General features: G+C 39.4%; 5 protein-coding genes across 5 annotated transcripts; all 5 read left to right on the top strand.

Annotated features, from left to right (window-relative positions):
- Positions 1-7,157: 7,157 nt before the first annotated feature.
- LOC103681443 (olfactory receptor 56A1-like) lies at positions 7,158-8,351 on the top strand. Its single transcript, XM_008711006.2, has one exon. It carries the CDS (start codon positions 7,383-7,385, stop codon positions 8,349-8,351), a length of 969 nt encoding a protein of 322 aa, XP_008709228.2. The 5' UTR covers positions 7,158-7,382.
- Positions 8,352-21,154: 12,803 nt separating this feature from the next.
- LOC103681444 (olfactory receptor 56A1) lies at positions 21,155-23,989 on the top strand. Its single transcript, XM_008711007.2, has one exon. The coding sequence runs from the start codon at positions 23,045-23,047 to the stop codon at positions 23,987-23,989; it is 945 nt and encodes a 314-aa protein (XP_008709229.2). The 5' UTR covers positions 21,155-23,044.
- A 14,023-nt stretch (positions 23,990-38,012) lies between these two features.
- On the top strand, positions 38,013-40,387 carry LOC103681424 (olfactory receptor 56A4-like). The gene has a single exon (XM_040630675.1). The coding sequence runs from the start codon at positions 39,380-39,382 to the stop codon at positions 40,385-40,387; it is 1,008 nt and encodes a 335-aa protein (XP_040486609.1). The 5' UTR covers positions 38,013-39,379.
- Positions 40,388-48,548: 8,161 nt separating this feature from the next.
- Positions 48,549-49,524, top strand: LOC103681445 (olfactory receptor 56A4-like). Its single transcript, XM_008711008.2, has one exon. The coding sequence runs from the start codon at positions 48,583-48,585 to the stop codon at positions 49,522-49,524; it is 942 nt and encodes a 313-aa protein (XP_008709230.2). The 5' UTR covers positions 48,549-48,582.
- An 8,802-nt stretch (positions 49,525-58,326) lies between these two features.
- On the top strand, positions 58,327-62,346 carry LOC103681425 (olfactory receptor 56A4-like). The gene is made up of 2 exons (XM_008710988.2): positions 58,327-60,869; positions 61,651-62,346. Exons 1-2 carry the CDS (start codon positions 60,486-60,488, stop codon positions 62,344-62,346), a joined length of 1,080 nt encoding a protein of 359 aa, XP_008709210.1. The 5' UTR covers positions 58,327-60,485.
- Positions 62,347-72,089: the final 9,743 nt, after the last annotated feature.

The raw sequence follows: 72,089 nt of genomic DNA, 5'->3' as shown, positions 1-72,089 counted from the left end.
GAGATGTGTCTTGAAATAGAAGGCAGATGAACAGTAGAACAGATCAATGAAACTAGAAGCTGGTTCTTTGAAACAATTAATAAGATTGATAAACTGCGGGCCAGACTTATTCAAAAGAAAAGAGAGGGGCATCTGGGTAGCTCAGTTGGTTAAGTTTCTGCCTTCAGCTTGCGTCATGATCCCAGGGTCCTGGGATTGATTCCCGCATCAGGTTCTCTGCTTGGCAGGGAGCCTGCTTTTCCCTCTCCCTCTGGTCCTCCCCTCTGCATGTGCTCTCTCTTTCTGCCTCTTTCAAATAAATCCAAAAAGAAAGGACTCAAATTAATAAAACCACGAATGAAACAGGAGAGATCACACTAACACCAAGGAAATAGAATTATTAGAACTTATTACCAGCAGCTATCTGCCAACAAATTAAGCAACTTGGAAGAAATGGATGCATTTGTGGATACTTATAAACTACCAAGACTGAAACAGAAGAAATAGAGAATCTGAACAGACCAATAACCAGCAAGGAAATCGAAACAGTAATCAAAAACCTCCCAAAAAACAAGAGTCCAGGGCCAGATGGCTTCCCAGGGGAATTCTACCAAACATTTAAAGAAGAAATATTCTATTCTACTGAAGCTGTTCCCCAAAAAATAGAAACGGAAGGAAAACTTCCAAACTCTTTCTATAAGACCAGCATTACACTGATCCCAAAACCAGGCAAAGACCCCATCAAAAAAGAGAATTACAGACCAATATCCCTGATGAACATGGATACCAAAATACTCAACAAGATCCTGCTAATAGGATCCAATATTACATTAAAAATATTATTCACCAGGACCAGGTGGGATTTATTCCAATATTCCCTAATCAATCGATGTGATAGATCACATTAACAAAAGAAGAGACAAGAACCATGTGATCCTCTCAATTGATGCAGAAAAAGATTTGACAAAATACAACATCCTTTCCTGATTAAAACTCTTTAAAGTAAGGGATAGAGGGAACATACCTCAATATCATAAAAGCCATCTATGAAAAGCCCACAGCGAATATAATTCTTAATGAGGAAAAACTGAGAGCTTTTCCCTTAACATCAGGAACACGACAGGGATGCCTGCTCTCACCACTTTTGTTCAACATAGTACTAGAATTCCTAGCCTCAGCAATCAGACAACAAAAAGAAATAAGACATTCAAATTGGCAAAGAAGAAGTCAAACTCTCTCTTTTCATAGATGACATGATACTTTATGTGGAAAACCCAAAGACTCTACCCCCAAATTATTAGAACTCATACAGCAATTCAGCAATGTGGCAGGATACAAAATCAATGCACAGAAAGCAGTTGTATTTCTATACACTAACAATGTAAATGAAGAAAGAAAAATTAAAGAATTGATTCCATTCACAATAACACCAAAAACCATAAGATACCTAGGAATCAACCTAACCAAAGAGGTAAAGGATCTATACTCTAGAAACTACAGAACACTTATGAAAGAAATTGAGGAAGACACAAAGAGTTGGAAAAACATTCCATGCTCATGGATTGGAAGAAGAAATACTGTTAAAATGTCTATGCTGCCCAGAGCAATCTACATATTCAATGCAATCCCTATCAAAATACCACCGACATTTTTCACGGAGCTGGAACAACCAATCCTAAAATTTGTATGGAACCAGAAAAGACCCTGAATCACCAAGGGAATGTTGGAAAAGAATGCCTGACTTCAAGCTATATTACAAAGTTGTGATCATCAAGACAGCATGGTGCTGGCACAAAAACAGACACATAGACTGATGGAACAGAATAGAGAGCCCAAAAATGGACCCTCCACTCTATGGTCAACTGATCTTTGACAAAGCAGGAAAGAATATCCAATGGAAAAAAGACAGTCTCTTCAAGAAATCGTGCTGGGAAAATTGGACAGCCACAAGGAGAAGAATGAAACTGGATCATTCTTTTACACCATACACAAAGTTAAACTCAAAATGGATGAAAGACCTAAAGGTGAGACAGGAATTCATCAAAATCCTAGAGGAGAACATAGGCAGTAACCTCTTCCCCACTGGTCACAGTCTCTGCTTTCAAGAAAAGTTGTTCTAAATACACTGGAGAGGTAGGAAGTGGTCAGATTATGTATGACCTTGATTTCATTAATTAGGTAAAAATGTGTTGATCCTACTATATTCTAAACACTGTGTGAGACACCACATTTATAGGGAACAAAACTGACAGGGATCTGTCCACCCAATTCATGTGTAGTGTTGAGTAGTATATAATAAGAAAGCAAGTTTTATTTAATGAAGAATGGGAAGCTACTGATATTATAATGTAATATGAAAACTGTAAAGATAAGGGCAGTGACCTTAACTACTTTATTCATTGTTTTATGCCTGTGACTATTCTAGTGCTGGTGACATGGTTGGTAATAATAAGTAAATACTTATTGAATGACTGAGATTTACATAGGGTAAATTAGTCACCCACATCCGTGCAGATATCAAATAGCAGAGTTGAATTCAGGATCATATAAAAAACAGGTAATAGGATAGTTTCATTAAGAAATTCTGGAAAGGTTCAATATAACATTTCAGGATGTTGAAAGTGGTATAATGTTTAGAAGGATGGTCTGTGGAGTCAAGCTGATAGAGATAGATTTGAATTTTAAGTTAGTTTCAAATCCTATCCTTTGCATTGCAACTGCTGGCACCCAGTAGCATCATAACATAAGGTGAGATGAAGGTTCCCAAGAGATCGGCTTATTGACCCCAGGGTTTTAGTAACCCAAACTAGGACTGTTCCCAGATGGCGTGGAGAAGGGGGTGGGACAGTGCGAGGAACTGACTGCAGATCATAAAACCCTCTAGATTTTTTCATCAGAGCCAAGGAAGCAGTTCTGGCTCTGGTTACTGGATGCAGGCAGTTGACTCCTTTAGCAGGACTCAATCTCTTGCATCGTTGGTGAGTTTCAGGGCAAGGGAAGAAAATCATGCTGTGCTGGGCCCACAACAGCTAAGTTGCCAGAAGATTCATAACAGGAGGCTTTCTCTGCATTCTTATATTGGCTCCCATGATACGAGCAGTTGGTCATGGGTGGTGTTACTAGATGCAGTAACATTCGAGGAGACTCTCAGGAGTCTCAGCAATTCCATATCATGTTTTGAGTTAAAGTGTGACACTGAGCACCTAGGTCCGTGAGGGTCAGGGAAAAAGCTGGTGAAGAAATTCGGTTGTTGCCTTCCCCCATCACGTTTGAGCAGAATAGTGTTAACAAGAGGATTATTTTACAGGATTCATATTCAACAGAAACAGATCTCTCTGTGATTTTCTCCCAGTGGCCCTAGTTTTTATCTCTTCCTTTTGAAAGTCAGTTATGTATTTGGGGGGCATCGCTTAGGTAAAATATCTTCACTTTCATAAATTGTTCCTCATCATGAGTTCTTAAGGATCTTTTTATCCTGGACATCTTCTAGGTGGTAGTTCCAAAAATATTCCTAAAACCAAGATGCACTGAACTGGACACTATTCTAAGCATGGCTGAAACAAAGCAAAGCAGAATAAAAGAATAATCACCTTCCTTCTGATCACTGTTACTTCCTTTAGTAGAGAGACAGTTTCTAATTTTTATTAACTGAATGTGTCAAAACTTCGACTCATATTCATGTCCAAACTTCTACTTGGCAATATATCCAGGCATTTGACCTTTTGCTCTGTACCTATTCCTTTGTATCCCCTCCTCTTTTATCCTTTATATTAAGTACACTTTTCTTAGTGAAATCCAGGCAGCAGAAGGATGAGCTTAATTTAGAACCATTCCTTACAATATGAGGAAAGAATGAAGACAGGGAGCTGGATGGATAAGAGTCTGGGATTTCTGAAGTATGTTCATGCACAGGGGCTACACTTAAGGGAAGGAAAAAGAACAAAAAAGAGCCAAGGAAGGGATTTTTCAGGGGTGGCAGAATAGGCAGGAAAAGATAATAAGTACGGGGTGAGAAATAAAAGTAACAGTGGTTTGAACTATATCCTATGTGCTGTGATTTCCAATTCTTCTTCCTTTAACTCCAAGCTTTCAAATGAATTCAAACTCTTTTCTGCAGAAGTCAGACTCATGTATATTTTGATAGCTTACAGATTCTACAATTTCAACAGATCAAAATTGGATCCATCATCTCTGCCTCGAAAACATACATCAAATATTTTCACAGCCTGTCTTGTGAAATTCAGTCATTTAATCCAGAAGAATTAAGAACTCTTAACCTCTCTTCTTCTATAGAACCACTCAGTCTAATCCTTTCTTATGCCATTTTATTTATATCTTTAATTATATACCTCTAATTATGATCCTTTTCTACATCTTTAGAGCCATTCTAGAGGCATTTATTTACACAGTGACCACTTCTCAACTGAACTATTGAAGCCAACAGTCACCTCTTTTTAGATGTCCTTTGTCTCTTCTGGTTCCTTATGTTTGGGTGTAAAAGGAAAAGGAATAAGAGAGATTTGGTATCTTTGTTCAAAACTGAAATCATGGTCTTTACAACAAATGGGGATGTGGGATAGATATAGAAATTTATTAAGACACAAGAGAGTTTTAATCAGGAATGGATATTGTATTTTGTTAAATGCTTTTTCTGCATCAATTGAGAGGATCACATGGTCCTTGTCTTTTCTTTTATTGATGTGCTCTAGCACATTGATTTGTGATTGATTTGTGAATGTTGAACCACCCTTGCATCCCAGGAATAAAACCCACTTGGCCCTGATGAATAATCCTTTTAATGTACTGTTGGATCCTATTAGCTAGATCTTATTGAGTATTTTGGCATCGATGTTCATCAGGGATATTGGTCTGTAATTCTCTTTTTTGATGGGGTCTTTGCCTGGTTTTGGGATCAGTGTAATGCTGGTCTTATAGAAGGAGTTTGGAAGTTTTCCTTCTGTTTCTATTTTTTTGGGAACATCTTCAGTAGAATAGGTATTATTTCTTCTTTAAATGTTTGGTAGAATTCCCCTGGGAAGCCATCTGGCCCCGGACTCTTGTTTTTTGGGAGGTTTTTGATTACTGCTTCAGTTTTGTTACTGGTTATTGGTCTATTCAGATTGTCTATTTCTTCCTGTTTCAGTCTTGATAGTTTGTAAGTTTCCAGGAAGGCATCCATTTCTTACATGTTGCTTAATTTGTTGGCATATAGTTGCTGGTAATAATTTCTAATAATTTTTTCTATTTCCTTGGTGTTGGTCATGATCTCTCCCCTTTCATTCATGATTTTATTAATTTGGGTCCTTTCTCTTTTCTTTTGGATAAGTTTGGTCAGTGGTTTATCGATCTTATTAATTCTTTCAAAGAACAAGTTCCTAGTTTTGTTGATCTGTTTTTCTGGTTTCTATTTCATTGATCTCTGCTCTAATCTTTATTATTTCTCTTCTTCTGCTTGGTTTAGTTTTTATTTGCTGTTCTTTCTCCAGTTCCTTTAGGTATAAGGTTAGCTTGTGCATTTGGGATTTTTCTAATTTTCTGAGAGAGGCTTGGATGGCTATGTATTTCCCTCTTAGGACTGCCTTTGCAGTATCCCATAGGTTTTGGCCTGAAGTGTTTTTTTTTTTCTCATTAGTTTCCATGAATTGTTTAAGTTCTTCTTTAATTTCCGGGGTGACCCAATCATGCCTTAGCAGGATGCTCTTTAACTTCCAAGTCTTTGAATTCCTTCCAAATTTTTTCTTGTGATTGAGTTCCAACAGATGAGTGGACAAAGAAGATGTGGTTCATATGTAGAATGGAATATTACTCAGCCATCAGAAAGGATGAATACCCACTATTTGCATCGACATAGATGGAAGTGGAGGGTATTATGCTAAGTGAAGTAAGTCAAGCAGAGAAAGGCAATTGCCATATGGTTTCACTCATACATGGAACATAAGCAATAGCATGGAGGACCATAGGGGAAGGGAGGGAAATCTGACAGGGAAGAAATCAGAGAGGGAGATGAACCATGAAGGACTGTGGGTCCCAGGAAACATACTGGGGATTTCAGAGGGGAAGGTGGTGGGGGGACAGGGTAAGAGAGTGATGGGTATTAAGGAAGGCGTGTGTTGTGATGAGCACTGGGTGTTACATGTAACTAATGAATCGTTGAACACTACATCAAAAACTAATGATGTACTATATACAGTGGGTAACTGAACATAATAATAATTAAAAAAAGACATGAGAGACTTCAGCATTTTGAATATCTATGGGAAGGATCTATGGAGAGATTGACTACACAGGAAATGGAATAAATAATTAAAAAGTCAAAGTTCCTAAGAAGATCAGAGGTGGATAGACACTATATCAGAGGTGGGAGGATTGTAAATAGAAGGGATAGATCTTTGAGTTGGCTAGATGTAAAGAGAAGAGCAAGGTATAGGTATTGATGAGTTTATGAGTCTATCATAGATATTGAGGAACTTGCATCTGATAGCCTCTGCTGTCTTTGTGATGCTGTTGGGGAGATGATCTTCTAAGAGAGGAGAGGATGGATTTACCACAGGAAATATTTAGAAAATGTAAAAAATTGCTTGCAATGAGTGAAGGAGCAAATTAACCAGAGGTTATTTTAATGGACTTGCTCATTAAGCACTCATTTAATGTTGGTGGTCATAAATGTTAATGAAAAGAGCCTACCTTTGAGCATAACTTTCTATAGGAACATTGAGCTGTATTTGCGCAGGCTTGAATTAAGCATGTCCAGGATGAGTTGTGCTTGTGGTACAATAGGTCAGAATGATAGGGGATTTTATGGGACTTTCTTTATATTTAATCAAGGTTTATTTTTTTTCTGCTTTGTCATAGGGTTGGAACTATATCATAAATTTTTCCATCTCAAATTGACTTTGATGTGTGATAAAAACTGAGGAAAAACTAATTTACCACTAATAAATCATGTCAGCAGTACTCATTGAAAAGACCCACAGTTAAATATGACTTTATGATATCTTTACTATTCTAAATTACTCTGTAACTAGTGAACATTTCTGACCTGTGGGATCTATAATTAGTAAATTTGCTTTATAAGTATCACATGTCAGTCTTACTTGAAAAAAACTTTGTAGTTTTACAGTATGTTTCAATGAAGTAATTCTCATTTTCCTTCTAAACCTTGTGGGTAGCCTGTCTTATCTGTTTTTTCTGAATTAACGTTAGAAATAATCTGCTTATTCCCCTCCCTATTAATGTATATCTTCACTGAACTTTGCCTTCATTTGGGATTGTTCTTCTATACTCAACAGTTTAATGGATGAGTAAGTGTTAGCATTTTGACAGTTTTGTTTTCTATTGACCCAATTCCTATGTCTTATCGTACATAAACGCAGGTGAAATCTCCTCAGTTTAGGATTTATCTCATGACATCACCCAGCAACTACTCCACTGCTCCAGTCTCCGAATTCCTCCTCATCTGCTTCCCTAACTACCAGAGTTGGCAGCACTGGCTGTCCCTGCCCCTCAGCCTTCTCTTCCTCCTGGCCATGGGGGCCAACGCCACCCTGCTGATCACCATCAGGCTGGAGGCCTCTCTGCATGAGCCCGTGTACTACCTGCTCAGCCTCCTCTCCCTGTTGGACATGGTGCTCTGCCTGACCGTCATCCCCAAGGTCCTGGCCATCTTCTGGTTTGACCTCAGGTCCATCAGCTTCTCAGCCTGCTTCCTCCAGATGTTCATCATGAATTGCTTCCTTGCCATGGAGTCCTGCACATTCATGGTCATGGCCTATGACCGCTATGTGGCCATCTGTCACCCACTACGATACCCATCCATCATCACTCACCAATTTGTGGCCAAGGCTAGTGTCTTCATTGTTATCCGAAATGCCCTTCTTACTGCACCTATTCCTATTCTCACTGCCCGGCTCCGTTACTGTGGGAAAAATGTCATTGAGAACTGCATCTGTGCCAACTTGTCCGTGTCCAGGCTCTCCTGTGACAATTTCACCCTTAACAGAATCTACCAATTTGTGGTTGGTTGGACTTTACTGGGCTCAGATTTCATCCTCATCTTCTTCTCTTACACCTTCATCCTAAGAGCTGTGCTTAGGTTCAAGGCTGAGGGGGCTGCTGTCAAAGCCCTGAGCACATGTGGCTCTCACTTCATCCTCATCCTGTTCTTCAGCACCATCCTGCTGGTTGTTGTGTTGACAAATGTGGCCAGAAAGAGGGTCCCCATGGACATCCTCATCTTGCTTAATGTCTTTCATCACCTCATACCTCCTGCCTTGAATCCTATTGTATATGGATTTCGAACCAAAGAGTTAAAGCAGGGGTGTCAGAAGTTATTGCAGAGAGGGCTTAGAATACATAGACGGGCACCTCTATAGAAACATCTATTACTATTTCCTTTGTTTCTATTTTGGGATTTGTTATTCCAAACAGTAAAATAATGGTTGGGTAGCGAATATTTCCTGACCCGTTTCTGTCCCTCTAGTCTCAGGAATTACTGTGAATCTCCTAGTACCTGACCAAAGTTCATTTGCCTATTCAGGTACCTAACCTTAGGTACCTAACTTTGTATGTAGACATTTATATTTCTAAATCATCTCATCTTCATAACAGTTCTATAGGACAGGGATTACTGTCTCATGTTATACATTAGAAAATAAAAATTTATGGAGAATATTGACCAAGGCCACACTGGGTGAGTGGTGGGGCATCAATTCAAGTTCAGGCTATCAGACTCCAGAGACTTCATGACACAGCACTCCTTTCTCAGGTACAATTGAAGTTCTAGCTCTGCTGTTCAGGCCATGATATCTGTGTCATTTTTGTTTCTTTTTCTTTTCTTTTCTTTTCTTTTCTTTTTTTTTTTTTGTAGAGAGGGAGAGGGTGAGGAGAGGCAGAGGCAGAGGGAGAGAGAGAATATTAAGCATTCCATGCCCAGCACAGAGCCTGATGTGGGGCTCAATCTCACAAACCTGAGATCATGACCTGAGCCGAGATTAAGAATCGGATGCTTAACTGACAGAAGCACCCAGGTGCTCCTCTGTGTCATTTTTCTGAACCTGCTGTTACCTATAGGCATCTTTCTAGACCATCCCCCTTCAGGGTCAGGAAGAACTAAGCAGAGGCACATAACTCAGAAAAGTTACCATCTTTTTCTGATCATGACTGTTAAAGATTCTGTTATAAAAGCATAATTTTCATAATCATGCCAGTTTATGTCCCACAGAATCCTCACACATCTTCAAACTCTTTGTGGAAAGGTCAGGACACTGAGGACCCAAGTGCAGGTAGAAGTGGGAATGAGAAGACTAGAATGTAGGAAATGGTAAAACTGAGGTAGTAGTGAGGAGGTTGTGGAATATAGGTGAGGTTCAGTGGGGTGGCGTCCGGAGCCGACGACCAAGAAAGAGTTCTTGAGATGCCTTTTGTGCAAAATTGGTAGTTTATTAAAGCACGGGGACAGGACCCATGGGCAGAAAGAGCTGCTGCCCAGGGTTGTGAGGGGCTGCTGATTATATACTATGGGTTTGGGGGAGGTAAGAAAAAAAGGGAGGCTGAGAAAGTACTTTCATATGTTAAAGACTTGCAGGCAATTGGAGGCCTTGCTATTGTCAAACCAAGGCTGTCCCTCCCTCTAATGAGGCACTAACATGAAGACAGTTGGGAGTCCCCTGGAGGAATGATCACAAGTCCTTGTGGGTGGGCTTCAGGTTTAAAAGATATTCCATTTTATTTACATTTCCTTCTGCCTCAGTCTCCCTCAATTTTGTGGAGGGGGTGGTAACGTTAGGGCTCCAGGAAACTGAATTATGGGTCTCTGGAAGTTAGGCTATTGATAAGAAAGCGTCCTCCTTGTAAATCACTAGGACATGTGTAAACTGAGGGAGAATTATGGGTCTTGCAGGACTGTGATCTCTGCCAGTTAACCATTTGTTTTTCTTTTCCTTAGCTTTTGGGCAGCCAGGAGTGCCTGAGGAATGTCACGTACATCCCATGGGGGGGCGGGGAGGGGTGTGTTGCAGGGCATCCGTTTCTGCTTTGTCCTCAGCTTGCCTTCTGTTCACTCATCAGTAGTATAGGGGACATCCTGCTTCCTGAAGACCATGTCCCATGTGGTCTGGAGGTGCACACAAGAAACTTAAATGAGGGGAATATAAGTATAGCATATTGTTAAAATTCTGGAAGTCACAATCTGGTGAAAATGGGTGAGGAAACATACATAATATATTATTGTAGTTCGTAGGGAGCGATGTCATTATTTATGTGGGTGCAGGGATTTTAGCGTTCAGGCTCATCAAATAACATTACTCAATGGTCAGACATAATTTTTATTTGCAAAATCCCATAGAGTGAAAGAAAGAACCACTCTGTTAAGAGATCCTTAAACACTGATTCTGGTGAGTAGATTCCAAATTTTTTTAAAGGCATTTGGAATGTAGAGAGTACTAATTTCTTGTTTTCAACAAATATGCTTTTCTGTGTTTTTGCAATATCTCTTGACTGGTAAATTGCAAATATTGGATATAAAGGTATCTACTATATGGCATTAGAGTATTTAAAAAAAAAAAGTTGATGGAAGGTAGAGTCTGGGACCAAGAAAGAATTCTTGAAACGTCTTTGGTGACATGCTGGTTTTATTAAAGCATGTGGAGAAGACCCATGGGCAGAAAGAGCTTCTGCACTGGGGTCTTGAGGAGTGGCAAATTATATACTTGGGAGTTGGGGGAAATAAGGAAAAGGGAGGTTTCAAAAGAACTTTCAAATGCTAAAGAGGACCTAGGAGATCTGAGAGGATTTGCCATTGTCAGGTGAAGGTTGTTTTCCCCTCTAGCAAGGTATTAACATTTAGTTGGGAGATTCCTGGAAGAAGGTCACACATCCCACCCAGAACTGGGCTGGAGGGGGGAAATCGCAGGGTGTCAGCTTATGCTTTATCTTCAGCTAGCCTTCTGCTCCCTCATCAAGTTTGTTGTATGAGAGGGAGAGAAAGATGACTGTTTTCATGCTGATACTTATGTGGACTTTGTTATCTTCAGTCTTTGGTTATTCAAGGAATATTGGCATAAGGTTCTCTTCTTAAGAGTAAAGACAGAGACTGGGTTCCTTAGAGCCAAACATAATTAGCTTCGTGGCCTGGTCATGCAGCTATCTTTGCTTAACCCTGTGAAAAGAATGATTCCTAGTTACATTGTCTTTTCTGAGATGCTCATATTAATTCTGAGTACACATCCTATTGTGTCCACACACAAGGTAGAACATTTTGATAGGCTCTTCTCTTAAAAATAAATCTAAGTGCCATTCTTAATCTTTAAGGTGCTGAATTAGTCACATCTCACGTGATTTTCCATTTCTGTACACCACTGTCCTTTCTCAAGTCCTAAAATCCATTTTCTCCAAATTCCTTAGGCAAATTTTGAAGTCCCCAAATTACTCTGACCTCAGGTTCCCCCAGAAGTGCATTTCCTTTTAGTCCTCCTAAGATACTAAGGCTTCAGCTATAAAACAGATCTCTCCTGATTTATGGGGAGGGTAGGGGCTTATGTAGTCACACATCCTACCGTGAGCCCAGGGAAGAGTCAGAAGTTAGATGGTGCTTTCTCTGCTTGTCCAGCATCATTTTACCTACTGGAGAGGAACTTTAGCTTTCCAGATGAGCAACAAGGACTAGATTTATCCTCTCAACAAAACAACAACAAAACTTTGGACAAAATATACAAAATAATGGTTCAGAAGACACCGGACCTGAGATAATAGAGGACAATGATCCCTAAGAGATAGGAAACAAAAGAGGTGAGTCCTGTTTACTGGATGAAGAAAGATTGTTACAACTTATTGGAGAGAGATTCCAAGCCATGTTGAAGGGAGAGTAAACTTAGGTGTAGCCTGGCAGTCTTCCTGTGTTGAGGAGAAGGACATGGGAATCAGGGAAGGCCAAGGTAGCCAGGGTTCATAGGGTAGAGTATTAGAGGAGAGAGAACTGCTGAGAAAGAGAATTCCAAAGATCTACAGAGGGCCCGCCAAAAATATCCAGCGGATGGGTGCATGCATTTGTGGAAACTATCCAAAAATATTTGAGGAAACAAAAAACAAAAACAAGACTCACATAATTACATAGGGATCTCTGGATGGCTTTTCAGAATTGTCTAAGTTGAGATGTGTGTGCCAGACAGACCCCTTTTCCCTCTTATCAACTAGTCTCTGAATAGGATTGCCCCAGGGAGAGAGCAAAACCTTGGAGGAGATAGCTCCCTTTTGCCAAAGGTGGTGCCCCTAGAACACAGCTGAATGTCCTGCCCTCAAGATTGTTACTGTTCAATGTGAAAGAGGAAGTCCTGGCCAAAAAAGTAAGTCAAGGAAGAAAGAAGAGTTTGAAGGATCAGAGTAGAAATGGTTAAACTATGATTATTTTTATGTGATATAATTAGTAAACAAAATAAACAGGGTTTTGGGATTATATGTTCAGTAAGATGTTCAGATATAATAAAATTTAAAAAATCAGTTTATACCAACAAAAATCATCTAAAAATAATAGAAATTAACATACCAAGTAATAGAAAACTTCTTAATATGTAGAAATTGGCATCATAATAAATACACAGGACCTTTAAGGGTACTATTTAAAAATTATGCTTAAAAGTATTTAAATGAAGACCTGATTAAATGTAGAGATAAACCATGTACACGGAAAGGACACATGAGCATTTTAAAGATGTCTGTTCTCCTCAAATTACTCTGTAAAGTCAGTGCAATTTCAAGAAACATTCCAGCAAAGATTTTCAGAGGATGTTTGGTGTAGTCATACTGAAATGTAAAGTGGATATGTATGGTAAAAGTTTCACCAAATGCAAGAGAGTTTTTAAAAAGATTTGTCACACCTTACCAGATAATAAAACTCATTGTATATCTAATGGTTGTGCGTAGTGCAGCATAATGGGATAGAATAAAGAGTTTATAACAGGCTTACGTATTTAAGTTAAATTGATATGGATAATATCATTTACATGTATATAACTTTAATATACACATAGAAAAACAGATGAAAAATACACAACAGATTGCTTATACAGTTATTTCTAGTGACATTTTGCTGGACTTTAAATGATACACAATACTACATAATTTGAATGTCAGTGTATTATCAGAGGGAAGATTAAGAACTGCCATTGGTGGGCTGTATTGTTCAGAGTGAGAATTCAAAGGATGAGTATCGGATTGGGGAGAAAACCTGTCAGTTACATAAGTAGAAAACGAAGGTAAGAAGTCAGTGAACTGAGGGATGCATTTTAAAGGTCACTAGTTAGGAACTTGTAGAGAAACAGTAAAAAGTAAGTGTGGGAGAAGTGGGAACTACAAAGCAGCTCTTTCACTTTTTATTGGCTTGATCGTAGCATCCTTTTTTTTTTTTTTAATGATTTTTTATTATATTATGTTAGTCACCATACAGTACATCCCCGGTTTCCGATGTAAGGCTCGATGATTCATTAGTTGCGTATAACACCCAGTGCACCATGCAATACGTGCCCTCCTTACTACCCATCACCAGCCTATCCCATTCCCCCACCCTCTCCCCTCTGAGGCCCTCAGTTTGTTTCTCAGAGTCCATAGTCTCTCATGTTTCATTCCCCCTTCTGATTACCCCCCCCCCTTCTTTATCCCTTTCTTCCCCTACCGATCATCCTAGTTCTTATGTTCCATAGATGAGAGAAATCATATGATCCTTTTTGAATTTCAGTTTTGGCCATCAGTATGTTTTGTTGCTATCTTTGCACAGCACTGTTGTGTTCCAGGTGCGTACTTCCCAGCACAAGAGAATAGAGCTGTGTTACTGGATTCCCAGCAGAAACAGCTCATGCCCTGCTTGCCAGCTGAGTGGTTATCTCTTTGTTCTCCTCATTGTATCTATTTCGGATGGGCTCAGTCCTCCTATGCGATATAAAGTAACAGGAAGCTCCAGACTGCTACAATTACACCGATCCCAAACAAATTTATAAAGGGCACCAGGAGATAAGTTTCTGCCCATTTTCTAATGTAGGATAGCTGCCAGGTGAATTATGTTTACAGGGGGATCAGATGAGACAACAAGAAAATCAAATAAATTATTACGTAACCAAATTGTCTAAAATCAGTGGGAGATACTATGGTCTAAAAATCCACATCACAAATTATTTCTCTCTTGAACATATTCTTTGCTTGATATCTAAGCCTTTCCTAAAGTCCTCTCAGATGTATCCTTAATTCTAGTAACTATACTGTATGTATCTTCTCCTATAGTTGTTAATTACTTTATGTATATGCATTTATTTTTCAGTGGAGTCTTATTGCTGGGAAAATGAAATATGTAAGTACTTAGATCAGCCTGTACTCAAACTTAAACACTTTTTTGCTTAAACCTCCGGTTTTGACTTATGTCATTTTTGCTGCTCATCTACCTCTAACATATAGACTTGAAACATCTACTTCCTATCACCTTCGACCTTCAGGGTCAAATTTTCAACTATCCTTAGTATAGTCACAGTTGTTGAATATTTAGGGTCACAAGCCATTGGCAGAATCTTCTTCATACTATCGTTCATTCCTTTCTTGTCCTGATTTAATTTTTTTCTAGCCTTAGATTCTATAGCCCATCATTTAATTACATTTTTGGAAATAATCTAACCTCCTTTTGTAGTTGCTTGAAAAACCCCAAACTCTGTTTAAATCTAAATATCTGTCTCCTCTGTGAAAGACTGAAATTTGCTAGGAAAAAAATCCCATAAATAAACTTACAGATTTCATGTTAAATTAATCAATTAATTTAAGATTTTATTTATTTAAGAGAGAGAGAGAGCATGAGCAGGGGGGAGGGGCAGAGGGAGAGGGAGAAGCAGACTCCCCACCGAGGTGGGAACACTATGCAGGGCTCCATCCCAGGACTCCGGGATCATGACCTGAGCTGAAGGCAGACTCTTAACCGACTAAGCCATCCAGGCACCCACATTAAATTTATTATTACAAATTTCAGATGTACCCTCAACAATACCCAGAAATCTTAATGTGTGATGTCATTACAGTAAATGAGCCCATATCCACCAAGTTGTCCAAGATAGAATTCTAAGATTCATATTTGATTTCTACATTGAATACCTAATTTCTTATTTGTAATTCATCATTACATTAACCTGACTATTTTTCCAAAATTTGTTTATTCAAAGTCATTTCCTGTGCCACCAGTCTGGTCCATGCCACCACCATCTCTTGCCTGGACCAGATAATAGTCTTCTGCCTGTCTTTTCTGCTTCTACACTTGTTTTCCTTCCTGTTCATATCTCTCTTTGTTAAGACCTTTCTGATTTGCCTTACCTAAGCTAAAGCTCCCATAGTAATGTTCCATGATGGTACAAGAGGATTTTGTATATTTTCTTTCATGTAATTACCAAAACTTTTAGCATTTATTTGTTTTATATTTTTATCTGTATTACCAAAAGAATGCCTTTTAGAAATATTTAATTAAAGAGTACTGAACTGATGACTCATTGGACATTATATCAAAAATCAATGATGTACTATACCTTGGCTAATTGAATTTAAATTTAAAAAAGTAATATATATACATGGTTCAAAATTTTGAAAATTAAAAAAGGTATTCAGTAAAAGTAATTATTTATTTGTTTCAGTTAGTGTATATCTGATTGCATACAGTAGAAACTCCAAATATGGTGACCAACAAATTAGAAAATTCTTTTCCTTTCATGTAGAAGAGTTTCAGAGGTGAACATCCAAGGCTGAAACCAGAGCTTCACCAGTTTCTCTCTATCCTCTTTATCGTACTTAAAAACTGACTTTTGTCCTCAAAGTTGCTGATGGTTTAAGCTAGAAATTCAGGTGTCAGTCCTGTGCCTGTTCCATGAGAAAGGAGTGAGGGCTAATGACCTTCATTTCTCAACTGAGTTAGCTCATATTAGAGTCTTCTTGGAAACCCCACCAAATGACAGCTACTAGCATTCAGAATCTGAGAGGTATAGTATTTCGGCAGTGTAGATGGGTACCCAAATAAAATCATGGTTTTTGCTAACAAGGAAGAATGGGGCCATCAGGTACACAACCAGCAGTCTCTAAGCTATCATTCTGTTCTATCTGCCAAGCACAGAATTTTCTTTCCCAGAAGCAACTGTTCTTACAGGTTTCTTGTATATCCTTCCAGAGGTAATTTGATTATACTTAAGAACATATATGATAACACATGTATTTATATATGCACTTACTTACACGTATTTTTGTATAGCATTAAAAATAATGTTCTGTAGCATTCTATGCACTGCCTCTTCTTTGCTAAACAATATATCTTAGAATTATGCAAATAAGTACATTTAGAGATGCCTATTTTCTTTTAACAACCACATAATTAGAATGAGCTCTTGGTGAGGATAGGAACCATGTTTGCCTTATTCACCATTGTATACAGTGCCTAATACAATTTGTGGGGCATATGTAGTAGTTGCAATTAGCAAATGCCAGGGCTAGTTTTCAAATCTGCTTGTGATTTGAATGGTTTTATTCCCATGATCTTATCCACAACCTTGATGTATTAGGTGACAGATTTCCTTATATTGAACTCTTGTTGCATTCTTTAAAAGGTAAATTTATTTGTCAGTTAAAAAATGTTAGCAGTTTTGGAGCACCTGGGTGGCTTAGTTGTTAAGCGTCTGCTTTCAGCTCAGGTCACGATCCCAGCGTCCTGGGATCGAGCCCCGCATCGGGCTCCCTGCTTCGTGGGGAGCCTGCTTCTCCCTCTCCAACTCCCCCCTGCTTGTGTTCCCTCTCTTATTGTCTCTCTCTGTCAAACAAACAAACAAACAAACAAACAAACAAAATGTTAGCAGTTTGCTAAACTCAACTTGCTAGGATTTTGTTTAGGATATTAATACCTATGGTCACATTTATCAGTGAAGAGAAGGGTCATTTAGAACACAGACGTTGGAATCTGACATGGCTATGAATGTAGGCTAATTGTGGTGAGTTTGGGCAAGGCTTCGGTTTTTCTATTTATCCGCTACACAGTGGGGATGGTTAGTTTCTACTTAAAAGAGTTGCCCATTCATATCTAAGGAAGGTGATTCAATGAGAAACAATGTAAAAGAACTTAAGTAGTTTGGGTCCCTTAGAAAGGTCACTCAAAGCTTTAGAATTACAATTATAGTAAAGGAGGTTGCTCTGTAGTCTCCTTTACTACACATTTGACCATGTTTGCATGTCAGGTTTGTGCACCAGATCATTGGCTTCTGGCTTCTGGACAAGTTCTTACCTTAGCTTTAAACCACTCCATTCTTTACATCCCAACTCCCTACCTGCAGGAGCACCGTAAGACAGTTCCCAAAGGACTCAGCTCTTCATCCCCTAAGTCTGCTTCCCAAGCCACCTTTTCCCATCTGGGTCCAAAAAGGGAGGGTAGGAGAAGAATAGGAGCTCATAAAACTGTTCAGATTTATTCAGTCATAGTCCCAGCTGGTTACCGATACAGCTGATATATCATAAAGGACTCGTCCTTTGACATCTTCTGTAAGTTCCAGGGTCAAGGGAGGGTTGGTAGCACAGACTGAATTGGATCTAGGTGGGAAGAGTGACAAGGCAGGCAGGACTCTTTTCTAATAGGCAACCTCCAATTAGCAGGAAGAAAAGGCAATGAGGAGGTGGGAGATGTGGTGGCTCTGGATGCATTAGCATCCAGAAATCTTAAGCACCTCTGTAAGGAGCATGCTAGGTTTTCTTTCTTCCCTCTGCCTTTCTAAAAGAGGACCCCATTTCCTTGCTTGGTTAGGAGACCTAGTACATGTAGAGAATTGGACTTCCATCTTGCCTGACCAGGAAAAAAAAGGAGATCTATAAATCCTACAATGGGATAGGGGGTGTAGGTATGCTGAGCTTAGTATGTCACAAGATGCCTGGCACAGAGATTCAGGAAAAAAATGTTGATGAAGAAGCTCCCCCTCCCCCACTTTGTCTCAGTAGAGGAGTATGTTTATGAAATACATGTACACACACACACACACACACACAGCACTTAGAAGAATGTCTGGTACATACTAGACACTTGGTATATTTCAGCTAATATTGTCAATCCAGTTTTGGAGTCCTAAATCAGTGTTTATTCTATGTACCACATCACTGACTTATGTTTATATGTGTACTTCTACCTTTTAGGACATCTAGGAATCTGTTCTTTTTCCCTTCTCTCCTATTCCAGATTTTTGACTCCCTTCCCCTGTCCTGTTCTCCAATGTTAAGCAGTGAAGAGATGGAGTTGAATAGACTCTGAGCTGAAGTGGTAATACTGGGTGGCTGGAGGCAAGTATCCTGGGCTTGATGAGTTTTCGGCAATAAAGGTTTTTGCTTTTCCATAAGTTAATGACCAGCCTGCGAAGAACAGAAGCAGGTACATAGGAGAATTGATCAGTGAGTGGCCTTTGAGAAGAAGCATAAACCAGTATGAAGATTGTATCAAACAATGCTAGAAGAGGACAAAGTGCCAAGAAGGTCATTCAACAGGGATGAGAAAATAGGATACAGAGAGGATAAGAGTCAAGGAGGAGAGGAAAGACTGGTGCAGGGAGATAGATTTTGTATGGATAAGTTGGTAGTGACCAGACTGGAGGAAATTCGAGAGAATTCTAACCAACAGGGTAGGAGCAATAGGATTGTTTTGCGTTTGTATTAATTAGGGCCAGGGCAAAAGATTTCTTAAGTCAGAGACCTAACCCAAGGTTTTACCATTAACCAAGGAACAGGCTCTTGAGGAACACCTGTAAACAGTGGCCTGAAGACGCCCCCAAGTTCCAACATGCATTTTGTGCCCTTTCCTCAGTGACCACCGTCTGTCGTATTGATCAGGACTTCTCTCCCTTCCTCAGTGTCCCCTTCAGCACATTGACGCTCTGGCTAACTCTCCTGTCTCACTTTCCCTCCTTGGAATTTTCCATCAGTGTAGAACACCAAAGCTCAATAATTCATAAATCTTTTCAACAGATTTTTATTAAGAATCAGTGGGGTCTTAGAGAATGTTGGTGTGTATAAATGGAAAAGTATACTTTGTCTGTCTTCAGATATTTCATAGGAAGGTGGAGGGAGACAAGTACAAAATCTATGTGTTAAGTGTTACAGAGAAAATAATAATAATAATAATAATAATAATAATAATAATTTCCTCAATGAACTAACTGCATCAGTTATCTTACTTTCCTTCTGAATTTTAACGTTTCCATAAACTAGTAAGCATGCTGCAGTATGTTTCATTCCTGTCTTGCTTTTTTCTTCACTTACGAACTTGAAATGAGGCTCTTTAGCTATGTTTGCATGTCCTCTCTTACTAACTTCATCCCCCTTCGTTCTGGTTCCTGTTGGCGCCAGTCCAGTGAATTACTTTTGTCCAGGTCACTATAAAATTTAATGGCTATTCATATTCTCATGTTATTGAACTTCTGCTTGACTGACAAGTTGACCATCTACTCCTTGAAGTTTTCCCCCTGATTTTTCCTAGGTCACCATATTCTTCTGATTTTTTTCATACTATTCCAGACCCTCCATTTATGTGCTAATGCTTTCTGAATTTATATCTTAAAACAGAATCCTTCTAATTTGTTCAAACTCCTCTTCTCCAACAGTCTAAGATAAGTCTCTACATAGAGTATAAACACCTCAGCCTCGACATACACTCATACACACTAAACCTACTAATTCTCCTGTTTCACATCTTGGTGATTCTATTTATTCAAGCCAGAAAATTCTGGGCTTCTCACCTACCGTCTCTCTCATAACTGTCTACATTACCACCAGAACATGCCATTTCCTTCCGTCCTCAGTGCTCAGACTTTGTTTACACAACACTTTTCATCTGGGCAATTGTGGCTTCCATTCTTTTTGCTTCTGCTCTCTCTCCTTACTCAAATCATCCATTGCGTTGCATCCAAAGTGATCCTCTGATAGCCCATACCTAGTCACCTCTCTCCCCTAATGAAAGTATTTCTGTCTTCTCTTTATATATAAGATTAGTTCTAAAATCCTTAGCATAGAAAAGGTCCTTCATGATCTGGCTTTCTTTTTTTTTTTTTCCAACTTAGTTTTCTGCTCTTTCTTTCAACTCCCCACCCTCTAGGTTCCAGTCAAATTAAATATTTCACAGTCTCCCTCTGAAGGTTTTCTCCAACTTATTTCCATGCTTTTACATAACCCACTTCATATATCTGAAATATGCTACCCACGGATTTTGTGCACATATGTCTTCCAACTCCATCAAAATTCAGCTAAGGTGTTAGTAACTTTGGAAAGTCTTCCTTTTTCTTCTCAGGCCAATTTAGGAAATTTTATTCTATGCCCCTCTATCACTCTGCTCATAAAACAATTAATTTATTCTTCAAATATTGTTGGGCATATCTTCATGCCAAGAACTGTGCCAGCTGGTGAACATGGTTCCTATTCTTATGGCATGAAATGTCTAACTGGACTTGGGGGAGGGAGTGTATAATCAAATTATTTCACACATATAAACTGTGAGGGTGGGACAAGTGCTATGAGAACATAAAGTAGGAGATCTTGATCTTGTCTGGAGAGGGTTAGAGAAAACCACACAGAGAAGGGAATATTTGAACTGAGATGTAAAGGATGAATAGAAAGTAAGTGGATGTGGAAGTGTAAGTAGAAGCATGGGAGGCACAGTCTTCCAAGAGAAGTGGGAGCAGAAAGTGCATATTGCATTTGAAGGTCGGAAAAAAGGACAGTGTGGCTGGAGCAAGAGAGAGGTGTCAGATGAAACTGGAAAATGGGGAAGGAGGCAAATGATATATGACCTAGTATTCATTCATTCATTCATTCATTCATTCATTCACTTATTTATTAAATAATTCATTCAAATAACTATGAACACGAATAAAGGAATCTACCTATACACTTACGTATGGTGATGAAAAACCCCAGAAGATATGAACTTCTTCTCTCGTCAACTTGTGATCTAATAAAGTTAAATTTTGTTTTTATGCCTATTAACAATGACAAGCCAATGGGATATTTTAAGTAAATGAGTGGCAAGATCATATGTATATTTTAAAATATTTCTCTGACTTCAGTTTGGAGAATGGTTTGATAATGAAACCTAGAACATAGTAAATTTCACTCAAGAAACAGTGGTACTGTAGTCTTGGCTGGTGACAGTGGTGATGGAGAAGTACGTGGACTCAAGAGCTGATTAAAAGGGAAACTTGACAGGTTTTGGTGGTGGGTTTGTAATGGGTGGTACAGGTGAAGGATATGTTCAAGATGGTTTCTAGCCTTTGACTTGTGGGATAGTCTGGATACATGTGCTATTCAATGAGATAAGAGATGCTAGAAAACCAGGCTTGGCAGACAAATGGTAACTTAATTTTAAACTTGGTGAGTTTTGGATATCTTTGACCCAAGTTGATATGTCAAGTAGGCATTTAAGGAGGTTTAGGCAAGAGATATAATTTAGTAATCATCAACATGGAGATGGTAATTGAGCATATGGACAAGGAGTGGAAGACAGAGAGAGCAGATTAGCACAGAGGAGAGAAGAAAATCAAAGAAAACCCAGGACTGAACCTTGAAACTGATGCCAAGGTGGTGGTTGGAAAAAAACCCATAAGAGAAAATGAGAAGGAGACCAGGAGGTGTGAGATAAACCAGGAGACTGTGATGCAAACCAAACCAAATAGAGTGTGTCAGAAAGAGGATCTGATCGATTGTTTCAGAAAGATTTTTTTTTTTTTTTTAAGAGGCATCTTGTGGAACTATAGAGGGAGGCCATGCCAGGAGTTGTGGGATGGATGTGAGGTGAGCACCGAAGACAGGGAGTGTGGCAGTGCTTGTGAGAAGTTTGTGTGTAAAGGGAGGGAGAGGGAGAAATAGCTGGAAGGAAGAAAGGAAAAAAGAGGCTTTTTTATTTTTATTTTTAAAGATGAAAGATTAACTGGAGACTGTTTGAAAGACAAGGCAGATCCAGTGAAGAAGGAACTATGACTCCAAGTTAGGGAACTAGAACAAATAATTGATGGTATAACTGCAAGGCTAGGAGGGCTATGATTCAGTGTAGGAGGTGGAAGGTTTGACATTTTGAGGATGGGCAGATGCTGTTTCAGTGGGAGGAAATAAGGACAGGATAGGAGAATGTACAAATAGGTTGGTAAGTTTTATCTTGGGAAGTTGAAGAAAATATCACTGGACACTTCTTTTCTCTGCAAGGTATTGTTCGATGCCATCTTCCAAGAGAAGAAATGGAGCTCAAGGTTTGAAAAGAATGAAGAAGGCTTGAAAAAGGCTTTGGAAGTAGGAAAAGTTGATCAGGCAAGCTTTGTAGGACAGACAGGCAGCATTGAGGACTCATTTAAAGTTGGTAGCTATAAATTTATAGTAAAAGCAGCCATTTCTGTAGTTTTAGACTTATTCTAAGAACACTTGGTATGACTAGGTGCAGGCCCTGGAAAATGAATGGTTCTATTCAAATAGAATTGGAGTTTTAGCAAAGGACTGATTTCATCAATTTTGTATTCCATTTCCTTCTAGTATACCATGAGTGTGGGGAAAGGACATAACAAAATTATTCATCTAAAATTATATTGGATATGGTAGTAGGTGAGTACCTAATTAAAGGTTTTCCAACCCACATCAATGGCAATACTTATCTAAAAAACACCTATTAAAGAACCTTCTTCTCATGCCTCCTTCATCTTAGTACTGGATGATTGTAAGAAGTAGGTGTGTTTTTGGCTCATCTTTTTATACTATTAACATTTTATTTTCCTTACTGGTACCATGCTGACATAATTTGTTGCACATTTTTAATGTTGTGAGGTTATTCCCTAGCATTATTCACCTTTAAAATCTTAGTTTTTTCACTGATTCATTTTTCCTTCATAGACCATAGCATTATTTGTCAACTCTCACCCACCAGTCTGTCTTTATGATATTGACTGGGACTTGCCTTTTGGGGTGAGTCTCCTATATATCGTTAGCTACCTAAAGAGTGAGAAGCACAGGATAGGAGTATCTACCCATACAAATAGTCAAGAGAAGCCTCAAGATTCATTCCATGGCCTTACCCAGCAACTACTCCACTGCTCCAGTCTCCGAATTCCTCCTCATCTGCTTCCCTAACTACCAGAGTTGGCAGCACTGGCTGTCCCTGCCCCTCAGCCTGCTCTTCCTCCTGGCCATGGGGGCCAACGCCACCCTGCTGATCACCATCAGGCTGGAGGCCTCTCTGCATGAGCCCATGTACTACCTGCTCAGCCTCCTCTCCCTGCTGGACATGGTGCTCTGCCTGACCGTCATCCCCAAGGTCCTGGCCATCTTCTGGTTTGACCTCAGGTCCATCAGCTTCTCAGCCTGCTTTCTCCAGATGTTCATCATGAACAGTTTCCTCCCCATGGAGTCCTGCACATTCATGGTCATGGCCTATGACCGCTATGTGGCCATCTGCCACCCACTACGATACCCATCCATCATCACTCACCAATTTGTGGCCAAGGCTAGTGTCTTCATTGTTATCCGAAATGCCCTTCTTTCTGCACCTATTCCTCTTCTCACTGCCCGGCTCCGTTACTGTGGGAAAAATGTCATTGAGAACTGCATCTGTGCCAACTTGTCCGTGTCCAGGCTCTCCTGTGACAATTTCACCCTTAACAGAATCTACCAATTTGTGGTTGGTTGGACTTTACTGGGCTCAGATTTCATCCTCATCTTCCTCTCTTACACCTTCATCCTAAGAGCTGTGCTTAGGTTCAAGGCTGAGGGGGCTGCTGTCAAAGCCCTGAGCACATGTGGCTCTCACTTCATCCTCATCCTGTTCTTCAGCACCATCCTGCTGGTTGTTGTGTTGACAAATGTGGCCAGAAAGAGGGTCCCCATGGACATCCTCATCTTGCTTAATGTCCTTCATCACCTCATACCTCCTGCCTTGAACCCTATTGTATATGGGGTTCGGACAAAAGAGATAAAACAAGGAATTAAGAAATTGCTCTGGAGAGGGGTGTGAATACGTAAAATAGACTTCTAATTCCTTTTCTTCCTTCTCCTCAGTGATTTTGTCTAGGCAGTGAATTGGACAAAAGCTTGGTGAGTATTTATTTTACACTCTGAAGCTCACTTCATAATTGACCCAGATTTCTTCCTTTATTCTACTTGCCTGGTTTGGGTGAAGGTAGAAGAAACTCATATTTCTTGAGTAACTGCTTTGAGCCTAGGCAATTTTATTTAAGTAAATTTAATCTTTCACAACATCTCTGTAGGCGTTATTACTTCCATTTTACATAGTAGAAAAAAAAAGAGGCTTTTCAAGAGTGGAAAATGCCAAAGGCCACCCTCTCTGGGAAGTGGCAGAGATTGAAATCCAGACTCCAGAGCCTGGGCTGCTTCTACAGACATACCCCTTCAAGTGCAATTGATGCTGGGATATCAGGCCTCTGTCTCCTTTGCTTGTGTTTTGTCCTTCTGGATATCTATTTCCCACCTATACCTACTTCCTTGAGAACCAGCAGATTCTCAGAGAAGGCAGAGACCTGCCTGACAAAGCATCTGCAGGCCTATGGAAGAAGGGTGTTCATAATAATATACAGCAATGCCAGCTTCCTATTCTAAGCTACACAGTCTCACTACCTTCAGCGAGTCTTAGAAATGAGGGTAGGTTGAGAGAGAGAGGTGGGGAGAAAAGAAGCCATTTCTCAGAAAATGGGGAAACTGAGCAGTACAATGGGTTGGCCACTTCCCCTAAATGTTTAAGCTACACATCCAGTGAACTGAAAATCAGGTCTTATTTGGTCTGTTGACTCTGCTCAAGAGCTCTAGCTGAAGGTGAGAAGATGCAGCAAAGGGTCAGGTTTCTGGATAATAATGAGTCTAGTCAGGAGACGAGAAAAAAAATTGCACTGGTTATTTTCAGAGATTTAATGTAAGCAAATGGTTTGATGGATGTTGGAAACTTGAAACGAAAACAGGGGATGCTGAAGTAATTGCAGAGGTAGCACCTGTGGGAAGAATCTTACACTTGAGAAGAATTTGGTCATTGGGCCATAGAAGTTTGGAGATAGGCCCATGGGACTGGGTCTCACAGCTCTGAGGAGGGTGCTGCCTTCAGCTGGTATTGCTGTCACAGAAGCTCAGAGGACGTGCCTTCAGAGCTGGGACTAAGATCTCTGAGGGTGGGACTCTGTCCTGCTGCTGCTGGTACCCCGTGGAAGTTCAGTGAGGCTGATTGGATCCTGGGAGTTCCAAACCCAAATCAAACTCAAACCCAACACCCACCCACCCAACCAACAAATCCTGGAGACTAGAATCAACTCCACTGCCAGGTGAAGAGTCATTGCTCAGGGTACTGACAAGACAGGGACGGGAAGAAGCAAGTATCCCTGCCCTGCTTTAGCCTCCCAGTCTTTTCCTGCTGTTCTCTGTGGGTAGAAACTAAAAGGCAGCCAGCTGACAAAGAAGAGTCCTAGAGTCCAAGTCCCAGCATCCCAAGCAGATCTGGATGGTGGGTCTGGGGCTGAGAGACAAGAGTTCATGACTGTGAGGCTCCTGTCAGTTCTGAGTTTGAGGGCTGTGACCACATGAGGGACAACTGAGGCAGCACCCTGCAGTGCTTCCAGGGAGTGGACACAGACTCAAGTCCTCCCGTACGGGTATGCAAAGAGACATGGCATCATAACATGATGTCACAGGGGCAGCTTTCATAGCTGTGGAAGAGTCTGGAGTTAGCTCTGAGCAGGATAGAGAGTGACCACATCGCACTGCAGGGATTCCCCAGAGTAACTGCAGCTCAGGGCTGGTGTGGGCTCCAGGGCGGACTCTTCCAAAGCCACACTCAGTAACAGCAGGAAAGGAAAATGACATCCCTTTGCCTACAAGAAGGGCCTCTTATTACCCTCAGGCTTGGCTCTCATTTCCTTAAGCCAGAGCCACAGGTGCGACTCAGCACTTGTCATTTTCCACAACAGAATTCTCTCACAGGGCTCGCCTCCATCTCACGGCTGTTGGAAGAGTTTATCCACCACCACCTTCCTCCTGTCCCTCAGAGGACGGAAGGGCCAACTTCAACACTGACGACCTAAAATGATACTAATAATCTCAACGTCCTTACATACTGATAACAGTGATAGTAATAACAATGACAACGAAAGCTCAAATGTTTTGAGCACTTGCAATATACCAGTATCTGCGCATATCAATTTTCATAAGACCCTTGTGTGGATGATTATAAAAATTAGTTTTAAAAACATCTAACAGAAAGGATGCAATTCATAGGAACAGGATACATATTGTCGGGAGATACTGTCCGGCATTTGGTCCACTCTGTCGGTCTCTCTAGGAGTGCTTTCTCCACCTCTGCTATGCTTCTCCCAGGTGCAAATCCAGAGGGGCCCAAAGAGGAATCCCTGTTAGTTGGTCATATTCAGATCTTAATTCCTGCACTAGGCTTCTCTAGATCAGGGCAAACAGCCACCATAATTACGAGAAGCTTGACTCAAACTGGGAGTGCATGGTTATAGAAACTACAGCTTGTGTTAGGGATTTGTAAGGGATGTAGGGGCCTGCACACCTGTTGTCATCCCTCAGAGTGATGAGCACAGCTTCTGGCACGTTAGGGGGCTCAGCAAACATCCACTTGCTTATGATATTGAAGTGACTACGAGAGAGTTAACCAACGGTGTCTACAATGCATCTTTCGTTCTAAGTAGGAGAGCCCTACATATAAGAACAGACGTGGCATGAACGTGAGGTTGGCTCTCCACTTTGGTCCTTGGGAGACAGGTTAAGAGGATGGCAGTTTCTCACAGAATTGTCAAGCCAGTGAAGGTGGCTCAAGGAACTGGACACAGTGGTTCTAAGACAGATTTGGGGTGAGTCTTCATACAGATAAAGGGAATGGAGGGACAGGATTACCCAAAGAGCCAGATCTTGAAGGGTAGACACACCTTTGCCTTGAAGCTCCCATTGCAAAAAAATGTCCTCTTAGTACAGTCTTTTAACATGTCTTGAATGGCTAGAATGAAGTAGCAGAAACTAAAGGCATTTTAAATGGACATTTTAAAGGTACAGGCTTCCAGTTTTAAGAGAGAAGTACTGGGGATGTAATGTAGGACATGATGACTGTAGTTAATACTGCTGTACGGTAAATTCGAAAGTTGCTCAGGGACTAGATCCTAAGAGTTCTTATCACATGGAAAAAATTTTTTTCTTCTTTTTCGTATGTATACGAGATACTAGATATTAACTAAACTTGTGGTAATCATTTCACAATAGATATAAGTCAGGCCATTATGCTGTACACCTTGGACTTCCATGCTGATCTATGTCAGTTACATCTTAATAAACTAGAAGAAAAAAATAAGATGTTTTGTCAGTTTAAGTGAAAACCTGTGGAGTCACTTTGCTAACACAAAATGACTGGTCCAATTGTACTGGAAGGGGGTGTATTAAAAATATGAGAAGGGGGAGGGGAGAGGCCAGCCAGTAGCCACTCACCTCTCCCTAGTTTGCATGTTAGTCACGTTTGCAAGAGGAACACAGAGACTTTTGGAAAAGAATATCTGAAACCATTGAATACTCCTATTCAGGACCAGAGCAGATTTAAATAAAAAAACCAGTAGCAAGAAAGCGCAACAAATCTCCTGGAATTAAATTATCTGGAGGAAAAAGGGAATTAATGCTGGTGACCAATGCTCAAAGACCTAAATATTGTCGAAGGAACAAAACTACATTTTCCACGTTCATCAAGTAGAGTTTGGGAGCCTTTTAGTACATAGTCATCCTGATGCACTCTTGTTCTTCAGATATATTCTAAGCCTACGGGTGTTAGCAACGAGAGCTGTGACCTCAGAGGCCCCGTGTGGGCCATCAAACTGTGCAGCCAGGGAGTCTATGAAGCCTGGAGTCAATGCCAGGAGTAAATAAAGGCATCATAGCCTGCAAGTCAACACTGCTCTCTTGTGGCTGCTGTTGGAAATAGCAATACTGGGGTGAATTCAGTTCTCAACCTCTGCGCGGTGTTTGAAAGGGGACTGGCAACTCTGTGTTCTGAAAACTCCCGGGATCTCCAACACTTAGGGAAGAGGCAGTGATGGCTTCAGGAAGATATCATACTTCCTGCTTATAAGGCACATGGGAATTGAATGATTAATTAAAAAATAAAATGATATAACAATTATACTCTGATTTTCTTTTCTTCAGTGACATCCAAAATCAGTAACAAATCAATGATGTGAGTCTGGAATTCATGAGTAGAATGTATCTTGGTATTTAATAAGATGTTACATTAGCAGTATTGGCTAAGGATTCTATATAGTAACATATATTCATTTCTTCACCTCCGCAACCAAAAAAAGGTTGAGCGCTTTATGTGCGGTTAACACAGGAGTGATTAGTATATGTTACCAAGAGATAAACTACTTTTAGAGAAATTATGCTCAAAATAGCCCATGAATTATCATCATTCCCAATTTTGCATATTAGGCAATTGAACAAAAAGGTAAAATATGGATGGTCATTCAGCTAACAGACCAGAATCAAGAGAGAAATCAGGCATCTTTGCTAACTAAATCCGTTTTTCCTATCATGTGGTCTAGGGATTGAGCTGCATTTTTAGATTTCGCCTGGACAGCTTTGTGGTTTTCTGAAGTTTTCGTGCTCCGGATTATAGATAGAGAGGCAGTGCACATCAAAACCCAAAATATATTGAATTAGTCAGTGCACGTAAAGTTAGTTACTACAACAAAGATAGCACAGTAACTTAACAGAAACTGGTTTACTTCTGATCCAGACCCAATCCAGTCATGGGGGCTTTGCTTCCTGTCAACACTTAGGGACCCAAGCTGCTCCCATATGTGGATCCTCTATGTATTCAGCCCTTTGGGATCTCCACAGATATTCTGAATCTGGCTGATGTACAACCAAAAGGAGATAATGTTCTGGATCTCTCTCTTTTTTTTTTAATTTAAAGATTTTATTTATTTATTTGTCAGAGAGAGAGAGAGAGCGCACAAGCAAGGGTTGCTGCAGGCAGAGGGAGAAGCCTACTCCCCACTGAGCAAGGAGCCCACTGCAAAACTCAATCACAGGACCCTGGGATCATGACCTGAGCCAAAGGCAGACGCTTAACTGTCGGAGCCACCTGGGCGTCCCATTGTTTCAACTCTTGTGGGAGATTTTAGGGGCTCAAATCTGGGAGAGATTTACATCACTTTTTCTGTCATTCCATGGGCCACACTGCTCACACAGACCCAGCTGCCTACAGGCGAGGCTGGGTCACTGAATGTTCATTTCTTAAGAGAAATGATACAAGAGAGACACTCGCATGTAAAACAAATTTATCCTCTTCCCCAGGGAGACCACCCGGGCTCTCACAAAGTCCAAGATCCTGAGCAGTCAGTGTCTTCTCCATCAGGTCCTGATGTGATTCCTCATGGACCAGTCGTTTTCCACCTCTCACCGCATAGGTAATGGTGGAGCAGACACTGGTATCCGTCATTAAGATTCCCGTTTGGAGGTGAGGCATGGAATTCGTTCAGCGGGAACTTGTCCTTGGTAATGCTGGAACACTTTGGGGGCGGGCACTGCCACATTTTTACCCACTGAAGTGGTGGCAGTTCCCTGACTGCACACTGGCTATGTTCTCTGGGAAGAACTTGCCATTGTTTCTATGACCCCTTGTTCTGACTTCGGGGGCGGGGTGTGTCTTCCTCATTGTCCCCCATGGCATTATGTCACACAGGCACTGGAACATGTGACTTCTTTTGCATTACTGCATGTGGAGCCTGCTTCCAGCTCATAAAATATTAAGATCAATAATTGTTTTAATTCTTAATCAAAAACTTTCTTTAAAAGCCAAGCTCAGATGTCTTTGTCAATAAACACCCTCAAAAACCAAACAGGTTTCTCATCTGTTGTATTTGTATCAGGGCAGTTCCATGCACTAATAATCACACACACATATTTTCTTAAGCATAATTTAAGTTTTTTCTTTTGTTTCTTTATTGTCTTTTCCAGCTCACCATGCCACTCCTTTTTAGGTAATGGTGTCTGTCTAAGGCCATCAGACTTGAGTAAGACCACTATACACATAATCTACTCTTCTCAGTGCTGGTTTCTATGAGTCTGTGTTTTTCAAAGATGATCTAAAGCTTTCTCTTAACCTTTGACCTCCCAAGCAGTAGGACAATTTTTCAAGACTTTCCTTTTTAGGTAATGGTGTCTAAGGCCATCAGACTTGAGTAAGACCACTATACACATAATCTACTCTTCTCAGTGCTGGTTTCTATGAGTCTGTGTTTTTCAAAGACAATCTAAAACTTTCTCTTAACCTTTGACCTCCCAAGTGAGTAGGACAGTTTTTCAAGACTCCATATTTATGGACTTTCTCTATTATCATTAATTTCTGCTTGAAGACCAGCCAAGTATCTGTTAAGCTCATCTACTTATCATAATAACTTGCCAATGGAATCAGCAATTGCAAACACACACAATTATTTTCAGTTGTAACGATAATAATCACACACACATATTTTCTTAAGCATAATTTAAGTTTTTTCTTTTGTTTCTTTATTGTCTTTTCCAGCTCACCATGCCACTCCTTTTTAGGTAATGGTGTCTGTCTAAGGCCATCAGACTTGAGTAAGACCACTATACACATAATCTACTCTTCTCAGTGCTGGTTTCTATGAGTCTGTGTTTTTCAAAGATGATCTAGAACTTTCTCTTAACCTTTGACCTCCCAAGTAGTAGGACAGTTTTTCAAGACACCATATTTATGGACTTTCTCTATTATTCATTTCTGCTTGAAGACCAGCCAACTATCTCTTAAGCTCATATACTTATCATAATAACTTGTCAATGGAATCAGCAATTGCAAACACACACAATTATTTTCAGTTGTAACGAACCATTGCCCCTAGACTTACTGTTTAGTAGACATGTCAGCTTTCATTGTTGAGTGATCTTTCTAACATTGGTTGTCGATTTTCTCAGTGTCTGCAGTGTTAATCAGGATAACTTGCTGGTTGATGAAACAAACAGTTCTATGTATCAGTGGTTTAACACGTACAATTTAATTTTTTGAGGACATCCATCCAATGCATGTGGAAGAGGAGGCTTTCCTCCATGCTTTCTTTTAAAAACTTAGCTTCCTCCATTGTGTGGTTCCATCATTTCTAGGGCTTCATGTCTTCAGTGGACTGAGGCAACTGGCCAGAGGTGGGGAAGAGAGTGTAGAGGACATTAAGGAGGCTATAAAGGTTGTGTCTAGAAGAGGTGTGTGACATCTCCTTGGCCAGACTCAGTCTTATAGCCCCAGCTAACTATAGGTGAGCCTGAAAAATGTAAATTTATCTGTGTGTCTAGGAGGAGGAAGAACTCAGCTTAGTAAACCTAGCCTTGTCTCTGTCATTGATACACACTAATTGTCAGGTGAACTTCAAGTTGGGCAGTGGGAAGGGTGAGAAGTGGTAGGAGACCTCTGGAGATTTTGTGGCTCTCCTGGTCTCTCTGAGACACTGTCAGACCTAGAGCCTGGTTTGCTGTTTGCCTCTTTCAGAGGGCTTATTAAGTAGATCATCAGGTTTTATTTTAGACTTGCAAGAGAGAAGCAAAGGAGACTTTCTGAGTCCCTTCCATGTTTTCCAGTTATCCCCATATCAGTTGTAAGGATGAAGAGAGGGACATTGGTATGCTGCATCTTAGTGAATGGGTACCGGGATTTGAATGCCCTCCCCTCCAGACCCAGTCTGTAGCACAGAACTGTCCAAACACATTCCTGAAAGCTACCTTAAGATATGCTAGGATGACATCAGAAGCCTGACATGGGAATCAAATGAGTAATGCATTTTCTGCTTAGTCCTTGAGTTTGTGCAGAGTTCTTGTGGTCTGTCAAGAGACATTGCTGTTAGGACACAGCGGGTGGGGGACCTGATCAGTTAATATTCCAGGGAAGCACAGACCTTGCTGGATTCGCTCCACAAAGCCACTGAATTTATTGCCTTCACTTGGGTGTTTATAATAGAATTAAGAACTGTGTCCTGTTTGAGAAAGAGGCTGAGTTTCCTTAGACCTATGCTTGCTCCTGAAAAAGTAAATATTGATTTGTCTGTAGATGGAACCAAAAGAGGTCTGTTTATGGGTCCATGTGCTGTGCTTCCTCAGAGCAGGGTGAGAGCAGTTTCCTTGACTTCCCAGGTATGCTGCTGCCTTTGGAGGAGTCTGAGGACGTCTGTACACTGTGTTTATCCTGCCAACTACTATCCGCTAGAACATATTTCTGAGACTGTAAGATCACACTTCTCTGCATGTCTTTTCTTCCTGCTGTGGGGCAAATACTGCTTTGGTTAGTATCAACACCTTCCCTTTCCTTTTGCACCATCATCTTTTTTCTCAGCCAGATGAATCACATAGTTCACCTATCCCCCTCGTCCTCCTTCAACCACTAGTTTTTTCTCCATATTTATGAGTCTGTTTCTCTTTTGTTGTTGCTTCTTTGTTCATTCATTTGTTCTGTTCTTTTAGATTCCACATGTAAATGAAATCATATGGTATTTATCTTTTCCTGTCTGACTCATTTCACTCAGTGTAATACTCTCTAAGTCCATCCATGTTGTCCCAAATGGCAAGATTTCATTCTTTTTTATGGCCAAGTAATATTCCATTGTATATAGATATACCACATCTTCTGTATCCATTTGTCTATCAGTGGACATTTAGGTTGCTTCCTATCTTGCCCATTGTAAGTAATGCTGCAATAAATATAGGCATGCATATATCTTTTTGAATTAGTGTTTTTGTTTTCCTTGAGTAAATACCCAGAAGTAGAATTATTGGATTATATGGTATTCCTGTTTTAAGTTCTTTGAGGACCTTCCCTACTCTTGTACAGTGGCCGTGCCAATTTACATTCCCACCCACAGTGCGTGAGGGTTCCTTTTTCTCCATTTTCTTGCTGACACTTGTTATTTCTTGTCTTTTTGATACTACCCATTGTGGCAGGTGTGAGGTGATACCTCTCTGTGATTCTGATTTGTTTTTTCTTGGTAATTAGTGATGTCGAGCGTCTTTTTATGTGTCTGTTGTTTATCTGTATGTCTTCTTTGGAAAAGTGTCTATGCAGAGCCTCTGCCCATTTTTAAATCAGATTGTTTTACTGATGTTCAGTTGTATGAGTTGTTTATGTGGGTATTAACCCCTACCTGACATGTCATTTACAAAACCTTCTCCCATTCAGTAGGTTGCCATTTTGTTTTGTTGGTGGTTTCCTTCATTGTGCAAGAGAGTTTAGTTTGATGTAGTCCCAGTTGTCCATTTTTGCATTTGTTTCCCTGGTGTGGGGAGACACATCCATGAGAAATATTGCTAAGGTTGAGGTACAGGTGATGACTGCCTGTGTTCTCTCACAGTGGCTGTATGCTTTTAGGTCTCACATTTAGGTCTTTAATCTATTTTGACTATATTTTTGTGTGTAACGTAAGAAAGTGGTCCACTTTCATTTTTTGCTAGTTGTCCTTACATCATTTATTGAAGAGACTGTCTTTTCCCATTGTATATTTTTGCTTCTTTTATTGTAGATTAATTGGACATATAAACGTGGGTTTATTTCCGGGCTCTCAAATCTATTTGTTTTTAAATCTACACATATGCTAACATTCCAGAACCCTAAAGATGAGGTGTTCTGAATAGAGCAAGAGAGATGATTCATTACCTACAAAGGAACAGCAATTAACTGGTAGTGTACTTATTAGCAGCAACAACAGAGATCAGAAAGCTGTGGAAATGTGTATATATATTTATAATATATAATGTACATATACATATAACATATATAATGTGACATATAACATATAGCATGTTATATACATGTTATATAAATATATATAAATGTATAATATATATAACATTCAGTTTGTGTGTGTGTATATTTATATAAAATACTTGTTAATATTCAAATTTTACCCAGATAAATTGTCAATTAAAAGACCCTGCTTAAATAATAAAATAGAAACATATTTTTGAAAGTACTAGAAAGTTAAGGAAAGGTCAAAATCTAGGAGAAGATAAAAAATGAGAGATAAAGCCAAGATTTAAAGCTACTTCTGCTCTGAGGACTTCTGCCAAACCTGAAGAAATCAGTGTGAAATGGAGCAAAATTTGGCAATTTTCTGGTTTGAGGAGACAAAACTCAAAGCGTAGGATTAAGAACAGGGTCAACTATCCTCCCTACCCACTCCACATTCTAACCTGAATCTTTGGATGTGCTCTTAGGGGGTGGTTGGACTGAAGTTCATCAGTCTTTGTGTTAAATGGTAAGATCTTAATCTTAACATCTACAAAGACCCTATTTCTACAAGAGGTCAAACTCACATGCACCTGAGGGTTAGGACTTCAATATATCACTTTAGGGGACACATTTACATCCAAAATATGTATTTTTGGATTTCTCATCAGGAATTGGTAACTATAGTTGTTGCCTTTAATAATATGTATCTCATTAGATTGTTATGAGGATTAAATGAAATATCAGATAATATTCAGAATATTATGATACATATATATAATCTCCAAAGATTTATTATTATTATTACTTGTGTTATCCTCGGTGTGACTTTATATAAAGTTTTGGTCTCCCTCTTTAAGGTGGCAGAAACCATTCTTTGATGTACATATTTCAAATATGTAGTGCTTTGTCAAAGTAGGATAAAAGTATTTGTTCAATGAAAAAGTAAATATAATTTTATCCTTGCAACAGATCTGTGTTGGAAAGTTTGTTATGCCCATATTTCAGATGAGAGAATTGTGGTTCTGAGAGCTGATGAATGTTTTTCAAGGAAAAGCAATGAGAAGGTAGTAGAACAAGGGTTCAAACATAAGCCTCCAATTATCTCTTCCCAATAGCCCTATGATCTGACAGTGAAGAGGGATTATTCATTTACAAGAAACATGGGGACAAGGGTTTTTTGCTCAGAGTAAACTCTATGCTCTAGCAGCATTCTTTCATTGAATGATGATTCAATCATGAAATACTTTTCTTCATTTGGCATATCTATCAACTCTGTTTGATGCTGACAAGGACCTTGGCACTTTGCCCAGGACCTCCAGATAGCAAGGCAGAGGTGGGGGCAGGACAGCAGTTAGTGCATGCAGGGAACAAGATAATATTCTATGTACATTCCTGCCCTGATATCTCCTCCAGCGGTTGTGGGTAGGAAAGTGTAAGAGCCAGAACCAGACTCCACTTGCTCTCCTCTTTCCAAATTCCTGTGCCCAAAGCCCAAAAGATCGTACATTTAGCCTGAGAATCCCTATCGTAAGACACATCTGAGAAGGTCTACAGGGGCAGCGATCTTCTAAGTCCTACTGTGCATCATTCAGAGTGGTGGCTGCACTGGTGGCAGTCCCACTGGTTCCCAAGGAAACAATGCCAAGTGTTGCTGTGTGGAAGGTGAAGATTGTTAACAGCTGAACTTTCTGCACCCAGACTTAGGTGACAGAGTTTAGACCAAGAACAGCTGTGAAAGTAAAATCTTGGACATGAACCACATGTGTGTAAATAGGGCCCCTTCCAGGGATTTGCTTGGGTCCAGACCACTGATGCTCCCACTGCAGGAGAGAGGCTCACAGGGAAAGTGCTTCCTGGTCTTTTGGTTGCTAAAGGTCCATGCTCCTTTGATGGCTGGTGGTGTCCCTCTGTCACCTCCTCCACAGAGTTACAGGGCTGAGGAGCGTTTAGTCAGTTCTTCCCCACAGGTGCATCCGCATAAATTTTCCTGGAGAAGATTCTCATCACAGTTGCCTTACCCTTCTTTTCCCAGGGTTTCCTTATTTAGATCCCCCAAGAGCCTTTAACCCCTCCTGCCCTTACTTTATTGACAATGCCGAATCAAGCCTTTTGCAGTATATTCTCTTGGGAGATAGACCATGGGGCCTCAGGGCCCTAGGGCTTAACAAGGGCACCAACTCCTGTGAACAATGGGGAGAGGGGCTGTAGTGGAGGCAGAGTTCATAAAACCAGCCTCCAGAGCCCTTGGAGGGACCAGTTTAGTGCTTTCTCCAGCAGCCAGAAAGAGCAGGAGGGCAGCCTTCTGAAGCTGGTGAGTCTCAAGCTGGACCAAGCAGGACGACTGTGAGGAAGGAGATAATGAGGAGAGGAGGGGAGTCCAGGATCCAAGTATGTAAAGGAAAAGGAGCTCTTTCAGTAGGGCCTGGTGTACGTGCTGACCCTGCCAAGATGCTTAGATCTGGTAGAAGGCTAAGTGGCAGGAACTGACCTAATGCTGTGATTTCATCAGAGATGAGGCTGAGTCATTTTGCATCTGTCCAGGGTTTGCAAACTTCCATAGACTCAAAGACCCCACCCACATCATGGCTGGGAGACCAAGGCCCTGTGCCTGGCTGTGTCAGAATCTTCCTTTCTGTGCTAGTCTAAATTCACCTATGAGCCAAGGTAATCCATCCATTTTCTGATCTGGGCTTGGGTCTTCTGTTGTAATTTTGTTTATTCAAGGCTTGTCTGATCTTTCCAGACTGTCAATATATCATTGCCAGAGACCAGGTTTGTTCAATAGCACTTAGAACAAGGGTCACCCCTCTGTAAATGTCAGTCTGCCAGTACAAACGAATGGAACTGGATATTGAATATCAGAGCCATGCCCCAGATGGCCAACGAGTCCTCATTTCTCACAATAGAAGGCCTCAGTTTCACTGAAGAGAATAGAGAGAGTAAGAATGGTCCCAGCTCTTAGGAATTTACTAAAACAGGGAGGACGGTCTCTTACCACCTGGGAGAAAATATGAGTGTTCTAGGAGGTCTGTATCAGTTAACAGGTCCTTGGTGACAGTCTGGACTCCAGTCTCTCTGCCCGCTCATCCTCTCTCACACTAAATCCTTTGGGTCTCCTCACCCCTCTGCTACAGCCTGCTTCTCTGCCTGCGTGGCCTTCCTTCAGGTCTTCGTCACTTTTCCCTTGGACTCCTCAGGAGCCTCCAGAAGCCTCCAGCCCTTCTGTGTGATTCCCTGTGTCCCACCTACAGCGCGTCACTTCCCTGTCTCGGATCCTCTGTGTCACTCACAGCGTACACGCTCACGCCTGCTCTCAGGCGGACCTCGCCGGCTGCTCGCGCACACCGTACCCGTGTCTCCTGACACGCTCTCCTGCCTGCTCCCCCAAAGAACTTAGGATCTACCAGCCCCGCGCACCTGTTTACCAATCATGCTGAACATCCACACAGATGTTTCTTCTCTTACCACTGTCTGCAAAGAGAGTCCTCCTCTCCCAGTTAAATGTGGCCTCATTTTTGTATCCTTCTCTGATGCTCTCAGCTCATGGTGTCTCTTGGCCTAACAGGACCTCAGGAAACCGTAGCCCTTTTTCTCCCCAAAACAACACCTGAAGTTAAATATCACTTATTGATTTCATAAATGAGGAACATATGTATCATGGAGTTTAAATAGCTCTCAGGGTTATCTAATGGGCGTAAGAGTCAGGCTTCTTTTCTGTCTGAAGCCAACTTTTCAACCATATCACATTGCTCCATTCATCTGTGTATTTTCTTTTTCCCACTGTTCATAAGATCATCTTTATTACCACAACTATGCTGTCTTATAAGTGTTTGTGAGTCAACTTTCCTGTATCAATGAAGATACAACGTTTTACTTAATGCACACCATATGTTTGTATACCTAACATTAAGACCAACTGCAGGGAAGGCCTGACTATATTCTTGCTTATTCAAACAGATCAGGTCATGCCGAGGATACAGAACTTGAGGTTTATGGAAAGGACAAGACTTTTCTGAAAAGGTGGTTATGTTTTTTATCCTTTTTATGTTTCTGATTCACATTGAGGGTCATTTCCTAATCCAATATGAAAATACAAGACAGAGCTGATACATATTTGTCTCTACTTTACTTTAGCCCTTGAATCTTTGGTTTGTTTTGAAGCCCTATAATGAGTAGAAAGTGTGTGAAGTGTGTGTGTGTGTGTGTGTGTGTGTGTATGTGTGTGTGTGTGTGTGTGTTGTATAATCTATATTTGGGAAGTCTGGGATATTCAGATATTCAAAATGAAAATCTTACCCAATCTATTGGATCTTATCTTCTCTGGCAGCTAGTCTGATACCTTCTTTTATACAATTTACTCTTTTTGAAGAGATTTGTCAGATAGGACAGGTGAGCAGGATCAGTAAGCCCACCTATACCGATTAGTTGCTGCCAGGGCTCCCTCTCTTAGTCTGCCCTGACTCCCTAGCTCTTTTCTGGTTCTTTGGCTGGGACAGCCCTTACTGTCACTCTTCTTCATACTTGGCCACTCTGTTCTTTGTTTAGTAGTGAGGGAAATAAGATGGGACCCAACAAAAGAAATAACTAAATAAAGCAGATGGATTCATACAGCATAGATTTCACATGAATAGAATAATTGGATTTGACCACAAGGAATCACAGATAATGTTGCTTACCAGATAAATGGATCCTATATAGGTTTATATACCGGAAACATACTTATTAGCTACCTCCTAATCTATCCTTGGTGTACCCCTCAGTACTGACTGTCTCTGTCACCAGAATATGAAATTTATAAGCTCTTCTAAAGAATCCAAACCAAAGAAACACTCCAGAAAGTCACACAGAGAAAACATAACAAATAACCCAGTAAGAGTGATAAACACTATGCTTTAAAAAGTGAAACCCTGTTTGGGACTAGAAGATATTACTGCTCTTGGGTGGGGTCAAGGGATGCTCTGCCTTTAATCCAATATTCTTAAGAAGTGAAAATTAGAAATCCTGAAGTCAGGCCCTGTCTGAGTCAATACTGAGTAGGGGACCTTCATGTATTCTGCTAAACAGAACTCTCCATAAGCTATTCCTTCTAAATTCCAAAGGAAGGTGGGGCTTAGTTAAGTAATTGTGCTTGTCAAGGCTAAATAATGTATAGTGGTTGAAAGCAGAGACTTTAGTCAGACTCTTTTGTCATAGTCCTGGCTTCACCACTTACTGGCTGTCTAATTTTGATCAAACTACTTTCCTCTCTTTGCCTGTTCCTTTTAACTACCTGGAAAATTAGGATAATAATATTATTTACTCTTAAGTGTTTTTCTTTCTAAAGGAAACGTGGTAATATAAACATTCAGCATAATGTGTAGCACATGATAGCTGCTGAGTTAAAGGTCAGGGATGATTGAGATGGGATGATGATGATGATGTGAAAACTTGAAACAGGTTAAAAGCCCTAATGAAAACCTGAGTTTTACTACATCCAGAACACATACGTGATGAGCACTGGGTGTTACACGCAACTAATGAATTGTTGAACACTACCTCGAAAACTAATGGTGTACTATATGTTGGCTAACTGAGCATAATGAGAAAAAAAAGAGATAAAAAATAGAACACATACTTTCTATGTCGATGTATTTTGTTCTGCTTTTTAAGGGACTCTGGATTTTTACCTTGTTCAAGATACTTTATATGGCTTCACCCAGCAACTACTCCACTGCTCCAGTCTCGGAATTCCTCCTCATCTGCTTCCCTAACTACCAGAGTTGGCAGCACTGGCTGTCCCTGCCCCTCAGCCTGCTCTTCCTCCTGGCCATGGGGGCCAACGCCACCCTGCTGATCACCATCAGGCTGGAGGCCTCTCTGCATGAGCCCATGTACTACCTGCTCAGCCTCCTCTCCCTGCTGGACATGGTGCTCTGCCTCACCGTCATCCCCAAGGTCCAGGCCATCTTCTGGTTTGACCTCAGGTCCATCAGCTTCTCAGCCTGCTTCCTCCAGATGTTCATCATGAACTGCTTCCTTGCCATGGAGTCCTGCACATTCATGGTCATGGCCTATGACCGCTATGTGGCCATCTGCCACCCACTACAATACCCATCCATAATCACTGACCAATTTGTGGTTAGGGCTGCCATATTTGTTGTGGCCCGGAATGGCCTCTTTTTTCTTCCTGTTCCAGTACTTTCTTCCCGGCTCAGATACTGTGCAGAGAACATAATCAAGAACTGTATCTGCACTAACCTGTCTGTGTCCAAACTCTCCTGTGATGATATCACCTTCAACCGGCTCTACCAGTTTGTGGCAGGCTGGACCCTACTGGGCTCTGATCTCATCCTAATTGTTCTCTCCTACTCTTTCATCCTGAAAGCTGTGCTCAGGATCAAGGCTGAGGGCGCTGCAGCCAAGGCCCTGAGCACGTGTGGTTCCCACTTCATCCTCATCCTCTTCTTCAGCACGGTCCTGCTGGTTCTGGTCATCACTAACCTGGCCAGGAAGAAGATTCCCCCAGATGTCCCCATCCTGCTCAACATCCTGCACCACCTCATCCCCCCAGCTCTGAACCCCATTGTTTATGGTGTGAGAACCAAGGAGATCAAGCAGGGAATCCAGAAGCTGCTGAGAAGGCTGTAAGAGGTAAAACAGATCAGAGACACCTTGGAATTGTTAGTAAAAGTCAGGGATTATTTTTACGTTGGAAAGGAAATTTTACTTTTTAATCCCAGAATGAGCTCTGATTCTTTTTATCTCAGACAACAATGAAAACATTCTTCTGTGAATCCTTATTTCCTCCTGCTTCAAAGGAAACCTCCATTTCCTGGATTCTGTGGTCACTTGGGAATTTGCCTGACTGACTCCTTATCTGAGGGTCTTGCCAAACCTTAGCCAAGTGGAGCTGGGTTAGAGTGGGAGTGTTTGGACCTAAAGAAACAAACTTGATACTTAGAGAAATCTTCCTGTTTCCTGATTTGCAAAGAACATAGATGACTCTCCTGCCTCCTGTTTCAGACATGGCTTTTGTGTTGTGAGGGATTGACTGGGCTGAAGTAAGGACATTCACCCAGAATTTTGGTTTTTGGGGTCTAGTGCTTTACTGTGAACACCGCTCTCTTTTCTGGCACCTGTGGCAGATGTGTCATCTCCTGGCTCCTCAGATCCTGCCAGATGCTATTAAGATTTTCTGTTTGTGAAACTGCTCTGGGAGCATCTTCTCCTACACTCCTTCCCTCCCTCCCTCCCTGCCTTCTTTCCTTCTTTCCCTTCTTTCTCCTTCCCTCCTTTCTTCCCTCCCCTTCCTTCCTTCCTTCCTTCCTTCCTTCCTTCCTTCCTTCCTTCCTCTTTCTTTTCTTTCTTCCTTCCTCTTTCTTTCTTTCTTTCTTTCTTTCTTTCTTTCTTTCTTTCTTCTAAGATTTTTATTTGTAAAGGAGATAGAAAATCTTTTAAGGTTTTTTTTGGGGGGGGGCAGACTGATATCGTTTGAAGTGTTATATGTTTTTTACCTCATTATGTTCATGACTCTATAATCCTCACTTCATCCCTTATAACCTCCTATAAGGAACTTAGAACGTTACATCACATCTCAGGCACCATCCCTCCCTGACTCTGACCTGCACATCCTAGGCACAACTCAGCTGTCCAGTTCATTCCTTCTATTGCCCTGTTTGCTTCAGCCTTCAGCCTGGGCTGATATAGCTGTTGAGCTTTTCCATGATGTAGAAGCTCTAGGGTTTGATTTTCACAAATAAGTGTGTTCCATTATTTTGCAATCCCTCCCTTAATGATGCCACATGTTAGTCAATGTTTCCAAGGAATATTTTATAGTAGCCACCTGTCTCTTTTGTGGATGAAAATTAAGAGTTTGCAGTCCATTAGTTTTCCAAGCATCATTTAAAGAACATTCCCGTTGGACTGTCCTACTTTCTTCTGTATCAAAACTTTTCTTGGGGCGCCTGGGTGGCTCAGTTGGTTAAGCATCTGCCTTTGGCTCAGGTCATGATCCCAGGGTCCCGGGATCGAGCTCAAGCCCCACGTCGGGCTCCCTGCTCAGAGGGGAGCCTGCTTCTCCCTCTTCCTATGCCTGCCACTCCCCCTGCTTGTGCTCTCTTTTTTTCTCTCTCTGTCAAATAAATAAATAAAATCTTAAAAAACAAAACAAAAACCTTTTCTCTGATGAATGAATTATATTTAAATTTAATGTTTCTGTACTATTTAAAAAAGTTATATATTTTGCAGCAGTGATCCTCTTTTCTTCTCTTAGAGACCTCTGTGGTTTGGCTCTAACAGACTTTCAGACTTATTTCAAGCTTTCTTTGTTTCCCCTACTGTAGCTAAAGCAAACTGCTCACTTTTCCCTGAACATTCCCTCCTTGTGTTTGTTGTCTGTCTTGATCAGTTGACCCTTTCTACACCAACCTTCATTTACTAGTATCATCATTGCTGAACCCCATATTTCCCACCAGACTGAAGTCAAACAGCACTTTGCACAGGGAGACTTCTTTTCATGACTCTTACCTGGAATCGCTACTCTAGCATCTTGAATATCTGTATGTCTTTCTCTGATGGTGTCATGAGTTTCTTTTAGGTTAAGAGAGTATTTTATTCATCTTTTTATTCTACATGGTTACTTTTGCTCTTCCTTACGTAGAGGAATTTAGAATAAAGATATGTCGAATCAGGTCAAACATTTTATCAGTGCATATCTTGTCCCTCCCGTCCTTTGAAAACTACTTGGGAACAATGATCAGGTCTTATAGTAATATGTGTTTTTATAGTACCTAATACAGAGACTATTTTTAGCCAACACTAAATGAAATTTATATGAATTTATTTAAATGAAATTTATATCCCCCTAAGGTTGGAATAATCAGAGCAATTGGGATTTGATTCTCAGATAGACCAATTTGGCCAAATTTGCTAACTCAGGTTTTATGAACTTTGGCTAAACTTTTTCCTTACCTTGAAAATGGTGATAATGATCCTTATCTCTTACCATTGTTCGGAAGAGTAAATACACTAAGTATGAAAATTTTTGTTCAGTACCTTGAATGTGCACACCTTAATTACATAGATATTACATGAATTATTATTATTATTATTTTCCTAAGCACACTGCTTTCCCTGCTGCCCTCTGGATATGAGGCAGATTATTGTCTCACACCTCATTTACCTTGAGGAGAAGGTATCCACGTCATGTTGTCCTCCTCTAGCCCTGTAGTCATTTTATTACTATTACATTTCCTTGAGAAATCTTTTACCTATGTGAGGGTTACTTTTTAAACTCCAAACTATTTGGTCCTCCATAAATCTGTCAGTTGGGCATTCTATTGGTATCTATTTCAATCTGGGTATGCCATGAGGCTACCTACAGGCATACCTTCTGGAAAGGCAAAGGACAGCCATGGGTGATATGTGGCTATGATACCATCCAGTGCTCACCTCCTTTGAGGTTCTCTGGCTTCCAATGTCACCTGTCCCCCAAAGTTGACTCCACATTTCCCTCTGGGATAGTGAAGGGAGAAAGACAGGCTCTGACACTCCAGTCATGAAACACAGTCTGCTTTCACCACACCCCGACAGCTGTTGTAGTACATTATCTTACTGACTTGTGGCCACATGGTATGCAGATGATCGATTGTTTTGCAGCCCCTGCCCAGGGCTTTAGAAAGGAATATCACTCCCAGTTTACCTGTAAAATAACCAAGGAAATAAACAGAGCCTAGAATGCTGTACCACCTATTTTCTACAGATCCCATGGAGTCCTTACTTTAGTCCAATTTTCCTTTTTTAGGGTACAAGGCTCCTGCAGTTTCTCTCAGAACCAGCTGTGACTTGACACTTCATCTGAGAAAAGCTGCGAAGCTATGAATCTCTGCTTTAGAATTGTTCTCAGTAGAAAAGAGCGATGATATCATTCTTTGGTGTCATCACCTTTGTCTGCCTTTCTCTTTTCTATCACAATTTCATCTTTATGTATTGTATTTCCTAATTTAGACTCTTCCTGAGTGAGGGCTTCTGGTTCTGGCACATGGATGCTACATGAACCAGATGGTAGCAGGAGCCTCCCTGGGATATTCCCTTCTGTTCAGGAAGAGGTGGCAGCGTTAGAAGAATAAAGTAGAGAAGGATTATCTCAGTCCTAGGCAATACTAAGGGGCATTGCTAGCATGGCCAGTGAGGTGAGGCTGTTATGTAACCCAAGGTTCCCTTTGGAAGACATAGAGCTAAGTCCAAAGCAAAAGAGGTAGTGTCTTGCCCAGCTATTTCCCAACATCTGAAACATGATGGCAACCCCAGTGCTGGGACTCAGACCTTGTGAGGTGAGAAAGAGAGAACTGTGTCCAGAATCTTCTCCAGCTCCCTCACTCCTATTTCTGGTTCCTAGAAGCTTTCCACAGCATTTCCTCTTTACTGCTGCATATACTCAGATGAAGCCTATACTCATCCAGTGAGTAAGTTAGATTTTCATGTTCTTATCATGCCCTGTCATTAATAATAAATGTCTGAAGTGTCCATTCCTATTTCCAATTAAGCCACTGCACTGTGGGTAATAGAGGAAATGATATGTCCATAACATGCTAACTGCTTGGCCCATTTTTGTAGAATGACCGTAATGAGATGACCCTAGTTTAATGGTAATATTAAACTCTCATTTAATAATTTTTCTAAGAGTACACTTAAGACCTGAAATAGATTTCTCTCTCTTCTAAGTCTAGAAATATTTGTTTTTCAAACATATATGTTCCTTATTTAGAAGCACCCTTCTCCCAAAGATTTTCCTCAACTCTCTCCTTGTTACTGCTACTCCCGTATTAGATTTTGTCTTCTGTTTTCTTTGCTTTCTTCTCCACCTCCCCTCCTGAGAATACGTGCCTTAGGCTCTAGGTTCAGATGGCTAAAATAGTCTTAGCCTCTGTGGGCTGTGGGGAGGGAAGAGACAGCATGGACCTTAGGGCCTTAAAAATAGCCTCTGGAGCCTCTGAAGGGCTTGGATAGGTGGTGCAGCAAATAGTCATAAATAGCAGTAGTAGAGTACAGCCTCCACAAGCTGGTAGGCCTGGTTTGGAGGCAGGAGAATCATGAAGATGGGAAGGATGAAGCATGTCGGCCTCCAGGTATTCCATATTCAATATAAACAGGGAGAAGGAATTCTCCTGGTAGGACTGTAGCAGGCCTGGTGCTACAAGAAATCTATCAATTTCTCCAAATCTGGTATATCACTGCTTTGAACTATGGGGCTTGAACTCACGACCCTGAGATCAAGACCTGAGCTGAGATCAAGAGTTGGACCCTTAACCGACTGAGCCACCCAGGTGCCCTGTATCACTGCTTTCATGTAGGAGCAAAGTTTTTCTAGTATAAGCTATACCTTTTCCATTTAAAAAAGCTGAGATCAGGGTGAGTGTTCTTGGAATTAAATCTATATCTTCATTATTGCTTATGGCAGCTAGAAACCCAAAATTGATTTCCTCAACTGCAATTCTGACCCCCTACAGAAGATTGCTGTAGAAGCACCAGATGGGATAGGACCAGTAATCCCAGTTGCCTTGATTACTCCCCCTTGGCCATACCTTCGCATCCTGGCTTGTCTCCCAGTGCTCTTTCCTGCTTCTCTCTCTGGGACGGAATAGTTTTCCTACTATTCATGTTTCCATGCTCTCCAGAAGACTGGATGTAGAGTCAATTCCTTATTTTTGGTTTGTTGATCCAGGAAAAAGAACATAATGACCAGTTGGAAATGAAGTGGATGAGTTTATAGGAATAGATTTATTTCTTTAAGTTAACTGGAATCTGGCCGCAGGTAAGTTTGTATGGTCTGACTAACAGGATAAATTGGTTTGGTCTGGATTTATGTTTGAAGCTGTAGCTGTTACCTAACTCTGATTCTACCCTCTGAACTTCTACTCTTTTATCACCCTTTGTTAACAAAACCTAGTTCCAGGCCCCAAATATATCTTATGTGGAAGAATGGTGTTCCTGTAAACCACATTTGGAGATATCTAGATATTCTGGGGTTCTTTGCCGACTTGTGACAACTGACTCCAAAAAAATTAAATCACCGCATTGGTTTAAGTTACAGGTCAGGGCAAGAGTCATAGTCTAACCTGAGTCAGGGAGGTAGGTGTTGCTGGAAAGTCCTTGTCTGTGATAGAAGCATCTATGTTAACTAATCTGGGCTCTCTGGAAGTGTTGATTATTTCTGTTCTTAACCATTCCCATCCTGAAGTTTGAAAGATCAATTTACTTAAGAATCTCTAAAGGAAATTTGATGGGGAGTATTGAAAAAGAAAATAAAAACTGTAAATTTGAGCTGACCCAGAGCCAAATGAATGGAATTTCCACAAATAACTCAGGTTATAGATGCCATTTGCCAATGCAAAAAGTGAACTCATTTTAAGCAAAATAGAAAGAGGAGTGTTTAGTTTTCCAGAACTCTAGACCTGAGCTGTCTAATACACTACACATCCAGGCCACGTGTGGCTATGGGTGCTTGAAATGTGGCTAGTCAGAATTAGGATGTGCTTCACATATAAAATGTACCTGATTTTGAAGACTTCATGCGAAAACAAAAACAAAGAATGTAAAATAATAGCTCTATAAAGTTTTTCATATTGATACATGTTGAAGTGATAACACTTGGGATATACTGAGAAAAATAACATTATTAAAGTTAATTTCATGTGTTTCCTTTGAGTTATTTAAAGGTAGCTACTAGAAATGCAAAATTATGTATGACTCACAATGTATTTCTCTTGGAATTGCTGCTATAGATTATATAGCAAATACGGAAACTGATAACGTATTAGGCAAAATAGAGGAAAAAATTTATTTCTTTCAATTTCAAAATATGCCTTCAAATATTTACACTTACCTTATCTTCTTACATCTTAGGAAAGACGGGGAAGCTGGCTCTAGGAGGGTCAAACACTCATTAGGACTACTGACATTGTTGATAAAAATTGGTTTATTTTGCCCTCCAATGCATCAAAAACTAAGGATATACTGTATGGTGACTAACAAAACATAATAAAAAATTATTATTAAAAAATTGGCTTATTTTGGGCATCCTCAGAGAGTGGAAAACGAAGTGCCACTGAACATGTCACTCAATGTTCTGAGATAAACCTTAGCATGGCAGCCATATAAAAGTTATCTCAGAAGTGTCTTAAAAGCTCATAACTGATTCGGGTGTACCAGACCAGGGGTCCATGTGAATCTGCTCAGTCTGGGTTTGTGACTGACAGAGAATCCACATGGAATCAGATGAAGACAGCAATTACTACTGTCCCTCACTGTTGGGTAGTAGTGTTGGACCAAAATTGCCGGCTCCTACAATTTCTTGTTCTTATCCCAACTGCCTGCCCAAGACATTAGGAGACTTTTTCATACCTTTTTGTCTCAAAGTGTATTCTTTTTTAAACTTCTCTAAGATGCTATTTCCTATATAAATGGTAGTAATGACTCTGTTGAAGTCTTTAGGTATTTTATGGTGATGCATGTAGTCCTGATTTCTCCTTTGCCTATGATGTCATCTCTTGGAGGAAGGACAGGGGCACGCATTTGTGTAGGGCCTATGGTTGATCTGCTCTAGCAGCAGAGCCTGCGTGGGTGTCTCGGTGTCGTAGGTAGTAGTAGTAGTATAGTAGCTAGCTGTAGATTCAGACTTCACAATTTCAAGGCATGGCTTCACCTCTGTGATTTTAATAAAATGACCTTACTTACTTACTTTTGCCTTTGTTTCCTCATCTATAAAAGTGGACTAACAATGGTGTTTTATTATAAGGAGGATGATCATGTAATTTGTCAACCAAGTTGGGAAACTATTAAGAGTGTGTACGGGCTTAAAGGGGAATTATCCCAGGCAAACAGGAAATATTGTCATTCTACTATCATCCTACTTACAGGATTTTTAACAGGATGGAAGAGTTTATATTTATAAAGTACCTAGGAGGGGATTATGCTAAATGAAATAAGACAAGCAGAGAAAGACAATTATCATATGGTTTCACTCATATGCGGAACATAAGGAATAGTATGGTGGACCATAGGGGAAGGGAGGGAAAACTGAATGGGAAGAAATCAGAGAGGGAGACAAACCATGAGAGACTCTGGACCCCAGGAAACAAACTGAGGGTTACAGAAGGGAGGGGCGTGGGGGATGGGGTAACTGGGTGATGGGTATTAAGGAGGATGTGTATTGTGATGAGCACTGGGTATTCTACGAAACTAGTGAATCATTGAACACTACACATCAAAAACTAACGATGTACTATATGCTGGCTAACGGAACATAAAAAGAAAATATAGTACCAGACACTTAACTACTATTATTTTTAAGTAGTTCTATGAAAAATATGTTACTTCTCCATGGGTGTTCATATTGTTTGGATGGATTTATTCTTTTTTTTAATGATTTTTTATTATATATTTATTATATATAATAAATTATATATATTATTATTATATATAATATATGTATTATATATTTATATTTATTATATTTTTTATTATAACACCCAGTGCACCATGAAATACGTGCCCTCCTTACTACCCATCACCAGCCTATCCCATTCCCCCACCCCTCTCCCCTCTGAAGCCCTCAGTTTGTTTCTCAGAATCCATAGTCTCTCATGCTTCATTCCCCCTTCTGATTATCCCCCCTTTCTTTATCCCTTTCTTCCCCTACCGATCATCCTATTTCTTATGTTCCACAGATGAGAGAAATCATATGATATTTGTCTTTCTCTGCTTGACTTATTTCACTTGGCATTATATTCTTGTCTTACCCTTCAAGGTTTTCCAAAGTGTCAGTAGTGATTAGGACACTTTACATGGCAGCACCCAGCAACTACTCCACTGCTCCAGTCTCCGAATTCCTCCTCATCTGCTTCCCTAACTACCAGAGTTGGCAGCACTGGCTGTCCCTGCCCCTCAGCCTGCTCTTCCTCCTGGCCATGGGGGCCAACGCCACCCTGCTGATCACCATCAGGCTGGAGGCCTCTCTGCATGAGCCCGTGTACTACCTGCTCAGCCTCCTCTCCCTGTTGGACATGGTGCTCTGCCTGACCGTCATCCCCAAGGTCCTGGCCATCTTCTGGTTTGACCTCAGGTCCATCAGCTTCTCAGCCTGCTTTCTCCAGATGTTCATCATGAACAGTTTCCTCCCCATGGAGTCCTGCACATTCATGGTCATGGCCTATGACCGCTATGTGGCCATCTGTCACCCACTACGATACCCATCCATAATCACTGACCAATTTGTGGTTAGGGCTGCCATATTTGTTGTGGCCCGGAATGGCCTTCTTACTATGCCTATCCCCATACTTTCTTCCCGGCTCAGATACTGTGCAGAGAACATCATCAAGAACTGTATCTGCACTAACCTGTCTGTGTCCAAACTCTCCTGTGATGACATCACCTTCAATCAGCTCTACCAGTTTGTGGCAGGTTGGACTCTACTGGGCTCTGATCTCATCCTAATTGTTCTCTCCTACTCCTTCATCCTGAAAGCTGTGCTCAGGATCAAGGCCGAGGGCGCTATGGCCAAAGCTCTAGGCACATGTGGTTCCCACTTCATCCTCATCCTCTTCTTCAGCACAGTCCTGCTGGTTCTGGTCATCACTAACCTGGCCAGGAAGAAGATTCCCCCAGATGTCCCCATCCTGCTCAACATCCTGCACCACCTCATCCCCCCAGCTCTGAACCCCATTGTTTACGGTGTGAGAACCAAGGAGATCAAGCAGGGAATCCAGAAGCTGCTGAGAACGTTGTAAGAGGTAAAATGGGTGAGAACTAACCTGGGGAATTGAAATTGATAATAGGGAATATTTTTCATGATGCATAGGAACTTTAAATAGTTATTGCAGGGATAAGTTTGGATTTTGCACTCTCCAAATTTTCAGTTGATTATGGGGATATTCATATCCTGACTCTTGTTTTCTCTGCATTGACTAGGACCTTAGTTTTTTGCATTCTGGAGTTATCTGGAAGTTTCCTTTGGCCTCATCTGTGTGAGAGAGACTTGTCAAGTCATAATTACAGGAACTTAATTAGAGTGGAACTGTTTTTCAAATAAAGAAGAAATGGTATTCTGGTCACTTTCAGTGCCTCTCAGTTTCCTCAGTTGTTTCATACTTAGATATACATTAGAGCACTTGGTTCTACCTGACACAGTTCATACTGGTTTTGTGTCATGAATGGGGCTCCTGTGGAGATCCAGCAGTTGGCTCTAGAACATTGATTCTTACAGTGAGGGAATGACACTGCCTCCTCTAAGCCCTGCCAGATATTGTTAATATATTTATCTAAAGCCACTTCTCTGGAGTATGAATTTCCTGGAGTTCTTTACTTATTTTTAACAAATTAAAAAATATTAAGATGACTCATTTGTGTGTGTGTACACTTCGTTTTAAGTGAAAGTGTGTGTCCTGTTTTCAGATGGGCTTTACTAACTTGTGTCTTCATCCTCTCCTATCTCACCTTTTCCATCAGATTTCAGGTGCTCTCTACAACCCCATTTTTTCCTGCCTATCACTGATATACAGTTAAATTGACTTATTCATTCTACTTTCAGCTCTGTTGTGTCAATCCTCATATCCTGTGCTGGTGCCAGCATAGCATCCTATGGGATCCAGGCATCCATATTAGTGGGTTATTTGAACAAGGCCTGGTGTGTTTAATTCTTTGCAGTTCCCTTCCTGATCATGCCCTGAAAATGGTGGAGACTCAGGTATTGGACAATATTTCCTGGGGTTAATTTACATTGGCGACAGAATCCCCTTTTGGATACTGAGAGCCTCACGTATAAGAGCCACTTGAGAATGTCTTCTAACATAGCTGAACTATGATGAAGGTGGTCATTCTTGGGGGATTTATAAACTAATTTATCATTCCTACAGTATCGTCTCTCACCAAAATAATAGCTTTGATCCACTCTCTCTTCTCTCTTCCGCAGCTCCAAAGACTGATCCTAACTGAACATTGTCCTATTTACCCATCATTCCAGTTGCTCCTAGGTCATTATTTTCAGATTATACCCAGTGATATTTTTTCTTAAAATCTATTCTCAAGAATCTTCTTGCACATAGGAAACCAGTACAGTGTCTTCATTTGACAAACTGCAAGTCTCAATTTAAACTCCATCTATTTTACAGTCCTTCCCTTTTTTCACCCCAATGAAGGTAATCTATCTGAAGCAACATGTATATCTCCCTCTGGCACTAGTTTATGAATTCCTGAGTCTGTTGAGAGTTTTAGTCATCTTCTTAGCTTTATATGCTTAGGACTGGTAGCACAATTATTTACATATTTTAGTTATTTTTGTTGAACTAAAGTGAATAATTCATACATGCAAATCTTGTTTCTTATTTCCTCTGAAAATTAAGGGAAGGATCAAGTTGTTAATATAATGTATTCTCCAAAGCACTTTACAAAAAACCTTACATAACTTACAGTTCAAGGTGATTTTATATAACATAGCACCTAAGACTGCTTCTCTTGGATGAGATAAGAACGAATCTTTATTTATTTGAATCCCAGGTATACCAATTGGCCACTGACTAGATGTGTAATTTTTGACTCACTGATCTGAGCTCTCATTTTCTCATTTAAGAAGGGTGATAATGAGCCTTTTATTATGTAATTTATCTGATTTTTGGGTGTCCTACTCTATGGGAAGTTTTCAACCAGAGACTAAAACATGCTAATAACTTATAGATGGGAACCCATTTCATTATTTTCCTATAAACATTGATTTCTCTCATGTCTTCAAAAGAAGATGCTCTTCATTATCTTATACACAAGATGTATTTCAGCGATGCTCTGCTCTGCCCTGTGTGTCATTTCTATTCCCCAGTGCAATTTCTTGATTATTGTGCATCACTAACTTATAAAATCCTTTCCTTATTCAAAGCTCATGATGTTGCACCATGGTACCCTCTGTCATTCCTTGTTCTAAGTCATCTTTTAAAATCTTGGTCCTGTTGCCTCATTTCAGATGTTGGCAGTTGCCTAAGGGTCTGGTTGGAATGCATCCAGACTAAAACCACCTCTCTTCACAATGAAAGACTGGAGGGATCGCAAATGAGCCAGTGAGGAACATGTGCTCACAGATTCACTACATGTATTCCTATAATTTTTCATGTTACTATTTCATTTCTTTAATTTATAAATTGTATTTCTACAATTTTCATGTTATTCATTTAAAAATTTTATTGAATTAAATAAAATTTAATTTTAATTCCATGTTACTATTTCATTTAAAAATTTTAAATTTCATTCAAAAATGACATATACATTAATAGAAAAAATTAAATTTTCTATAATTTACCTCTTGAGGCACACAAAAGTATTTGGTGGATTGTCCACATTGGCCATCTTTTTTTTTTTTTCTCTTAAATCTCTGGATACTTAGAATTTTGTATCTACAGGGATTTTAAAGTCATCGAATCTAGAGTCCCCTTGGAAACAAACTGAGGGTGTCAGAGGGATGTTTAGCAAATGCATATGTGATAGATTAATAAAACGTGGAATGCAGTAAAATGGGAGAATGAAATGATATGTGGAATGAAACGTACAATAAAATAGAATGTGGCAGATAAATTTTATATTTAGGAATGTGGTCCTAAATGTCTGGTATCTCTTACAGACAATAGTCCAATGCATGGGACTTTAAGGTGCTCTGAGTGAAGTGCTATAAACATCTATTTTCTCCTTCTTTTTGTGTTTAAATGCATACGTCTTTCCTCCATCTCTGGAAGTATGTAGGTCTGTGTAAGTGTGTCTGTAGGCTTAGGTAGGTAGGTATGTTTGTGTAGGATGTAATACTTCAGGGAATGGTGACCATGAGGACAGGAAACGCAAAGCATCTCTATTATATTTTGACCTACAAGAGAGGCAACATTATGACTTTATCAATTTTATGGAGCCCAGCCAAGAGCATAAGGCAACAAGAAGTTGAAGAGTTACATACTGGCAGCAGACTACTAACTGAATAAGATATCCACTTAACTTTACACAGTACCTATCCGTTTAAAGGCTTAGCACAAGGTAGGTCAGTCAGAGAAAGACAAGCACTGTATGTATCACTTATATGTGGAATCTAAAAAAAAAAAAAATCAAACCTGCAAAATAGAGAAAGTAAACAACAACAACAAAAAAAACAGTAGGAAAAAAGGAGAGTTAAATGGTGGTTACAGGGGGATGTGGAATGGGGGATAACATGGGTAGTGTTTAAGGGTACAACCTTGTGATGAGTAAAAAATAAGCCATAAAGATCTAATGCACAGTTTAATGAATACACATAATAATATTGTACTACAATTATATAATGTGATAAATATTATTATAACAGCAATCATACTACAATATATAAATGTATCAAAGTAACATATTGTACACCTTAAATTTATACAATGTTACATGTCAAATTTATTCAATTAAACAAAGAAACAAAACACTGAATCAGTTGTAGAATACAAGGGTTGTTTTGAATGTTATTATATATAGGACCAGTTTTCAGAAGACCTGAAACAGGCTTAAATAATGAGGGAGAATGGATCCTTAACCTAGGGTATCCAATCAGAACGGCTTAATTACAGACGCGTCTGGGAATTATGAGTGGCTTATTGAGTGTCTCAGCAGTAATCATAAAAATGCAAGGACTCATGAAGCTGGTAAATGCATGCACACTTGCAAGTAAAACAACCAAGGTATCAACCACTGTCTAGGGTGTAATGAAAAATCTAAGACATTCAGATATTTGAAGACTAACAAGAAGGCGCCAAGAGAAAGGCATTTTTAAAGAAAATGGCGTATCAAGTTGAAGACCAATCAGTCTCATAGTTAACTATAATGCTAGAAGAGGATTGATGTGGTGTATTTGAGGCAACATTATGACTTTATCAATTTTATGGAGCCCAGCCAAGAGCATAAGGCAACAAGAAGTTGAAGAGTTACATACTGGCAGCAGACTACTAACTGAATAAGATATCCACTTAACTTTACACAGTACCTATCCGTTTAAAGGCTTAGCACAAGGTAGGTCAGTCAGAGAAAGACAAGCACTGTATGTATCACTTATATGTGGAATCTAAAAAAAAAAAAAATCAAACCTGTAAAAAACAAAAAGTAGAATGGTAGCTACCAGGAAATGAAGGGTGGGGGGATAAGATTGATAGCTTTTAAGGGTATAAACTTGTAATGAGTAGTAAATAACTAGAGGTCTAGGGCACAGTATAATGACTATAGATAATAATACTGTACTATAATTATGTGACATGATAAATACTGCTCCAACAGCAATTATATTGCAATATATAAATGTAGCAAAGTAATACCTTTTGTATACCTTAAATTTATGCAATGTTATGTGTCAAATTTATTCAATTAAAAAAAAGTCTTAGGAGAAGAAATACTTTGTGTTAGGGTTTTCATTCCACCCTGTATGTAAGAGAATAAGAATTGTACCCCTTACATATTGGTGTTTGAGGATCCAGAGATACAGAGATTATTATCCACCAGACATACATTATTCCGCCAGATACATTATTCTAGACATAGTTTTGATGAAACGTCTGTGAGTTAGCACAAAACGTGTAAAGTGTAGCTCAGGTCTGGATCTAGAAGGGATGCTGAATGGAGAAGCTGAGAGAGGAAAATTATTGATATATATAGGTGGCCATATATATCTGGGTCTATTTCTGGGCTCTCTAACTGTTCAATTAGTTGGTTTGTCTATCTTTGTGCCAATAGCATACTGTCTTAATTCCAACAGCTCTGTAATATGTTTGAAACCTGACAGTCAATATAAGTCATCCAGTTCATCTTTAGGACTGCTTTATTCAGTTCCCATACGAAGCTTTACAAACGACTTCTTAAAAAAAAGAGAGGAAGAAACTGCTGGGAATTTGACTGGGATTGCTTTGAATCTAGAGATTAACTTTGGGGGGTGTTGACATCCTTACAGTGTTATATTTTACAATCAATAACTACATTTCTGTATTTTATTTAGTTTCCAATTTTGTATCTTTCAGTGTAAAGATATGTAATCTTTATTTAGACTTATTCCTAGATATTATTCTTTTCTGATGCTATTGTGGATGTGTTCTTTTTATTTTGTTTTCTGTTTGTTGTCATACATAGCTAATTTGTGTATTGACTATGTTTTGGGTGATAATGCTAAATTCATGTATTAATTCTAGCTTTTCACTTTTGGCTTTTCTAAATACTCATTATGCTTTGCAAAATGACAGTCTTATTTCTTCCTTTGCAATTGTTCTGCTTGCTATTAGTTTCTTCCAGATTTACTGTTATTGAATCGAGCCTCCTGTGCCATGTTGAAAAGAAGTGGTGGTAGTAGAAATTTTTGCCTTTTATTTTGTCTTTTATTAAAGGAAGAGTCTTTATTATTTAACCATTGATTACCATGTCTGCTGTAGGTCTTTTGGGAATATGTTTTATCAGATCAAGGAAATTCCCTCTGTTTTTAGTTTGCTAAGATCTTAAAATGGGTATTTACTTTGGTCAAATGCTTTATCTGCTTATTTTGAGATGATCACATCGTTCCATTTGTTATTCTGCAAATGCAGCAAGTCACATTAGTTTTCAAATATTATATTACGCTTGTTTGTGATCACTTAATATTTTCATATCATTGCATTTGATTTGCTGATGATTTGTTAAGAACTTTTTTAAAAAAGATTTATTTACTTTAGAGAGACAGAAAGTGAGGGGGGAGGAAAAGAGGGAGAGGGAGAGAGAGAATCCTCAAGCAGACTCCCCACTGAGAAAGGAGCCCAGTGAGGGGCTCAATCACAGGACCCTGCAATCATGACATGAGCCAAAATCAAGAGTTGGCTGCTTAACGGACTGAGCCACCCACGTGCCCTCTGAACAACTTTTATATCCATGTTCCTGAGAGGGATTGATTTCTTTTCTTTTCTTTTCTTTTCTTTTCTTTTCTTTTCTTTTCTTTTCTTTTCTTTTTCTTTTCTTTTCTTTTCTTTTCTCTTTTCTTTTCTTGTAATGGTATTTCTTCCCTCCTTCTTTTATTTTTAATCTATTTGTGCCTGTATATTTGAAGTGGGGCTTTCATCGGTAACATATAATTGACCTTGCTTTTTTATTCACACTCATAATTTTTGCCTTCTAATTGGGTTGTTTAATTTATTTGCATTTAATTTTATCACTGATATGGTTGGTTTAAATCTACCATCTTGCTATTTGTTTTCTATACAATTTACCTGTTCTTTGTTCCATGTTTTCCTGTTTTTATGCTTCATATTTGATTATTTCTTTTCACTGTTTCTTCTCCTCTTTTGGTTAGTAGTTATGACTGTTTGTTTTTTTATTTTAGTTGTTACTTTAGGGTTTACAATATACATCATTAAGTTATGACAGAGTGCCTTAAAGTGATATATCATTCATGTATAGTGTAACAGTCTTATAATAGTTTGCTTATTTATTTACCTACGTAATTATCATTTCTGGAACTGTTTATTTCTTAGTCTGGATCCAGATTTTAATCTGGTATCATTTTCTTTGTGCTGAAAAAAGAATTCCTCTAATACTTTTTGCAGTTCAGGGCTCCTGGTGATGAATAATTTCAGCTTTCGTATGTCCGAAAAAGGATTTTTTTCCCTTTATTTTTGAAAGATATTCTCCCAAAAAATAGAATTCTAAGTTAACAAAATTTTTTTGGTAGTTTAAAGATGTTGCTTCACTGTATTCTCATTCAATGGCTTCTGACAAAAAAATCTGCTGTTATTCTTAAATTTTTTCTTTTGTGTATAATTTGTCTTTTTCCTATGTCTGCTTTTAAGATTTTCTTTTTATCATTGATTCTGAGCAATTTGATCATGTTATGCCTTCATATAGTTTTCTTCAGGTTTCTTGTGTTTGGGGAATCCTTCTAATCTTATCTTATTTATTGCTTCTACTTTTTTGATTAGTTCTTTTTTTCAGATGTCATACTTAAACATTGACTTTTATTCTTTCTTCTTTTCATTCATATAAAACATATTCTATTTTTATTACATGTACTACATTAAAATATGCTAAATTTAATATATAATATACATATATGTATATATATTTGACTATAGATTTCTTTTTATGTACTTTTACTATTCTGTAGAGTTGCTTATGCTTTATATTATCATCAGTTCAAAATACTTTCCAATTTACATTTTGATTTTTTCTGTTACTTATATTTATTTAGATATATATTATTTAATTTGTGTGAGGTGTGGGATTTTCAGATACATTATTTTTATTTCTTCATGGCTTAATTACACTGTGGTCAGAGAACATATTCTGAATAATTTCAATAGTTTGAAATTCGTTGAGACTTTTTTTTTATGTTTCAGCATTTAGTTGGTTTTGATAATGTTTTATATATGAAAGGAATATTCATACTGTTGTGATTGGGTACAATGTTATGTACATGTCATTTGGGCAAGGTTGGTTAATTACATTGTTCTAATGTTTCCTATCTGTATGGGTCTCCTTTTTATCAGCTGTTCTATCATGTTTTAGGAGAGGCATGTTGAAATCTCACTTTGTGGATTTATTTCTCCTTTTGTGCTGATTTTTTTGCATTATTTTAATTGGAGTTACGATATTGTTATATTTTCTAATTCATCATTATAAAAACTTCATCATTGTAAGATATCCTTTATTATCTCTGGTAATGCTTCCAGCCTTTATGTTTGCATTAATCAGATTAGTGTAGCTACTGACATTCTCCTGGTCAGTATGTTCATGATATAGTTTTTCCATTCTTTTGTTTTTAATCATTCTGGGTGTTTATATTTAAAATGTGTCTTTTGTAAGCAACAAGAATATATTCAGTCTGATAGTCTTAGTCTTTTACTTGGAATACTTGGTCTATTTACATAAACGGAATTGCTGGTTGCTTCATAGCTACCATATTATTGTTTGTATATTACCTCACACATTTTAATTTCCTTCTCCTACTTTCTTGTCTTATTTTGGATTAATGAAATTTTTATGCAGTCTTTTTTAGTGTTATTTTAGTGATAATCCCAGAATAAAAACTGGTATTCTTGACTTACTACAGTCTATTTAAATACACTGTTCGGAGTGTTCAGGATTCCATCTAGTTGCTTTCCTTCAAGTGACATACTTTCCCTGTGTGAAGGTATTTATAAAACTTAATATAAATTAATGATGAAATAAGTCATCATAAAGTACTCATTTTAAAAAGTTTTTCTAGAATACAGCTAATATATAAGATGAAGTCATTTCATAAGTCTGTTAACATTTATCTTCCTAAAGGATCTTTTAGTTACATCTTCCAAGTCCCTGAGTGATATTCCTTTCCATCACAAGTAATACATCTCAGCTATGTAACTCAGACACCTCAAAAGAAGCTAGGAGCTCATCACTGCTCTTTCGCTTCCTCTGAGTATAAATGCAGAAATTTTTTCTTTCTTTCTTTCTTCTTTCTTTCTTTCTTTCTTTCTTTCTTTCTTTCTCTCTCTTTCTCTCTTTCTCTCTTTCTTTCTTCTTTCTTCACATTAGAAATGTGTGCACATCTACAGGGAGGCAGGAACCCATGGGAGCAGGATGCCCCAACCAACTCTTCATATTTCCAGCCACAGGAGAGTGGTGGCTGTTATAGGGACAACATCTTCATAAAGTTGTCCAGGGGCCAAAGTCACAATACTCTGGTTTCTCTTCAGATCTGGTTTCTCTTTCCCATTCCACCAAAGCCATAAGGAGAGGGCTAGTCAGAGTTGGAGAGGTCACACATTACCTGACAGCAGCTGGGTGGTCCAACTGCCGTTTGGAGCAGACTTTCTCTGTAAGTATTTTTGAGAACAGTACAGTGGAAAGCCAAGCATAAGTGATAATTTAAGTTTGGTCTTCAACTTAATTCACTGTTCCTTGTGCCCTCAGATGTTAGTATGTGAAGACCCTAAGATCAGCCGTGTCAGAAGAGCATGAGCACAGCAGGGTGTGGGTCAGTTCAGCTCTGTCTCTGATTAGTAGAGACATATTTTAAGCGTCTGGATTTGTGCCAACTGCCACAAAGAAAAATGATGTATACCTTGTTTTTGACCTTAATGCGCTTTGGTCTTCCTAGGAAGGGTGGCTAAGAACTATACATCCAGTCAGAGAGATAAAACCATGAAAAAGGAACCTATAGAATTCCCAGAGCGTCTGTGGGAGGAAGATAACTTTCAAGATAGGAGACGAGATTAGCCGGAATTGTGCTCAAATAGTAAAGATAACGGGAAAAGCAGCCAATGTGATGTTGAAGCTGAGCAGAGCTGACACCAGGGCTGGCTGAACTGAGGTGGCAGTCTGTCTAAATCAGTGGTTAGGTCAGTTAGGACAGGTGGGTGTAGCTTTGTCATTTCCAAGTATCGTCCCTGGAAAAGCAGTATTGGCATTACCTGGGAACTTGTTAGAAAGGTAAATTCTTGGCTTTCTCCCCAAAAAACTATTAAATTGGTAATTCTGGAGCTTGGTATCAGAAATCTGTTTCAACCAGCTCTCCAGGTGATTTTCATTTGAGATCCACTGGTCTAGATAAAGGGAAATCCTGATGAGAAGCCCACACTGTATATTCAAGAAAAAAAAAAAAAACAAAAAAAAACCCAACAGGTCTAAACCTTGATTGGGACATTGTGTGTGTGTGTGTGTGTGTGTGTGTGTGTGTGTGTGTGTCTGTGGAAACCCCAACAACATGCCCCAAAATCCATCTGTGAGAGATGGTTTTTCTCCTGCCTCAGAGGAGAATAAGCAGAACCTGGCCACTTCTTCCTATCAGGATCCGGGATGGTTAGGAAGATACTTGAAGAGAACTGAAGCTCCAGTCTGTGCAGCATTCTGTCCTGGGGGCATATTTCAGTATTCTTTTAGTTTTTCTCTTCTTCTAGATGCCTCATTTCATTATTTTTTTTTCTCTGCCCAGGAAATGTAGTGGTTTTATTTTATTATTTTAAGTTACTTACCAAATATAGATGCAAGTTAGATACTGCACAGGTATCTTTTGTGTTTATTATTTTCACCCCTAGGTTTTACCACTAATGTTTTTCCCATCCTGCTTTGTTCAGCTTTTTACTGAGTGCTAAGCAAGGCTGCTGGTGGTTCACAGTACAGCAAGATATGGAGATGCTAGGTTAAAAGAGTCAAGGGTATTATGATGCTTTCAACAATCTGTCATTTCATATATCTGACTTGTACTTACTGAGTGCCTGTGATGTCAGCAGATGCATGAGGTGCTGTTCTCTGTGCTATGATAAAAAGACAAGATTCCATTGCTCACAGATGGAGCACTGACTTTTTGGTAGACAAATAGGAAATATCATTTGTATAGGAGAAGTTTATTAATGTTTTAATAGCAGCATGCTCAGGATATTTAAGGATCATAGAGAAACAATGGAAAGGGGAGGTGTCTAACTATGGATGCAGAAAGAGTAACAAGAAAAAAAAATTCCTAAGAGCTATAATTCTTGGTCCAGATAGAATGGGACAAGCAGAAGTTAGTTATTTGAGGGCAAGAGAGTTGATTCTAAGAGGATACGACATGTAAAAACACGGCGGTGAGATGAAGTGTAAAGCATGTTCTGTCAGTGGCTGGGTCTATGTGTGGAGTTGGAATAGACTTGTGAAGGGAGTTATTCTTTATTCATAAAGTTATGAATGCTAAGGACATTGTTTTAACAAAAAATAACTTGTACAATTTAAATTGTAGACGTATTTTATGTCACCAGAACCGTGGAGAAACTTGACAGCCTATACCAGAGGCCAGTACATCAGTTACGAGGTTACTAATGAAACAGTCAAAACCTGGATTCATGTCTTTTCTTTCAGCCAGTTTCAGGCCCACCTGCCAGTCATGGTACTACTTCTCAACAACACAGCCACCCAGGTGACTGAATTCCTGATGATCTGCTTCCCAGGAATGCAGGACACACAGCACTGGCTATCTGTTGGCCTGGCGCCCCTCCTGATTTTGGCCCTTGGGGCTAACTTTGTGTTGTTACTCACCATCCAGCAGGAGACATCTCTGCATGAACCCATGTACTACCTGCTTGCCATCCTCTCCATGCTGGATATCATCCTCTGCCTCACTGTCATCCCTAAGGTCAGACCCCACCCCCAGATTCACTTCTAGGCACTGTCCTCGTTCTCTGAATACTACTGTTTTGCTGCTGTAAATCCTCCTATCCCTGAAGGAAAATCCTCAGCTAGTTGTCCACGCCATCACACTGGGTTATCACAGCTCCCACACATGTCCCCTCTCATTCCCAGTGTCCCTTTTTTTTTTTTTTAAGGTTTCATCCTTTCCCAATTGACAGGCCCTCTCTCAATGTCTGAGTCGGTGATATGCCAAGTTTTGACCTTCCTTTTACTTCTAGGGAGAGATTCTTCTTGACTCAGAATGACTCCACCTTTACATCCAAGAGTTCTAGAATTTACTTTCCAAAATGTAACTGGATGTATGTTTACATCATATGATGACATAGGAATCATAATTGGAAGAGCTTCCTTATGTCTTTAGAGAGATTGGAGGGTATCCAAATATAAGTATTAGACTTACTGAGTTCTGATGTTCTTGTGATGCATTTAGGTGGGCAGATGTGTTCAGCTGGAATTTGGGTAGGAGCTCTGAGGTTGACCAAGAGAAGACAGGCTGAACAGGTTTAAACACAAGGCATGGTCTATAGATGGAGAGAAAAGGGTATAAATCTGGTTCTCTAATTGGGATGCACATAGATGGTACTTGAAATTAGAATACTGTACCAGCTGGGATTATGGGGCTGTGGTTTGGAGATACAGGTGGTTGAAACCATTGGGGGTTTCCCCAAGGTTAGGTAACCGAGGGTGGGAATGGACACAGTTTTTGAGAATAATGATTCTGGCAGGTCCTGCTCATCTTCTGGTTCAACATGAAGACCATCAGCTTTGCAGGCTGCTTTCTGCAGATGTTCATCATGAATACATTCCTTCCCATGGAGTCTTCCACCTTCCTGGTTATGGCGTATGACCGCTATGTGGCCATTTGCTATCCTCTACGCTACCCATCCATCATCACTGAAAAATTTGTCATTTATGCAGCCATTTTCATTGTCTTCCGCAATTTGTTGGCCACACTGCCTACACCAGTTCTGGCTGCCAGGCTCAACTACTGTGCCAGCAATGTGGTGGAGAACTGTATCTGTGCCAACATTTCTGTAGCAAAGCTCTCCTGTGGTGATATTCACCTAAATAAGCTCTACCAGTTTGTGAGTGTTTGGTGTCTATTGGGTTCTGACTTGGTGCTCATCTTGCTATCCTACTGCTTCATCTTGAGAGCTGTTATGCGTCTGCAGTCAGGAGGTGCGGCCACCAAAGCCTTGAGTACTTGTGGTTCCCATCTCATTCTTATACTTTTCTTCTATACATTGCTGCTAGTTTTCATCTTCACAAACAAGGCAAGAAAGAAGGTGCCCTCAGAGGTACCCATTCTTCTCAATGTCTTACACCACCTCATTCCACCAGCCCTGAACCCCATTGTTTATGGAGTACGAACACAGGAAATCAAGCAAGGGATTATCAAAATACTCAAGTACCAGTTCTGAGAGAGATGAGTCAAAGACCAGGGATTATGGAAGTTTTAGGGTTGGTTCATCTGAATGTCACAAGGAACACATTTGACATCCATGATGCTAAACTCATCTTGAACTTAAACCTTCTCCAGCCACTATCACAATATTTACCCTCACTAACTCCTCAAATCCTCATTGAACACACGTTTGGGCATCAATTGCCTTTTTATTCTAACCCCTTGTCATCATGATCCTTCAATTACTCACTCATTAAATGATTATTTAATGCCTCCCACATACTTTTCAGTCTTTACATTCTGAGTGCCTGTCACATTTAATTCATAGGGCAAGGATGAGACAACACTTTAAATAGAACATAGGAGATATGGGTAGGATCAGGGGAACCAGTGAGGATGTAATTTAAATAATCTAGGTGAAAAGTAGTAATAGCTTGGTTTAAGGTGGTGAGTAAAAATTAAAGTTATGGGTCACAAGATTTGCTAAGAGTCCATACGTAGGGTACAAAAGATGGAAAAGAGTAAAGGATGACGCCAGGGCTTTTTTCAAAAAGTTAAAAAAGTTTTTTTAAATTTAAATTCAATTTAGGTAACATAGAGTCTGTTAGTTTTAGAGGTAGAATTTATTGATTCATCAATTGCATATAACACCCATGCTCATTACATGAAGTGCCTCCTTAGTGCCCATCACCCAATTACCCCATCCGCCCACCCACCTCCCCTCCAGCAACCTCAGTTTGTTTCCTATAGTTGAGTCTCTTATGGTTTGCCTCCCTCTCTGTTTTTATCCTATTTTATTTTTCATACCCTTCCCCTATGTTCATCTGTTTTGTTTCTTAAATTCCACATATGAGTGAAATCATATGATAATTGTCTTTCTCTGATTGACTTATGTCACTTAGCATAATACCCTCTAGTTCCATCCACATCACTGCAAATGGCAAGATTTCATTCTTTTTGATGGTTGAGTAATATTCCATTGTATATCTATACCACATCTTGTTTTCAAAAAAGATTTTTATTTATTTGAGAGACACAAAGAGAGAGAGAGAATTGGGGGGGGGGGACAGAGGCAGAGGGGGAGAAGCAGACTTCCCACTGAGCAGAGAGCCTGACATGAGGCTCGATCCCAGGACCCTGGGATCATGACCTGAACCTAAGGTAGATGCTTAACCAACTGAGCCACCCAGGAACCCCTATACCACATCTTCTTTATCCATTCATCTGCTGATGGACATCTGGGTTCTTTCCATATTTTTTAAAAGTTTTAATTTAAATTCCAGTTAGTTAACATGCAGTGTAATATTAGTTTCAGGTGTACAATATACTGATTCAGCACTTTCACATAACACCTGGTGCTCATCACGACAAATATACTCCTTAATCTCCATTACCTATTTAACCCATCCTCCCACCCACCTCCATTCTGGTAACCATCAGTTTGTTCTCTATAGTTAAGAGTCTATTTCTCCAATGCTTTTTGCAAGAGTAGTTGAAAAGTCAGAATTGCCATTAACTGAGGAGCCAGTTTTATATATGATATTAGAAGTTTGGCTTTGGACACCTAACTCTATTTCCATATCAAACTCCTACAGATGACTATACTTTTAAAATTACTGTTAAATATCCAAATGGAGAAGTAAAAGTAAGCAACTGGACATGTGACACTGTTCAGGGACCAGATCTAAGCTAGAGACAGAAATCTGAGTCATCAGAGTATATAGGTGGTATTTAATCCCACTTAGATGTCTTATATGAATTATATCAATGAATTATCCACTTATTTCTATCTTTGTATCTAGCACAGAGTAGGCACTTTTTCAATTAATAAATAATTTTGACTCTCAAAACTTTTGGTCTCACTATGTGGATCTGGATTATGGAGGCTTGATGAAATTTCATATGCTGGTTTTAGCAAACATTAAAAGTTATACCATTTTTATAGGAAGAAAGGCATTCATTAACATAATTTAGCAGGGTAATGGGCTTCTTATATTCAAAATAGAGGCTAGAATTTTAAAGTAATATTTAAAGAGCTGCAAAAACATAAGCAGTAAGCTCCTTGACATAAGTCTTGGCAGTGATTTTTTGGATGATACCAAAAGCAAAGGTAACAAAAGCAAAAATAAACTTTTGAGACTACATCAAACTAAAAAGCTTCTGCATGACAAAGGAAATCATCAACAAAATGAAAAGGCAAATTATTAAATGGGACAAAATATTTGCAAATCATGTATCTGATAAGGGGCTAATATTCAAAATATATAATGAACTCATACAACTCAAAAGCAAAACGAAGAAGGAGAAGAAGGAGGAGGAGGAGGAGGAGGAGGAGGAGGAGGAAGAGGAGGAGGAGGAGGAGATCATCTGATTAAATAATGGACAGAAGATCTAATAGACATTTTTCCAAAGAAGATGTACAGATGGTCAACAGGTGCATGAAAAGGTGCTCAACATCACTTATCATCAGGGAAATGCAAATCAAAACCACAATGAGATATTACATCACACCTATTAGAATGGATATTATCAAAAAGATAAAGAAATAACAAGTCTTGTGATGGGTAGTAAGGAGGGCACGTATTGCATGGTACACTGGTGTTATACGCAACTAATGAATCATCGAACTTTACATCAGAAATCAGGGGTGTACTGTATGGTGACTATAATAAAAAATAAAAAAAAAGAAATAACAAGTCTTAGCAAGGATGTGGAAAAAAAGGAACACTTGTGCATTGTTGGTGGAAATGTACATTGGTGCAGTTCCTGTGGAAAACAATATGGAGGTATCTCAACAAATTAAAAATAGAACTACCCAATGACCCAGCAGTTCCACGTCTGGGCATTTATTGGAGGAAAATGAAAACACTAACTTGAGAAGATACATGCACTACCATGTTCATTGCACTTTATTTATTTACTTATTTATTTATTATTCAGATAAATAGGTTGGGCTCCACACCCAACATGGCGCTTGAACTCACGACCCTGAGATCAAGAGTTGCATGCTCTATTTATTGAGCCAGCCAAGCACCCCTGCAGCATTGTTTATAATAGCCAAGATATGGAAACAATCTAAATGTCCACTGACGGATGAATAGATAAAGAATATGTGATACACATACACACAATGGGGTATTAGTCAGCCAAAAAAAGGGAATGAAATCTTGCCATCTGTGACAACATGGATGGACTTTGAGAGCATTATGCTAAGTGAAATAAATCAGATAGAGAAAGACAAATACTGTATGATCTTACTAAGGTATAAACTTTCAGTTTTATAACAAATAAGTCATGGGAATCTATAGTTAATAAAACTGTACTTTGCACACTTGAAAGCTGCTAAGAGTGTAGATCTTAAAAATTCTCATAGTAAAAACGTCTTCTACGTATGGTGACAGATGTTAAGTAGCCTTGCTGTAGTAATCATTTCACAATATATACAAATACCAAATCATTATGTTGTACACCTGAAATTAATATAATGTTATGTCAATTATACCTCAATAAAAATATAAATTAAATTAATACATTCATACAGCAGGATGTTATTGAACATGTAGTCAGTAGAGAGAAAACTTGAAACCTCTCACTGGGCAGGCTGAATGTGCTCCTGTCCCCTGCCACTCCAACTGAGATCCCGGATTCCTGGTAAAGTGTATGGGGAAAGGTGATTGTTTTAGGTCTCCTTTATTTACCCCAGTAAGATTTAATAATCTACTCTTCAGCTCAGATCTGCCTCCAGTGGCATGCAGTCTAGGAGTAATGAGGATGCAATTATGCAATCAATCAGTATTTGAAGAAGATACTAATGTTGAGCACTGTTCCAAGTAAACTTGCCCAAGATATAATGTTCTCTCTGTTGTAGCATCCCATCTGTAGTACTATTGTAATAATAGGGTCTAGTCTTTGAACTCTAGCCTTTTCTCCTATATGTCTCTGGTTTGTAGGATAGGGTCCCTGCTTTGGTTCTGATATGAGTTCCCACCGACCTCTAGTCCTTTGCCAGGTATTAACAGATAGTCACCTTTTAATAGCCATTTGTTCTTTGTCACAGGTCCCGCTACTTGCAGATCTCCCCATCGGCCACTGCCTTGGGCTTCTGCCTTAGCCTCCGCATGGCTGCATCCCACCTACCTGCTAGGATATCCACTACCTCATGCACTTCTACTTGTTCTCAGCTTCAGCCTCTTTGCTTACTGTTCCATCTGATTGGAACAGTCTTATAGGTTCAGATGATTAATTTATCAACATTCATAATTTCAGTTCAAAAATGACCTACACAGAGGGGCACCTGGGTGGCTCAGTCGTTAAGTGTCTGCCTTCAGCTCAGGGCGTGATCCTGGAGTCCTGGGATCGAGCCCCGCATCGGGCTCCTCTGCTGGGAGCCTGCTTCTTCCTCTCCCACTCCCCCTGCTTGTGTTCCCTCTCTCATTGGCTGTCTCTCTCTCTCTCTCTCTCAAATAAATAATAAAATCTTAAAAAAAAATAAAACTCGTAAAAAAAAATGACCTACACAGAGAGTACCTCCTTAATAATTACATCCAAAGTGGCCTCCTTATCCTATTTCAGGTCACTCTAAAACATCATACCATATCTTTTTTTCTTTATAGCACTTATTGCTTTCTGGAATGATTTATTTGTTTAGAATCCTAGATCCTGGTATGTCTGGCATATATCAGGTGTTGAATACCTATTAGGTAAAGGAATAACTCCTCCCCAAATTTGTCATGCAGGGCCACTGTCATAGCCTATGAACATTCTGAAATTATTCTTAGATCAATCTCCAGCATCAGCTAGAATGTCCTCTGAGATATTTGTCTGATGTACCTACCAGTGATGGGGGAAGAGCCTGTGATTCCTAGTAATGTTAAAGTTATCAACAAATCCTTCATTTATCATTATCTAGATAGTTGCTCCATGGTTCAGATGGCTAGATTTCCTGTTTGTGTTTCATTTTGAATGTTAGATTATAAAGCTTTCTGTATCTAATGTCTCCTCTAAAAATCTTAAAAAAATTAAAACTTGTCAATTTTATTTAATTTTTTTAAGGTTTTATATTTTTATTTGACAGAGAGAGAGCACCAGAGAGCAAGAACAAGTCGGGGGCAGAGGCAGAAGGTGGAGCAGTCTCCCCTCTGAGCAGGGAGCCTGATGCAGGGCTCGATCTGAGTACCCTGGGATCATGACCTGAGCCACAGTCAATGCTTAACCGACTGAGCCACCCAGGCGCTCCAAAACTAGTCAATTTTAAATACTGATTGTATAAAATTGTGAAAATCTGTTCAAGGCAAGAGTTAAGCTTAGATAAAGAAATATGATGTAATTATTTCCTTTCTGATGAACTCTTATCATGAGCAACATTGCTTATTCTAAGCCTAATATTCCTTATTATTCACTAATTAAGCTAGTTAGGAATAACATTTTCCTGGATTTGTTTATGGCTCATTTTCAGCCTTAGTCCTGTCGTTGCAGGATTTTGGGGCTGTTTGACATGCATACAGCTAATAAATAAGCCTTCCACCATTTTAATCTTTTACCCTGCATTCTGATATTTTATGTGCTCTCTCATTATTTTACCCAAAGAAGTCATCATTTACCCTAATTCCCTGGCCTCCTTTTCTCTTTGGTAAAGCATAAATGAATGAGACACATTTCATTTAATACTATGGCCATTTTTTAGAGTAATTTTTTTGGTCCGATTAGGGCTTTTCCTATCAATTTGCCTGAATTTTACATCAGTGGCTAGAGAAAAACCTGGTTCATATCACATACCTTGAAGAGGATACAGCCACTGTTGTTCTCTACATCTGTTTTTCACATACAACTTGGGCAAAATTTTTTTTTAAGAAAGCCGGAATTTCTCTTTCCACATTTAAAAAATTATTAAGTAGACAAAAATAGTGTTTTTAATAATACAAGAAATTTCAAAGATATGTTTCAAGTAACAATAGCTTATGATAAGTTCCTCAGTTCTGGGGAACGATTTAATCAGTTTTATTCTGACACTGTATTGAAAATTCCGGGTTTCTGGGGCTCCTGTGTGGCTCAGTCAGTTAAGCGTCTGCCTTTAGCTCAGGTCATAATTCCAGGGTCCTGGGATCGAGCCCCATGTCAGGCTGCCTACTCATCAAGGAGTCTGCTTCTCCTTCTCTCTCTGCCCCTCCCCTGCCCACAGCTCGTGCGCTCTCTCTCTCAAATAAATAAATAAAATCTTTTTTTTTTAAAAGAAAAATCTGGGTTTACTTTGAAGTAAGTTGATGTTGAGTCACAATTAGAAATGACTTTCAGGGGCACCTGGGTGGCTCAGTCGTTAAGTGTCTGCCTTCGGCTCGGGTCATGATCTCAGGGTCCTGGGGGTGAGCCCTGCATCAGGCTCCCTGCTCTGCGGGAAGCCTGCTTCTCCCTCTCCCACTCCCCCTGCTTGTGTTCCCTCTCTCGCTGTCTCTCTCTGTCAAATTAAAAACAAGAAAAAGAAGAAAAGAAATGACTTTCAGATGATTGATGGACAGATGTTGGAAAATATATACAGATTGTAAGCATTATCTATTTCATAATAGTAGTTGATTAAATTTGCTTTTAGAAGTAAATCCTATTTTTATTTTGAGAATCCTCATTGGTATTTAGTTGTAAATATGTTTAATTACGGTCTTCCTCTGAAACAGTAATATTTCAACATTGAAATTTTAGTTGGATTTCTGGTCTATATAATAAAGATGTATCGTGTGAATGGAATTTAGATCTAACATTCCCTGCAATTACTGTTTATTATTAGAATGATGTACACGTATTTTCATTTTCAAGCAGATGCTAATAGGAGTCCAACAATAGTGAAACCAGAGACCATTAGAAGAAAGATTATTTTCATTACTGAACGGAAGATTAAAGAAACAGACAATGGGTGGAAGACCAAACCTTAAGTAGGTCAGTGATTTGTCAAATAGTTTATTTCAAGACAAAGGGCTTAGTCTGTAGGAACTGATAGTGGACTTTGAGACATTTTCATCTTTGGGTCAGAAGGCAGGAACCCATAATTTTGCGTATAGTAGGACTTCCCTGAGTTTATATTTCCCCCATCAGTAATTCTGGGAACATGTGAATCCGAAAGACAAGATGAAGACTCAAATAGTATGACAACTTTTTCAGTATGCTTTGTCTTTGGGGGCCTAATGGCTATTGGACCAAGAAGTAAACATACATGGAGCCCTCCCATTAGGAATGACCATAGACTTCCTTTGGGCAGGGGAATGCAGGCTGGAACCTGTAAATGATATGCACATATAAATGATCTTTCAGGAAGGCTTGAATTGCACCTGTGAATAATATCATAAATGGTACTATTTGGAAGTTATCCTTGATACAGTGTTTAAATTATCCAGTTAGTTTTGACTGTCATGAGGGAATGGGAGAAGTGTTCATGCCCATTCTTAAAGGCAAGAAGTATGGAAACAAGACTCAACAGCATGAGTGATGCCTATCTTAAGGCAGAACATGGTTTCATAGACTTTTAGAATGAGAAATTAAAAAAAAAACCTAGTTCATTGTTTTCATGTCATAGATGAAGATGCTGAATCTCAGTGAGGCTACTAATTTGTTCCCAGTCAAATCTTTTATGTGGTTGTGCAAGTATTGGAGTGCAGAACTTCTAACTCACCATCTCAGGATTTTTCTCTTTTTCAAGTTGCTTACTGTACTTATTTATACCTCATTTCTTTCTTCTTCTTTTTTTTTTTTTTTACTGGTTATTCAGCATACTTTATTTTTTTTTATATATTTTTTTATTATGTTAGTCACCATACAGTACATCCTAGGTTTTTGATGTAAAGTTCCATGATTCATTACTTGCGTACAACACCCAATGCACTGTGCAATATGTGCCCTCCTTACTACCCATCACCAGTCTATCCCGATCCCCCACCCTCCTCCCCTCTAAAGCCCTCAATTTGTTTCCCAGAGTCCATAGTCTCTTGTGGTTCATTCCCCCTTCTGTTTACCCCCCCTTTCTTCTTCCCTTTCTTCTCCTACTGATTTTCCCACTTCTTATATTCCAGAAATGAGTGAAACCATATGATAATTGTCTTTCTCTGCTTGACTTATTTTGCTTAGCATTATCTCCTCCAGTCCCATCCATGTTGCTGCAAATGTTGTGAAATTGTTCTTTTTGATGGCTGAGTAATATTCCATTGTATATATCGACCACATCTTCTTAAGTAGGAGGGATCCCCTTTCTCCACATCCTCTCCAACAAATGTTGATTCTTGCCTTGTCAATTTTTGCCATTCTAACTGGCGTAAGGTGGTATCTCAGTGTGGTTTTGATTTGAATTTCCCTGATGGCTAATGATTTTGAACATTTTTTCATGTGTCTCTCAGCCATTTGTATGTCTTCATCGGAAAAGTGTCTGTCATATCTTCTGACCATTTTATGATTTGTTTATTTGTTTCTTGTGTATTGAGTTTGAGAAGTTCTTTGTAGATCTTGGATACTAATCTTTTATCTGTAGTGTCATTTGCAAATATCTTCTCCCATTCCGTGGGCTGTGTCTTAGCTTTTTTGACGGTTTCCTTGGCTGTGCAGAAGCTTTTTATCTTGATGAAGTACCACAAGTTCATTTTTTCTTTTCTTTTTTTTAAATTAAAAAAATTAAAAAATTTTATTCTAGTATAGTTAACATACAGTGTTGTATCAATTTCAGATGTACGGTACAGTGATTCAACAATTTCATACAGCATGCAGCACTCATCAAGACAAGTGCACTCCTTAATCCCCATCACCAATCTAACCCATCCCCTCACCCCTCCCCTCTGGTAACCATCAGATTGTTCTCCATAATTAAGAGTGTTTCTTGATTTCTCTTTCTCTTTTTTTTCCCTTATGCTTTTTGTTTTATTTCTTAAATTCCACATATTGAAATCATATGGTATTTGTTTTTTTTGTTTGTTTGTTTTGTGTTTTTTTTTTTTTACTCTTTATTAAAACTTTTTCTTTTGTTTCTCTTGCCTTTGGAGATGTGTCATGAAAAAAGTTGCTGTGGCCGATGTCAAAGAGGCCTATGTTCTTCTCTAGGATTTTGATGGATTCCTATCACACATTGAGGTCTTTCATCCATTTGAGTTTATCTTTGTGTATGGTGTGAGAGAGTGGTCAATTTTCATTCTTTTGCATGAAGCTGTCCAATATTCCCAGCACCATTTATTGAAGAGACTGTCTTTTTTCCAGTGGATGTTTTTTCCTGTTTTGTCAAAGATTAGTTGCCCAAAGAGCCGAGGGTCCATTTTTGGGTTCTCTATTCTGTTCCATTGGTCTATGTGTCTGTTTTTGTGCCAGTACCATGCTGTCTTGGTGATCACAGCTTTGTAGTATAGCTTGAAATCCGGCAACGTGATGCCCCCAGCTTTGTTTTTCCTTTTCAACAATTCCTTGGCGATTTGGGGCCTTTTCTGGTTCCACACAAATTTGCTGTATGCTGTCTACAAGAGACTCATCTTGAACCTAAAGATACATCCAGACTGAAAGTGAAGGGATGGAAAACCATTTTTCATGCCAATGGACCTCAAAAGAAAGCTGGGGTAGCAATTCTCATATCAGACAGATTGGATTTTAAACTAAACACTGTAGTTAGAGATACAGAAGGACACTATATTCTTCTTAAAGGATGTATCCAACAAGTGGATATGACAATTATAAACATCTATGCCCCCAGCAAGTAATATTCCATTGTATATATCGACCACATCTTCTTAATCCAGTCATCTGTTG

Source organism: Ursus maritimus, unplaced genomic scaffold (assembly GCF_017311325.1).
Source record: "Ursus maritimus isolate PB19 unplaced genomic scaffold, ASM1731132v1 scaffold_16, whole genome shotgun sequence".
Taxonomy (NCBI): domain Eukaryota; kingdom Metazoa; phylum Chordata; class Mammalia; order Carnivora; family Ursidae; genus Ursus; species Ursus maritimus.
The sequence above is the reverse complement of the archived record's forward strand: the minus strand, read 5'-3'. Positions and strand labels throughout refer to the sequence as shown.

What these genes read in the sequence shown, in the direction of transcription:
- LOC103681424 (XM_040630675.1), top strand. Translation starts at nt 39,380, where the DNA reads ATGTCGATGTATTTTGTTCTGCTTTTTAAGGGACTCTGGATTTTTACC.
- LOC103681425 (XM_008710988.2), top strand. Translation starts at nt 60,486, where the DNA reads ATGTCACCAGAACCGTGGAGAAACTTGACAGCCTATACCAGAGGCCAG. An exon ending in GCCTCACTGTCATCCCTAAG is followed by an intron (nt 60,870 to 61,650) that starts GTCAGACCCCAC and finishes TGATTCTGGCAG; the next exon opens with GTCCTGCTCATCTTCTGGTT.
- LOC103681445 (XM_008711008.2), top strand. Translation starts at nt 48,583, where the DNA reads ATGGCAGCACCCAGCAACTACTCCACTGCTCCAGTCTCCGAATTCCTC.
- LOC103681444 (XM_008711007.2), top strand. Translation starts at nt 23,045, where the DNA reads ATGGCCTTACCCAGCAACTACTCCACTGCTCCAGTCTCCGAATTCCTC.
- LOC103681443 (XM_008711006.2), top strand. Translation starts at nt 7,383, where the DNA reads ATGACATCACCCAGCAACTACTCCACTGCTCCAGTCTCCGAATTCCTC.